Source organism: Gossypium hirsutum, chromosome A09 (assembly GCF_007990345.1).
Source record: "Gossypium hirsutum isolate 1008001.06 chromosome A09, Gossypium_hirsutum_v2.1, whole genome shotgun sequence".
NCBI classification, from domain to species: domain Eukaryota; kingdom Viridiplantae; phylum Streptophyta; class Magnoliopsida; order Malvales; family Malvaceae; genus Gossypium; species Gossypium hirsutum.
Window position 1 is genome coordinate 219,980 of NC_053432.1, and position 72,089 is coordinate 292,068.

At 35.3% G+C, this 72,089-nt stretch overlaps 4 protein-coding genes and 1 long non-coding RNA gene across 7 annotated transcripts; 2 read left to right on the forward strand and 3 right to left on the reverse strand.

Moving 5' to 3' along the window:
* Positions 1-1,315: 1,315 nt before the first annotated feature.
* Positions 1,316-6,772, forward strand: LOC107888448 (uncharacterized). 2 transcript variants are annotated; one of them, XM_016812556.2, is made up of 16 exons: positions 1,316-1,666; positions 1,741-1,835; positions 1,917-2,030; positions 2,272-2,376; positions 2,517-2,588; positions 3,070-3,182; positions 3,741-3,875; positions 4,187-4,255; positions 4,644-4,731; positions 4,808-4,879; positions 4,994-5,094; positions 5,348-5,465; positions 5,773-5,832; positions 5,945-6,055; positions 6,181-6,311; positions 6,470-6,772. In XM_016812556.2, exons 1-15 carry the CDS (start codon positions 1,570-1,572, stop codon positions 6,289-6,291), a joined length of 1,461 nt encoding a protein of 486 aa, XP_016668045.1. In that variant the 5' UTR covers positions 1,316-1,569; the 3' UTR covers positions 6,292-6,311; positions 6,470-6,772. The 2 variants fall into 2 exon arrangements, with proteins under 2 accessions (XP_016668045.1, XP_016668046.1); XM_016812557.2 differs by lacking the exon at positions 4,187-4,255 and having other exon boundaries at positions 1,406-1,666.
* Positions 6,773-24,158: 17,386 nt separating this feature from the next.
* LOC107888447 (chalcone synthase) lies at positions 24,159-25,773 on the reverse strand. The gene is made up of 2 exons (XM_016812555.2): positions 25,496-25,773; positions 24,159-25,407 (listed from the first exon to the last, which is right to left on the reverse strand). Exons 1-2 carry the CDS (start codon positions 25,497-25,499, stop codon positions 24,407-24,409), a joined length of 1,005 nt encoding a protein of 334 aa, XP_016668044.1. The 5' UTR covers positions 25,500-25,773; the 3' UTR covers positions 24,159-24,406.
* Positions 25,774-29,952: 4,179 nt separating this feature from the next.
* LOC107888446 (alpha-mannosidase At3g26720) lies at positions 29,953-37,377 on the forward strand. 2 transcript variants are annotated; one of them, XM_041077565.1, is made up of 29 exons: positions 29,953-30,511; positions 30,606-30,689; positions 30,817-30,905; positions 31,069-31,243; positions 31,367-31,486; positions 31,668-31,751; positions 31,834-31,905; positions 32,023-32,136; positions 32,314-32,414; positions 32,492-32,585; positions 32,671-32,859; positions 32,949-33,038; positions 33,232-33,297; positions 33,381-33,437; positions 33,690-33,909; positions 34,011-34,153; positions 34,360-34,428; positions 34,517-34,576; positions 34,693-34,764; positions 35,251-35,298; positions 35,389-35,508; positions 35,804-35,869; positions 35,969-36,081; positions 36,162-36,246; positions 36,324-36,434; positions 36,513-36,608; positions 36,759-36,806; positions 36,919-36,987; positions 37,074-37,377. In XM_041077565.1, exons 1-29 carry the CDS (start codon positions 30,293-30,295, stop codon positions 37,287-37,289), a joined length of 3,090 nt encoding a protein of 1,029 aa, XP_040933499.1. In that variant the 5' UTR covers positions 29,953-30,292; the 3' UTR covers positions 37,290-37,377. The 2 variants fall into 2 exon arrangements, with proteins under 2 accessions (XP_040933499.1, XP_016668043.1); XM_016812554.2 differs by having other exon boundaries at positions 32,692-32,859.
* A 658-nt stretch (positions 37,378-38,035) lies between these two features.
* On the reverse strand, positions 38,036-39,740 carry LOC121206569 (uncharacterized). Its single transcript, XR_005901633.1, has 2 exons — positions 38,480-39,740; positions 38,036-38,320 (listed from the first exon to the last, which is right to left on the reverse strand). It is a non-coding gene; the product is annotated as an uncharacterized lncRNA (long non-coding RNA).
* A 15,577-nt stretch (positions 39,741-55,317) lies between these two features.
* On the reverse strand, positions 55,318-59,299 carry LOC107924660 (aspartokinase 2, chloroplastic). The gene is made up of 14 exons (XM_016855202.2): positions 58,995-59,299; positions 58,436-58,913; positions 58,255-58,337; positions 58,140-58,180; positions 57,879-58,033; positions 57,535-57,684; positions 57,337-57,432; positions 56,969-57,085; positions 56,685-56,804; positions 56,510-56,602; positions 56,304-56,420; positions 56,079-56,195; positions 55,892-55,954; positions 55,318-55,707 (listed from the first exon to the last, which is right to left on the reverse strand). The coding sequence occupies exons 2-14, from the start codon at positions 58,835-58,837 to the stop codon at positions 55,582-55,584; spliced, it is 1,680 nt and encodes a 559-aa protein (XP_016710691.1). The 5' UTR covers positions 58,838-58,913; positions 58,995-59,299; the 3' UTR covers positions 55,318-55,581.
* Positions 59,300-72,089: the final 12,790 nt, after the last annotated feature.

Sequence of the window (72,089 nt, forward strand, 5' to 3'; positions counted from 1 at the left end):
CGGCAGACCCCCAACTAAATTCACCAGCTGCTCTAAAATCAACAAGTTTCAGCAGCCATCTTAGATGTACAAGGTTTCGTGACAAGTCCGGCATCAAATAATCTTCAATTATCTCAAAAATGTATGCCGAAGCTTATCGTATTCTTTCTAGTTCGATAGAATCATCATCCGGCTCTGGGAATTTGTCTCGTAACCAGCCCATCTTGATCCGACCTCTGTTAATATTATCCAGAATAGCACCCAAAAGCTCATAGCATACCTCTCCCCAATCAGCAGAATGAACGGACCCAGTGACTACGTCCCCGTCCACCGACAATCCCAATTGCAAATGCACGTCTTCTAAAGTGATAGTAAACTCTCCATATGGAAGATGGAATGTGTGCGTCTCGGGTCTCCACCTCTCTATCAACGCACTAATGAGTTTCGGATCCAACTTGCACCCCCTGCCTATCGTAGCCACTTGCCAAAAACCCGCTTCCCGCAGATAATTTTCTATCAACGGTGATGGAGGACCAGCCATATTACGGATATAGTATTGCAATATCCGATCTACAGACTTTTATAAGAAATAATAAAATAAAAATTATTTAAAATTGCATAAATGAAAAAAAATCTTAAATAATATTTAAAAATTAAATTTAACACTTACCATTTTCATTTGTTTGACGAATATGTGTTTATCATCGAGACGAATTAATTCTCCAGCCATTGCTAACACGATCAAATTTTTTTGATTTAAAAAAATAAATTCAGAAAAAATAAAATTATAACTTTTTTGAAAAAATTAACGAGAGCTTTGAGAGAAATTTGAGAGAAATTTAAGAGAAATTTGAGAGATTTGAGAGAAATTTGAGAGAATATTGAAAGATTGAAGATGGAAAGGATTTAAGTGTGAAAAAAATGAAAGGGGTAGGGGTTTTTATAGTTTTATTTTTACCGTTGAGAGTTAGCAATGGTCAAAAAAGTAACCGTTGGTATTGTTTATGCACAGGGAAAACGCTTCCTTGAGGAAGCATTTTCCTGCTTTATCCCCTGACAACAAGTTGACATGGACGCGTTTTTGGGAGAAATGACCTATCCCAGTAATTAATTTTCCACCTGGCCTCTTTATATTTAACAAGACAAAAGTTGGAATATAATGGTAAAAGCAAATTTGCGGATTAACCAAATAAATTTTATATTAAATATAAAAAAATTAAGGCAGCACTCCTCCAAACACGGCGATAGTGTTGATGTTGCAGCCTCCGTTTGCATTTTGATGGTTGGCTTAAGTAATTATTAATTATTATTCCGTCGGCCCCGGATAAGGCGATGCTGACAAAACCAAAATGCAGAGGCCAGAATTTCCATTAGCAAAGGAGATATTAATGCTGTAAACTCAGTTACCATGTAAAATTGGATTAAATGCTTTATAAATTGCAATTAAAGTTAAAATAGATGGATGTAGAGTCTTGGGAGTTACGATTTACCTTGCCTTTCATCCCACGCCATGAATCCCATAAAGCAATAAAACTTGCCGTTTCTTTCTTCCTTCTTCATCGTCTTTGAATCCACACCCACGTCTCTGCCATGGACACCAAAAACAAGGATGTTATTCGATTAGAGCGTGAATCCGTCATCCCCATCCTAAAGCCCAAGCTCATCATGACTTTAGCCAACCTAATTGGTATCCATTTATCCACTTCCTCTTTTTGGGTTTCTCTTACTGTCCTTTTAACTAATTTCATTCGCGCGTTACAGAACATAGTTCTGATCGGGCCGAGTTTTTAAAGTTCTGCAAGAGAGTTGAGTACACGATACGAGCTTGGTATCTTCTCCAATTTGAGGATTTAATGGTATTACAAACATAATCCTTGAAGCATTTTGTTCCTATTCCTTCCCTTTCTCCCTAATTTTAGTTGGACTTATGTCCGCAGCAATTATACTCCCTCTTCGACCCTGTACATGGGGCTCAGAAATTGCAGCAGCAAAATTTATCTTCTGAAGAAGTAGATGTACTTGAGCAGAATTTCTTGACATATTTATTTCAGGTATTCTGCTCTGCTTCTAACGGGTAAAACAGAAACAATGTTCTCTATGTATAATAACAACCATTTATTATGTGCAAGCAAGTGTTATTGATATGATGACTTGAATTTCATTTATGATAAGTGTGTCTCTGATGTTTCCATTAACATAACTAAAATTGATTCCAACAACACCATATATGCTACTTATTTTGGCTGCTAATTTAGCATCACGATGGTAGTTGAATTTCCCTTTGGTGTACAGGTGATGGAGAAGAGTAATTTTAAGATTGCTACAGATGAGGAGATTGATGTCGCACTTGCAGGGCAATATCTTCTTAACCTTCCCATAATAGTTGATGAATCTAAGGTCATCTGCAACTTCGTCTGTTTTGTATATTATCATCTCCAGTTATTGAATCTTTATATCAATATACCGAGTGGGTTTTATTCTGTGTTAATAATATTATTCTTTTTTTATCTTACGCAGTTTGTTTTCATTGAATGCAGATTGACAAGACACTTCTGAAGAGATATTTTTCAGAGCACCCCCAACCAAACCTTCCTGATTTTGCTGATAAGGTTGTGATTACAATTTAGCATAGAAGGTGCATCATTGTTTGTGTTGTTTCGGACACTCACTAGTAAGACGAAGTTGCTCTTGAGTTTGTCATATGAAAAAACCAGAAGGATTTTGATTTTTGAACTTCTTCTCTTTATTGAGCAGTTAGTTTTCACTAGTTTGTATTTTTTCTGTATTTTCCGTGTGGTTTTTGCTATGTATTTGTACATCAGACGGATCGGAGTCCAGAGACTTGTTTTGGTTAATGGCATAATATTATGCTTGAGACCTATAAAAGATGATTTTCTCAATGATTATGCACATGCCATATTATTGCTCTAAAGATATAATATATCCATAAATTACATTAAAAGTGCAGAGTCATTTCAATACCATATCATCAAAGAAGTTTTGGATATGCTTGCTTATACATATTCGATTCAGATGTATTAGTTGATATCCCTCTCTCCTAAGCTAAGCATAAATCATTTTGTCTTTTAGTACATTATCTTCAGACGTGGGATAGGAATTGATCGTACAACGGATTATTTTTTCATGGAGAAGGTGGATATGATCATTACACGTCTTTGGACATTTCTTTTAAGGCTAACACGGTGAGCATCTTTAGGGAAATTATTACCTTTTATGAGTTGTTTTGGTATATTTTTGGCTAAAGCACCTTTAGATACAGTTGCTTAGAGGTAATTGGAAAACTGACTATGGTTAAGCCTATGGAATGTAATTTAACAAAATTTTCTGTAACTCAAAATATCTAGGAATTAGTATGACTGGTAGGTTGAGGTAATGTTTGACCATTCTGCGGTCTTCATTTATTAAGGGTCCTAAATTGTTAATTTACTGCAAAGGAAACAGAGTTCGCCATGAGATGCCAGGGGTGGATGGTAATGGCCAAGCCCCCCCCCCCAAAAAAAAAAAAGAACGAAAAATTTTGGACATTTTCGTTACTTCCTTGAAATTTTTAATTAAGTACTCCTAAAATTTTTGAAAATTCTCATTATTCTCACAAAATATTTGAAAATTTTAATTATGCCTCCAAAACTTAGTCCCAAGATCCACCACTAATATCTTTCTTCTCTTTCTTGTAGACTTGATTGCTTCATACATTTTGTTTTTCTTCCTTTTAATGCTTTCCAGAGATATGATCCTTGCAGATTGGAAAAACTTTTGAACAGAAGATTAAGAGAACGACATAAGAAAGAGCCAAAGAAGGATGATGAAATTAACCCTGAAGCAGACAGTGAAGATTTGTTTGTTGATCGGATCCGTCTTGAAAATATGGACCTAAGGTTGTGAAGTACCACCTTATGCTTTTATTTTCGAGGACAGTACTTATTTATGAACGTATATACCATCTAAGTGCTTTCTAAGCAAGCCACTTGTAGGATGCTTTCCATGCCATCATCATTAAATTTGAACTAGTCTTGATAATTTACAATTTTGAAGCAGCTACTTTTTTTAGCTTTATGTTTTAATTTCAGTACGAATATTTGCATATCTTTCCTCTTAAATAGTTATATGATTTTATCATTAGCAGCATGTCTTTCCTAAACTCTGGTGGTGTCATTAGTCAATTACTTGCTTGTTCTGTATTAAGCAGCATCAAGAAATTGGTGAGCAAGACTACAATCCAAGAGCCTACTTTTGATAGGATTATTGTTGTCTACAGGTACTGCATGTTGCATCTTACCATACAAGTTTCCAGTTGAGATAAATTAGAAATTGTCAATAGTGTCTTTCTTCAATAATTGATATGGATATATTAGAAAGCCAGTTTATTGGTCTACTTTATTTCAAGGTTGAACATATTGATTGTTGGAACAGTATTCTGAAAGCACCTCAGTTTCTTATTCTCTTGGTCTTGAGAGAATTATCTTATTAGTAAAGAAAAAGAAAGGAGAAAGGGCATCAAGACAGAAATTTCTATGGATAGAGAATCATATTTTCTTTAGGAAAAAATGCTAAACTGCTGATGGATTTGGTGTCTTTCTAAATTAGTTAAATAAAAATCATGAAGAGCAATTCATAGAAATCTAAGATGTGAGGTGAACTTCCAGGAGAGCTAGCCCCAAACCAAATATGGATCGAGGAATATACGTAAAACATTTCAAAAATATTCCAATGGCAGATCTGGAAATAGTCCTTGTGAGTCTCTCATCTCTTTGCTCAAAGCTTTTATATGATCAAAGTGTATGATATTATTTTTGTTTTTTCATAACAGCCTGAAAAGAAAAATCCAGGATTAACTCCCATGGACTGGGTCAAGTTCCTTGCCTCTGCTGTTGTGGGGCTGGTCAGTTAAGCAATGATGTTTCTCTGTTACCTGTTCTTGTCTTTCCACCATTGCTTCATTTCTGCCTGGTATTCATATTGATTGAATGCACTATTATTGTGCCTTTATTCACAGGTTACTGTGTTTAGTTCTCTTCAAATGCCTACAGCTGATCTTTGGGTCATCTTTGCCATTTTGTCAACTGTGATTGGTTACTGCGCTAAGACATATTTCACGTATGCTTTCCTCCATCTTGGATTAAATGTAATATGTCTTATGCTCTTTGCTATATGTCGTGGGATCAATGTTGATGGATCCATTCAGAAATATAAGCTGGTAAAGGGATGTCCTCTTATTTATACTATGTTGTCCCAGGTGCCTCTGGTTGGCTGTATAGGCACTTATACTTAATTACTTGGTGTCTCCGTTGCTTTACATGTTTCACATTGTTTGATTGATTTGTGTTATTATTTTCATATTACATTTTAGGTTTGAAGCAAACATGGCTACATATCAGAATTTAATAACACAGTCCATGTATGACAAACAACTCGATAGTGGAAGGGGCACTTTACTTCACTTGTGTGATGATGTGATTCAACAGGAAGTAGGTTGCATTCCTTTTTTTTTTCCTTCTGTCTTGTATCGGAAATTTTAGTACATTTTCCTGCCAAAAGCAAGAAACTGTAGCATCTATTTTTTTATTTTGATTCATATTGAAAGCAAGAGAAGCTGTATAGCCTTCACTATTCCAAGCCTTAATTGCTTGGTTACACAGTTGCGAAGCTTTGATGTGTAGTGCATATAGGATATGAAACCAAACAGAGTCTTATCTTCAAATGAGCTTTACTATTTGTTTATTTTCCTTCTGTTCCACAATATTCCTTTATTCTGAACAACAATCTTGACTGCAGGTGAAAGAGGTAATCATCTCATTCTTTATACTAATGGAGCAAGGTAAAGCCACCATGGAGGTATGCATCATCATTTTTTCATCATTCCTTGCTTTATAGATATTCTTCAATGTGACAAATTTTTATGTGGGTCCATTTTAGTAGAGCATAACCTTTTAACAATTCAATATAGGACTTGGATCTAAGGTGCGAGGAACTAATTAAAGAGGAATTTGGGGAGAGCTGTAACTTTGATGTGGATGATGCAGTTGAAAAGCTAGAGAAGTTGAAAATTGTTTCTCGGGTCCTTATATTCCACCTCCATAAACTTGATTATATTCATATTTGTTAAATATATTCATCTTTTGGGTTCAAGTTAGTTAATACATTTCTTGTGGATAAATTGGTTGCAAATGTTTTTGAATTCAGGATTCTATTGGACGATTTTATTGTGTTGGACTGAAACGTGCAAATGAGATTATTGGTGTAACCACTGAGGAACTCGTGCTGAAGGCAAGACAGGGTTCTATTTCAGCTTAATGCTATGCTACCTTGGTGAGGTGGGACACTTTCATCTATATATACAAATGTATTTCATATGTGTGTGTTTTCTTAAAAAAGTATGATACTAATTTTATAATTAGCAGAAGAATAATTCAAGGGCCTGGTTATTTTTTTTAAATTATGATATTAACTTAGTAATTGAATTTGAACTCAGGATGGTGAGTGGAGGATATACATGTATGAACCTGAGTCACGTGTTAATGAGGTTATCAGAACCCTAAAATCCTTGCTTCATATCATGTGACATGGGAACTGGGAAGACGTGGTCCGGCAAGCAGCTATGCAGTTGTGCATATTGTTGATTTTAATGTGTGTATTTCCTTATCTCAATTTGAGGGTTTCATTTTCTGTCATCTATGTGCTGTACATTATATTTTGGGGTATGTGACTTGCATGTTGTAGCTTCATGAAAATTGCTAACTTTGTTTATATTATGCATTGAGATGTTTGTTTGGAAGCACGAGTTCCAGAATCTAGAATGTTTGAAGAACACCGTGAGAAGCAGCCGATCTAACCTCTAGAATGAAACAGAGGAGGTTGGTTTTGATCATATATAATTCTTCAAGTAGCTAGCCAATATTCTATCCTAATATTATTAAGCTCTGCCATTCATACTCCGTATTTTGTATGTTGGTTCTTTATAAGCATTAGTGTGATGCTTATAATGTCAGATTCATTAAACTGCAAATGCAAGGATGGATATTTTAACTTTTAGATCACCAAAGGAAACATTAAATTAGATGACACATGCATACTTTATTGCTCCATCCCATCTAACTAGAATATCAGAAATTGTTAATATTTTCTACTCTTTATCTTACTGATTGGGCACTGCCTTCTAAAAGCGTAGTTCTTACAACCTTTCTGGTGATTGAGAAAAACATCAGCTAACCCCCCCTCCCCTATCTCGTACCTTTTCCTCTTGTTTTCAGGATTGCTGCCGGCAACACCCTGGACGTAATGCAAAGTGACTTAAAATGTCAACTGGTGCATAATCAATGCTCAAACTAATAGATTAATGATGGTGTAAGGTTATATGACCCAATTCCATAGACATATTTTGGGCGAACGTACCAAATCTAAAATGCATGCGTTCAAAGCCCAAAAAGCATAAAAGCTTAATCAATAAGCGTGCTAGCCGATAACTGAAAACCTATAAAAGGTTACTGGCTCATAGCATAATGGGAATAGGCTTTTTTTTTATTTTTTGACAAAAGACCGGAAAGGTCAACTCAATTTATAGAATCACTTTATAACCAATGCATGGATATCCTCAGGATAATCCATATCAAAGGTCCAATTATAAGATTTAGTAATAGAATTTTTACAAATAAAGTTTGCCACCTTATTACAATTTCGGTTGGCCAAACAAATAACCGCAGTTTTAATATTGACCATAGTTTTGTAAATCTCCTTGATACGAGTGCCCATAATAGTGATTTCCTTAATCACGATTTTTCACTCTATTCACTAGACTGGCACAATCGATATTAAATATAATTATATTTGAGTTCAATAATAATATTAAAGATTACTGTCAATTAGATATATTGAGTTTGCTATTGAATTAATGTCGGAAATATTTCCGATATTGATAGTTCCGTATAGAATGATACCTATAGAATTGAAAAAGTTTAAAAGTACAGTTGCAAGAGTTGATAGATAGAGATTTTGCCTGGCATAGTTTTTCTCTTTGGAGTGCTTCTTTGTTATTTGTTAAGAAAAAGGAAGGGTCAGTGCGACTATGTATCGACTACTAACAACTCAACAAAGTCACGATCAAGAATAAGTTTGCATTGCCACGTATCGATGATTTGTTTGATCAGTTGAAAGGTGCGACAGTATTCTCAAAGATCAATCTTCGTTCTGGTTATTATCAGTTACGGGTTAAAGACTCTGATGTGTCGAAAATTATGTTCAGAACCAGGTACGAACATTATGAGTTTCTTGTGATGCCATTTGGTTTGACTAATGCACCTGCTGTGTTTATGGACCTGATGAACAAAATATTCAAACCATATTTAGACAGATTTGTTGTTGTATTCATTGATGACATCCTGATCTATTCACGAGATGAGACAAAGCATGCCCAGAATTTAAGAATTGTTTTGCAAACTTTATGCGAAAAATAACTATTCGCTAAGTTCAGCAAATATGAGTTCTGACTCCGAGAAGTAGGAATTTTGGGATATGTAGTGTCGGCAGATGGTATTAAAATTGATCCGAGTAAAATCTCAGCTGTAGTGGACTAGAAACCTCCGAGAAATGTATCTGAATTCAAAAGTTTTCTGGATCTGGATATTATCGAAGATTTTTCAAGGGATTTTCGATGATTGCAACGCCTTTGACGAAACTATTGCAAAAAGATGTTAAGTTCGAATGGTCGGAGAAATGTTAGCAAAGTTTTAATCAGTTGAAAGCTTTGTTAATTGTGGCACCTGTGTTAGTTCAACCAGAGTCGGTAAAGAATTTGTGATTTATAGTGATACTTCATTGAATGATTTGGGTTGTGTTTTAATGCAAGAGGGCAAAGTAATATCGTATGCTTCTCGACAGTTGAAACTGCACGAAAAAAATTATTTGACTCACGATTTAGAGCTTGCAGCTATCGTATTTGCTTTGAAGATTTGGTGACACCATTTGTACGGAGAAAAATGTCACATCTTCACGGATCACAAGAGCTTGAAATATTTGATGTCACAGAAAGATTTGAATTTGGGAAAACGTAGGTGGCTTGAGTTATTGAAAGATTATGACTTGATCATTGATTATCATCCGGGAAAGGCTAATGTTGTTGTCGATACTTTGAGTAGAAAATCTTTGTTTGCTTTACGAGCATTGAACACACGATTGATGTTGATTAATGACAGTTTAATTTTAGCTAAATTAAAAGCTACGTTTTTACAATAGATTTACGAAGCTTAAAAATGTGATGAAAATTTGATCACTAAATGGAAACATGTTAAGCCTACATCTGATTCAGATTTTCATGTTGGTTTCGATGACAGTTTGTACTTTAAAGACAAAATTTGTGTTCCGAGAAATTCTGATCTCATTCAAAAGTTTTTACAGAAAGCTCAAAGTAGTAGCTTATTTATTCATCCTAGTAGTAATAAATTGTACGGCGATTTGAAACAGATATATTGGTGGCCAAGTATGAAACGGGAGATTTCAGGGTTCATATTGAAATGTTTGGTTTGTCAACAAGTTAAAGCCAAGCATCAGGTACCTTCTGGTTTGTTACAACCTGTGATGGTTCTAGAATGGAAATGAGAATGTGTCACAATGGATTTTGTATTGGGATTGTCTCTATCTCTTAGAAAGAAAGATGCTCTGTGGGTCATTGTAAATCGTTTGACGAAATCTGTGCATTTCATTCCAGTGCGTACGGATTTTTCACTTGAGAGATTGGCAGAGTTGTATGTTGCCAAGATTGTTAGATTGCACAGTGTGCCATTTTCTATTATCTTTGATAAAGATTCACGGTTTACGTATCGATTCTAGAGTAAATTACATGAAGCTCTAGGTACTCGATTGCATTTCTGTATAATGTTTCATCCACAGATCGATGGTCAGTCTGAGCGAGTAATTTAGGTACTTAAAAATATGATTCGATGTTGTGTTTTAGAGTTCAAAGGTAACTGGGAGAGATTTTTGCCGTTGGTTGAATTTGCATACAACAACAGTTACCAGACGAGTATTAAAATGGCACCGTATAAAGCTTTGTATGGTCGAAAGTGTCGAACTCCGTTATACTGGACTGAGCTGAGTGAGAAAAAGATATTCGGTGTTGATTTGATTTGAGAAATCGAAGAAAAGGTAAAAGTGATATGAAATAGTTTGAAAACAGCTTCTGATTGACAAAAATCTTATGCAGATTTGAAAGAAAAGACATTGAATTTTAAATCAATGACAAGTATTGTTGAAAGTATCACATTGGAAGAAAGTTTTTCGATTTGTTCGGAAAGGAAAGCTTAGTCTGTGGTTTATCGAGTTGTACAAGATCATTGAGAGAATTGGGCTGGTAGCTTACAAATTGGTTTTGCCGTCAGAATTAGAAAATATTTATAATGTATTTCATGTATCGATGTTACGATGGTATCGATCAGATTCTTCACACGTAATATCCCTAGTTGATGTTGAGATTCAGCTTGATATGACGTACAGTGAAGAACCGATTAGAATTCTAGCTCGGGAAGTTAAAGAATTGAGAAATAAAAAGCATAACGTTAGTTAAAGTTCTCTGGCAATAACACGGAATAAAAGAGGCTACTTGAGAACTGGAAGAAGCTATGAAAGTGCAATACCTGAACTTATTTTTTGGTAAGATTTTTTGGGACAAAAATTCCTTTAAAGGGGAAAAGTTATAACAACCCATTTTTAGTGAAATCAGAATAATGGTTTTAGGACCACAAATATGATGAGTAAATTATTATTTTATAATTATTTTAATGTCTATGGGACTATAGTAAGGTTGTATAAAAATTTCGTTAAGAAATTTTAATGTTTGCATGATTAATTAAGTGAAAAAGACTAAATCATAAAAAGTGTAAAAGTAGAGTTCTATTTGTTTAAAGGGGTTAAAGGCTATGGTAAGAAACCAAATAGACTTAAATGGTAACTAGACCATTTGAATAGTTAGTAGACATAGATGGACATAACTTAAGTGATTTTTTTTAAGTTAAAAACAAAAGTTAATATAGTAATTAGTAAATTAAACTAAAAACAAATAAAAGAAAAAATGTACTCATCTTCTCCAAATCTTATTTCCATTGAATTTTGAAGGAAATAAGGCTAGGGGTGAGCAAAATCCGATTCGATTCAAAAAACTCGATAAAAAATTTAAATTTTGAATTAAATAGTTCAAATTATTTGAGTAAATCATGTAATACCCCTACCCGTATTCATTGCCGGAATAGGATACGAGGCATTACCGGAGTTTACGAATTAATTTTTTTTATATTTAATATAGCCCCTTTATAAATATCTAGCATTCCCTGCAATATTAAATCGAGACCAATCCACATCAACCAAATCAATTTAACATATTTTCAAGATAAATTCATGCATATTTATAAGATAACGTCATCATATATCTAAAACCAGGTTTGTTAACCAACTAATGGCTAACTTTACTTTCATTTCATGTTAACATTTACTTTGTTAGCTTATACATGCCATTGATTTCCAAAATAAAGTTTCTTTATATACTGAAATCCTGAGGTTGACAGTGTGATGTGTCTCCGACCAAATCCGACCTTCGAGCTCTTAACACTACAAAACAGGGAAAAAGGAAACGGAGTAAGCACTTCGTGCTTAGTAAGCTCATGTAACAAGAATTATACTTACCTAATATTTTCAATACAATACAATAAACATCCATATATCCATTCAATGCATTATTACCCTAATATGCACAAACTCAACATTCAAGTTAGTACAATAATTTCCATGCACCAATAATATATACCATGATTGATGAGCTCGTCAATACCATGATTTCCATTTCCTTGTTATTTTTCCATATTTATCCCGTTGAATTTCTTGGAATTTTCGATGGATTTTCAAAGGTACACTTTTAGTGTACAATTCCGGGTTTGTCAATTCATATTCATGTGCGCACATTTCCATTTCAGAGAGCACACTCCCGCGAACCTCAACCTTGCAGCGGGATTACCAGTCCAGGCTAAATCCCCTGCAATATAAACTCATAGAGTATTGTCGGGATTACCAGTCCAGGCTAAATCCCTTGCAACGACAATTACTCTAATGAGCTTGAATCTGAATTACCAGTCCAGGCTAAATTCAGACCCTAATTCGGATTACCCGTCCGGGCTAAATCCATTTTACACATATTCTTCGGGAGGGCTATATCAGGTTAGGATCACCCGTCCGGGCTAGATCCTTTTTACCGTCAATTCATTTTCAGAGATCCATCGAATTTTCCTTTCATTCAACCAGGATTTCTTCCCCTTTTATCAAATATATCAATGTTTCATAAATTTTCATATAATGAACATTCAAATCATATTCATATCAAAAACATACATTTCAAGCATTTAAGAATATAATTCAAGTTACATGAACTTACCTCGATACTTGTTTGTAAACAATAAAAATCTACTAATCCTGAAATTTTTCCTTTCCTCGATCTAGCTTCCTATTTGAATCTTCCGGATCTAAATAAATAAATTTAATTATCAATTTAATACATTTCATGTTCATATGCAACATTCTCTATAATTCAACTATTATTTATAGTTCATTCAAAGTTGTCTACTTGAGTCATAGTCACTAAATTATTTATAACTTGAGCTACGGAACTCCAAATTAAGATCTGTTAATTTTCCCTAAAACTAGACTCATATATATTTTTACCATAAAATTTTCAGAATTTTTGGTTTAGTCAATAAGTACAGTTTATTCTTTAAAGTCACCCCTGTTCTGTTGTTGACAGTTCTGACCCTTCTTCACTAAAAATTAATTATTTCTTCATACAGAACTCAAATGATGTTATCGTTTGTTTCTCTTAAAAATAGACTCATTAAGGATTCTATACATATAAATTTAACCCCATAATTGCTTTTCTTCAATTTGTTATGATTTTTCAAAGTCAGAACAGGGGAACCTGAATTCATTCTAACCTTGTCTCACAAAATTCATTATATCTCAAAATTTACAAATCCATTCCTTGCACTATTTCTTCTATAAGAAACTAGACTCAATAAGCTTTAATGCCATATTTTTTTCATCTTCTAATTCGATTTCTAAAATTTATGGTGATTTTTCAAAGTTAGTCTACTGCTGCTGTCCAAACTGTTTTTGTGCAAGCTGTTTATTACCATTTTTCCCCTAAGCTTTTAATAAATGATAATTTCGTCCATACTCAATTAGCCTCTCAATTGAGCTGATTTTTATCTATTAACATTTTATTCTATCACCTTAAACTAGTTTACAACCTTTAGGAATCAGAATTTCAGCAATAGACTTTAATTCCAAGCATTTTCACAATTAGGTCCTAAAAATCAATTTCTATTGAAATTACCTAATAAAATCATCTCATAAACAAATTAAAGCTTTAATTTCATTCTATTTCATCATAAACTTACATCACTCAACCATGGTGACTTTCAATTTCATCCATGAAATCAAAAACTAATGAATTTAATAGTAGGACCTAGTTGTAAAAGTCTTAGAAACACAAAAATTACAAGAAAAAGGCAAGGATTAACTCACTTGGTGCAAAAATTATGAAATACCAGCTTAGAGAACCCTCCTATGGCGTTTTTAGCTGCTGGAATTGAAGAGAAATGAAGAGAAATCTAGATATTTCCTATTTAGTCCTAGCTTTATTTAGTTAATTTTGCAATATTCCAATTTTACCCTTAATTTATCAATTTTTCTGCTGATTTCATAAATAACTTTTGGGTCTAATTCCCTTTTAAATCCTTTCTCATTAGACTCTTAAGCTATTTAATCATTCTAACAACTTTTACACCTATTACAATTTAGTCCTTTTCATTTAATTGACTACCCAAACATTAAAATTTCCTAACGCAATTTTAATACCACATTAATAACATTTTATAAATATTTATAAAATTATTTTTGACTCGGTTTTACGAGATAGAGGTGTCGATACCTTGTTCTTACCCAATTTCTTCAATAATTTCTTTTTCTATCAATCACTAAATCGGTAAAATTTTTCTATCAATATTTTCATACGATTTTCCTATCATATCAATTTTCAAGCAAAAATATTGAAATAAATTTCTCTTTAAAACGGATCTATGGTTACGAAACCATTGTTCCGATAACCTTAAATTTAGGCCATTACAACTCTCCCCCCTTTAAGGATTTTCGTCCTCGAAAATCTTACCAGTAAAGAGGTTTGGGTATTGTTTCCTCATTGCCTCCTCCAGTTCCCATGTCGCTTCCTCAATCCCGTGCTTTTGCCACAATACTTTCACCAAATTTATCTTTTTATTTCTAAGCTCTTTTGTCTCCCGTGCCAATATCTTGACCGGTTCTTCACTGTAAGTCATATCCGGTTGAATCTCTACTTCTGTCGGAGAAATAACATGTGAAGGATCTGATCGATATCGTCGTAACATAGATACATGAAAAACATTATGGATTCTATCAAGTTCCGGTGGTAATGCCAATCGATAAGCGACCGGTCCAATTCTTTCTATGATTTCATAAGGCCAGATAAATCTTGGACTCAGTTTACCCTTTCGACCGAATCGGAGGACTTTCTTCCAAGGAGACACTTTCAGAAATACCTTGTCACCGACTTGAAATTCAATCTCTTTTCGTTTAAGGTCGGCATATGATTTTTGACGATCGGAAGCTGCTTTTAGACTATCCCGAATAACCTTTACTTTTTCTTCTGTTTCCCGGATCAAATCAACCCCATGTATCTTCCTTTCACTAAGCTCTGTCCAATATAACGGTGTTCTACATTTTCTACCATACAAAGCTTCATACGGAGCCATTTTAATACTAGACTGATAACTGTTATTGTAAGCAAATTCAATCAAAGGTAGATACCTATCCCAATTACTTTCAAACTCTAGTATACAACATCGGAGCATATCTTCCAATACTTGAATTACACGCTCAGATTGACCATCTGTCTGAGGATGAAATGCAGTGCTGAAATACAACTGAGTACCCAAGGCTTCTTGCAATTTGTCCCAGAAACGAGACGTAAATCGGAGATCTCTATCTGATATAATGGAGACAGGCACTCCATGTAGCCTGACAATCTCAGATATGTACAGTTCAACTAGTTTATCTAAAGAATAATCCATACGTACCGGAATAAAGTGAGCTGACTTTGTTAATCAGTCAACAATCACCCAAATAGCATCTTTTTTCCTCGGAGACAAAGGTAGCCCTGATACAAAATCCATAGTGATTCTTTCCCATTTCCATTCTGGTATAGTAATTGGCTGAAGTAACCTCGAAGGTACCTGATGTTCAGCTTTAACTTGTTGACATATTAAACACCTTGATACAAACTCAGAGATATCACGTTTCATTCCCGACCACAAGTAAATCTTTTTTAGATCATTATACATTTTATTACTCCCCGGATGTACAGACATAATACCGATGTGAGCCTCGCGTAGAATCTTCTGTATGAGCTCTGAATTCTGAGGTACACATACCCTACCTCTGAATAATAAACAACCATCAGAACCAATCTGAAATTCAGAATCATTACCTGACTCACACTGTGCCTGTTTAACTTGTAACTTCTCATCATTCTTCTGAGCTTCACATATTTGCTGTAAAAATGTCGATTTAGCTTTTAATTCTGCTAGGATTGAACCATCATCAGTCAATGATAACCGGGTATTCATAACTCGTAAAGCAAACAGAGATTTCCGGCTCAAAGCATCAGCTACGACATTAGCCTTACCCGGATGGTAATCAATAATCAAATCATAGTCCTTTATCAGTTCAAGTGTAACAGCCTAATTTTCAGTGGTGTCAGAACAGTGATTTGAGATCACTAAATCCGACAAATGAGTAGGAAATATTATTAATTTAGTGAGTATAAGTTAAATGTGAAGTTAGGAAAAAAAAATTGAAATAGTGAATAGCGTACTAAAAAAAATATTAAAATAATTAGAATCGAAAAACGAGGTATTGAGACCTCAGGAATTTTAAATCGAGCCATAAATATTTTTATAAATATTTATGGAGCGTTAATAAGTTAGTATTAAAGTTTCGTCAAGAAATTTTAAAGTTCTGATAGTTAATTGAACAAAAAGGACTAAATTGTATCAAATGTAAAATTGTGGGAAATGATTAAATAGCTAAAATGATAAAAGAAAGAGGGTTTAAAAGGCAAATAGACCCAAGGTCTCTTTGGGCTGGACGGCAAGGCATGAAATCAGCAAGAAAATAAGGAGAATTAAGGGAAAAATTGCAAAATTGCAAAATTTACTTAATAAGGCTAGGACTAAAGTGGAATTATCTAGATTTCTCTTTATTTTTCTGCATTCTCATCAGCAAAAACACCATGGAAGAGTTCCTTCAAGCTGGTTTTTCATATTTTTACTGCAAGTAAGTTCAATTCTTGATTATTTCTTGAAATTTTTGTGTTTTTATGACTTATACAACTAGGTCCACTTATTGAATTCATTAGTTTTTAATTCTATGAAAGAAATTGAAAGTTGCTATGAATATGTGCTGGAACTATATGATGATTTGGCATGGAATTAGAGCTTTAAATTGTTTATATGCTGATTTTATTGAAAGAATTGAATAGAAATTGAATGTTTAGGACCTAATTGTAAAAGAGTTTGAAGTTAAAGTTTCATGTGGAAATTCTGAATTTCAATAGTTATGAAATAACTTTTAATGTCTAGGAAAAGTATTAATTGAGAAAATTATCTTAATTGAGGGGTTAATTGAGTAAGGACTGAATTGTATGAATTGTGAAATTTGGGGAAAAATAGAAATCAACACTTTGCACTAAAACTGTTTTGGACAGCAGCAGTATCTAAATTTTAAAAATCACCAAAAATTGTAGAAATGGAATTAGAGGATGAATAAAATATGAAATTAAATCTTATTGAGTCTAGTATCTTATAGAAGAAATTATGTAAGCAATGGAATTGTAAATCATGAGATATGATAAATTTTGTGAGATAAGGTCAGAATGATTTCGGGTTCCCCTGTTCTGAATTTGAAAAATCACCAAAAATTGTATAAAAACAATTAGGGGCTTAAATTTATATGTTTAGAATCCTGAATGAGTCTATTTTTAAGAGAAACTAACCGAAACATTATTCGAATCCTGTACGATGAGATAATTAATTTTTAGTGAACAAGGGTTAGAACTGTCAGACAGTAGAACATGGGAGACTTCAATGAATAAACTGTATTAATTGGCCTAACCAAAAATTATGAAATTTTTATGGCAAGAAAACATATGAGTCTAGTTTCTGGGAAAATTTATGGATCTTAATTTTGAGTTCTGTAGCTCAAGATAAAAATGATTTAGTGACTATGACATGGATGGACAGCTTGAATATTCACATAAGTAAATAGTGAAAATTATGGATGATGTTACTTACAAGTGTGTTATTTATACTAAGGATGTGGATGGAGAGGAGGAGGAGGAAAGGAAAATATATATATGAATGACTTGATCACATGCCGATTATAATCGATAAATGTTGAATTAGAAATGATATAATGTTTTATTTGAAATATTTATTATGAAATTATGAATATCGTTATAATACAAAAATCGTACTTGTGAGTTTGTATAACTAAATTTTATTGACCATTTGTTAATTTTATGAATTTCATGATGTGTTATTTTATATGTATTGATGATAAAATCGCGAATAATGTAAAAACATGAAAATTGAATAAATGATCAAATTGAGCATTACAATTCAGTGACAAGATAAATTGAAGGAAAAGACCATGGTTGGACCATGGCAACAAGTGATAAGTGATAGCTTCGGCTACACTTATCTGATCAAGGACAAATGAAAGTGATAAGTGATAGCTTCGGCTACACTTATTTGATCAAGGATAAGTGAAAGTGATAAGTGATAAGTGATAGCTTCGGCTACACTTATCTGATCAAGGACAAATGAAATTGATAAGTGATAGCTTCAGCTACACTTATCTGATCAAGGACAAATGACAAGTAAAAAGTGGTAGCTTCGGCTACCTGATCAATGAAAAGTGGTAGCTTCGGCTACCTGATCATCGGCTACTTGATTAGTGAAAAATGGTAGCTCCAGCTACCTGATCAGTGAATAGTGATAGCTTCGGCTACAAGTGACAAGTGATTTCTGTGTAAGACCATATCTGGGATAAGACATCGGTGTGATATGTGAATAAAATGTAAGACCATAGCTGAGCTATGGCATTCTAGTGAAAAGACCATAGCTATGCTATGGCATCAGTGATTGTCAGTGAAATTCAGTGCATACCGGTGCAGACCAATTCCGTAAGATGTTCACTAATTTGAAAAAGTTTGGTAAGTATTACATGGAACTATGTGACATAAGGAAATACGAGTTGATGAGACATGAGCATAAAACTTGATTGATGAATGAGTTCATTTGTGATTATATATTTCTACGCCTTGAGTGTATTATCTGTATGAATTGGTATTCCAAATAAGTTAATGAGAAAACTTCTAGTATGAAATAATCTGAGTTCGAAATGAAATATCATGAAAACGTACCTGAAATACATTGGTATGTCTTGTATATGCTATTTGAATTCATAAATGTGGAAAGTAAAGTATGTGGAAATAAGAGATGATGATAACTGTACATGGAATTTATTGATGAATACGTACATCCAAATTTATATGATAGATTTTAGTGTACATTGAAATTGGGCTCAATAAGTGATTTGGCAATTTAAATCGTGATTGGCAGGAAGAGTTAGTGAATTGCATATTTATGAATTGTTACACGTATTTGTCTGAAATACGAGGAAGTGATGGTAACTGATACATGTAAATTTGAGACTATGATATATATATAAAAACATGGAATATGTTTGATAAATGTGTTCATTTATAACTACGGAATTATGTACCTCATGTGTGTTATTTGCATAAAGATGATATTTCAAAGACTTTAGTAAATAAAGCTTAAATACGAAATAGTATGAAATCGAGACAAGTTGTTATGAAAATATATTTAAATTATCTATAAGTGTTTCGTGCTTCTCGGTAATGCCTCGTACTCTATTCCAGCGACAGACACGGGTAGGGGTTGTTACATCAAGCCACCTACGCTGTCTCAAATTCAAATCTTTCTGTGTCATCAAATATTTCAAGCTTTTATGATCAGTATAAATATGACATTTCTCACTGTACAAGTAATGCCACCATATCTTCAGCGCAAATACAATAGCAGCTAATTCAAGATCATGTACCGGGTAGTTTCTTTCATGTGGTTTAAGTTGTCTTGAAGCATAGGCTATTACTTTACCTTTTTGCATCAAAACACAACCTAAACCATTTAATGAGGCATCACTATAAATAACAAATTCCTTACCCGGTTCAGGCTTCACTAATACAGGTGCTTTCGTTAATAGGTCTTTCAATCGGTTGAAACTTTGTTGACATTCATCAGTCCACTCGAACTTTACATCTTTCTGCAATAATCGAGTCTTTGGAGAAGCTATCATAGAGAATCCCTGTACAAATCTCCGATAATAACCAGCTAAACCCAAGAAACTTCTAACTTCAGATACATTCTTCGGTGGATTCCAATTGACAATAGCTGATATTTTACTTGGATCTACCCTGATGCCTTCGGCAGATACAATGTGTCCAAGAAAACCCACTTCTCTAAGCCAAAATTCACATTTACTGAATTTAGCATATAACTGCTTCTCTCGTAAAATTTGCAACACAATTCTCAAATGTTCTGCATGTTCTTCTTCATCCCGAGAATAAACCAAAATATCATCAATGAATACTACTACAAATCTGTCTAAGTACGGTCTGAATTTCCGGTTCATCAAATCCATGAATACTGCAGGTGCATTAGTTAGCCCAAACGGCATAACGAGAAACTCATAATGCCCGTACCTAGTTCTAAAGGCTGTTTTTGGCACATCTGACTCATTTACCCGTAATTGATAATAACCTGATCGAAGATCAATCTTTGAAAACACAGTAGCACCTTTCAGCTGATCAAATAAATCATCAATCCAGGGTAACAGGTACTTATTCTTTATGGTTACTTTATTAAGCTGCCGATAGTCGATGCACAATCTCAAAGACCCATCTTTCTTTTTCACAAACACAACCGGAGCACCCCAAGGTGAATGACTCGGTCGGACAAAACCCCTATCAACAAGTTCTTGCAACTGTGTCTTTAACTCCTTTAATTCTGTAGGAGCCATACGATACGGAGCTATGGAGATCGGAGTAGTTCCCGGAATCAAATCTATAGAAAATTCCACTTCTCTTTCTGGTGGCAATCCTGGTAATTCCTTTGGAAACACATCGGAAAATTCACATACCACTGGAGCTGCCTGTATTTTTGACTCAGATACTTTGGTGTCAAGTACATAAGCCGGAGCAACTCATCATTCTGACATTTTAGCACAATATATTTTTGTCTACAATTTACTACCGCATCATGCTGGGTTAACCAATCCATGCCCAATATCACGTCAAATTCATCAAATGGCAGTAACATCAAATCAGCTGAGAAACAATAACCTCTTACCATTATTGGACAATTTTTACAAATTTTATCCACCAACACAAACTGGCCCAGGGGGTTCGAGACTTTAACCACAAATTCAGTAGGTTCAACAGATAAATTTTTAATAATTACAAGTTTAACACATATATATATATATGAATGCGTAGAACCAGGATCAATCAATGCAGTAATATCAGTATCAAGTAAAGAAAATGTACCAGTAATAACATCGGGTGCTGAGGCATCTTCTCTGGCACGAATGGCATATGTCCTAGCAGGTGCTCGTGCCTCAGGCCTACCTACAGTATCTTTTGTAGCTCCTCGACTACCACTGAAATTACCGAATGGTCGAGGTGGTCTACCTCTCGAAACTGGATTACTCAGCTTTGATATCTGTTCAGCTTCTTTTTCACCCCTTTCTGGACAATATCTGAGGAAATGGTCAAAAGAACCACATCGGTAACAAGCCCCGCTCTTTAATCGACATTCACCAAAATGAGCTTTATTACAGTACTGGCATCTCGGTTTAGGAGTCCAACATTGCCAACACTGGTCACTGATGGAGTAGAAGGCCTTGGATTAGTGCGTTGAGAACCTCGCTCTTTGCCCGAATACCCAATGGCTGAAGTAGAACGATCCTGATACTTCTTCAATTTCTTTGAAGCAGAAACAGAGATTTTCCCATCGGTCTTTTACTAAAAATTCGAGCTTCCCTCTCAGCCTGTTTCTTTTCTTTGCTCAATTCTTCTGCTTTATAAACTCTCTCTGCCAATGTAGCAAACTCTCGAATTTCAAGAATTCCGATCAGTAGTTTAATGTCTTCATTTAACCCTTCTTCGAATCGTTTGCACATTTTAGCTTCTGACTGTACCCATTCTCGAGCATATTTACTCAATCGAACAAATTCTCTTTCATATTCAGATACTGATCTGTTACCCTGTTTCAACTCAAGAAATTCTTTTCTTTTCTGATCGAGAAACCTCTGGCTGATATATTTTTTTCTGAACTCGGTCTGAAAGAATTCCCATGTAATTTCTTCTTTCGGAACAACTGAAGCTTTAGTATTCCACCAATGGTAAGCTGTGTCTTTTAGCAGTGAGACAGTACATTTCAGACATTCTTCTGGTGTACAAGATAATTCTTCCAGAACCCGAGTAGTGTTTTCTAACCAGAATTCAGCCCGTTCGGAATCATCATCAACTGCTACTCGAAATTCTTCGGCCCCATATTTTCGAATTTTATCTACTGGAGCTTTCCCTTTTCTGACAGATTCAGAACCTGTACCTTGTGGGATCTCGGGAACCGGTGGAGGAGCAGGAGGGGGAGCTTGAACTTGCTGCACTACAGGGTTAGTTATTAAGTATTAATTAAACCATTCATTCATCATTTGAAAGAAGGCTGTTTTTGCCTCCTCCCCTCGACCGTTTGCCTCGGGCCTTCTACTGCTAGTTTCTTCTCTTTGTACTGAAGCCGGAGCATGACTTCCAGCTTCCTCAGATTGAGCTCGATCAGATCACATTACTATAAGAAAAACACATTTTAAATGGTCAGGAGATATCACACTATCAATAATAATTTAAATGACATGTATAGCTAATCCCGTATTTGCTACATAAGTCCTAGAACCGGCTAAACCGTAGCTCTGATACCAATAAATGTAATACCCCTACATGTATTCATTGCTGGAATAGGGTACGAGGCATTACCGGAGTTTACGAATTAAATTTTTTTTTATATTCAATATAACCCCTTTATAAATATCTAACCTTCCCTGCAATATTAAATCGAGACCAATCCACATCAACCAAATCAATTTAACATATTTTCAAGATAAATTCATGCATATTTATAAGATAACGTCATCACATATCTAAAACCAGGTTTGTTAACCATACTAATGGCTAACTTTACATTCATTTCATGTTAACATTTACTTTGTTAGCTTATACATGCCATTGATTTCCAAAATAAAGTTTCTTTATATACCGAAATCCTGAGGTTGACAGTGTGATGTGGCTCCGACCAAATTCGACCTCCCAGCTCTTAACACTACAAAACAGGGAAAAAGAAAACAAGGTAAGCACTTTGTGCTTAGTAAGCTCATGTAACAAGAATTATACTTACCTAATATTTTCAATACAATATAATAAACATTCATATATCCATTCAATGCATTATTACCCTAACATGCACAAACTCAACATTCAAGTTAGTACAATAATTTCCATGTATCAATAATATATACCATGATTGATGAGCTCGTCAATACCATGATTTGATAGAAGTTGAATTACAATTGATGATGAAAATGTAACCAAATATGCATGTTTATGTAAGTTTTGATCTTTGCATTTGAGTTGCCTTGCATGGCATATTGGTTAATTGATTTTAGGACTCTTGAATTGGTCATTACATGTGTATTTTGATAGGGTTTTGATGCTTTGGTTATGTGCACATAAGGCCTAAAGGTTTATGCATGATGTGGTGTTGGAAATGGCTTATTTTGGGTGAAATTTAGGTCCACATACCCTGAGACACGGGTGTGCGACTCAGCCATGTGTGACACACGGCCTGGCACACAGGCGTGTGAGGCAATTTCAAGAGTTACACGGCTTAGCACACAGGCGTGTGACACGACCGCGTGACCCTACTTAGAGAGTTATACAGGTGAGGACACGAGCTAGGACACCACCTGTGTGTCCCTAGTTCGAATGTTACACGGTCTGAGACACGGGCGTGTGTCTCAGTCATGTGAGGCACACGGCCTGACCACATGGACGTGTGGCCCTTGTATTCCAAAATTTGTAACTTTTTCATAAACTTCCCAAACGATTTTAAATTGGTCCTGAATTGGTTCTAAGGTATTTTCAGGGCCTCGAGGACTCGATTTAGGGACGATATGTATGCGAATAGTTGTTTTATATTATCTTTATAGTAATGTATGAAATGTATGTTTAAATGTTTTGTTTGTACGGTAATAGTCCGTAACTCTAATCCGGCGACGGATACGGGTTAGGGGTGTTACAATTTAACCACAGAGTTGCCTCTCCGTAAACGCCTTTGTTTAATGTCTTTGGCTAGACATTCTTAAAAGTTATTTCACAATCAAAAGATTCTAATAATGCCTTGACTTAGTAAAATCGAACATTAGGCACAAATTGGAAGTTGAGGCAACTTTGGTGTTTTGATCCCTCTTTGGTTCTTTAACCAACCATTCTCACATCCAATTATAATTCCAACACAGTAAAAGTACGTGATTGGGTTAAAAAGATGGTGGTTGTTTAACATAACTTGTAGAATATACAAAATGGCTAAAAATAAATCAAGTATTAAAACTAAGAATTCGTGAAAGAAATTCTAGTACTATCAAATTTTCATGAGGCTTAAAGCTATTTGGAGAAAATATATGTATAGGCTAAATATAATAGCTATCATCTTGCACTAGTATTTCATCCTTAACCTCTTAACTTAATCTTTTATTTTCTGTTCGACTTTATTGAAAGTCTCAAGAATTTCCTTCTCATTCTTTTTGGGTTCAGCAGAACTTTTTAAGGAATGAGGTTCTATATCTTTTAATTCTCTTAAAATCAATATATTATAGACCCAAAAAAATTGTCTCTATAGCAAAAAAAAGTAATAATAAAATCTGAAACTAGGCTTTGTTAATAGTTCAAATAACAAAAACTTACCAAAAATTAAATTTAAGTTTTTTTAAGTATTTCTTAAATCAATAATCAATAAAATATAAATATAAACAATATAACTAAAAACACATATAGCATATTTCATTGGAAAAAATATCACAAATAAATAGAAAAATTATATTGTATCATCCTCTCCAAGCCACATAATCGTCTCACTTTTTGTCTTGGTCAGTTTGCCTGTGTATGTATACTGTGTAGCACAACAGTTTCCACAGTGAGACCTGGCCCCAATCCGAAAAGGACACCCCACTCATACCCTTCACCGGTGGTCGGCATTCCTTGGTCAAGGGATTTCTTTCTCATCTCGTCCATGATAAATAACACACATGCACTTGACATGTTGCCAAACTCGCTCAGCACATGACGGGTAGCCCTGAGTTTGTCTTCTTTGAGACCTAGTTTGGCTTCGATTTGGTCAAGTATTGCAGGGCCACCAGGGTGAGCGATCCAGAAGATGGAGTTCCAGTCCCAGATGCCAATTGGTGAGAATGCTTCAACCAAGCTTTTTTCTATGTTCTTTGAGATCAATCCAGGTACGTCTTTCAACAAATGAAAAGTGAGGCCGACTTCACGCAAGTGTCCGTCAATGGCCCCATCTGAATCTGGCAAGATTGTCTGAGCAGCTGATACAAGCTGGAATAGTGGGCGTTCAGTTTTGGAATCAGGTTCAGCACCTATTATGACAGCTGCAGCGCCATCAGCAAAAAATGCTTGGCCCACTAGAGAATCCAAGTGCGTATCAGAGGGTCCACGAAAAGTGACAGCCGTGATCTCGGAGCACACCACCAGAACCCGAGCGTCCTTGTTATTTTTAGCCAAATCCTTGGCGAGACGAAGCACGGTTCCACCAGCAAAGCAGCCTTGCTGATACATCATGATCCTCTTCACAGAGGGTCTCAGTCCTAGGAGCCTGATAAGTTGGTAGTCCGCACCAGGCATGTCTACACCAGAAGTAGTGCAGCAAACAAGGTGGGTGATCTTAGATTTAGGGTGTCCCCATTCTTTGATGGCCTTTGTTGCGGCTTCTTTTCCCAGCTTTGGCACCTCCACCACCACTATGTCTTGGCGCGCGTCCAGAGATGAAGCCATGTAGGGGCACATGTTTGGATTTTCCTTCAAGATTTCCTCAGTCAGGTACATGTGACGTTTCTTGATCATTGACTTGTCGCCTGTTGAGTAAATGATTAAGGGAATAAGTAATAAATACAGAATGTAAGGAAACAATATATGGAATATATAAAGAGAATATCGACGCACACATGCGCTTGAATTTGTGTTAGAGGTCAGTCATGTGGTCGCTGTTGGTGATGCGGAAGTAGTAGTCAGGATAGTCAGCCTGGAAAACGCAGTTGGGAGGAGTGACGGTGCCAATGGCAAGGACGGTTGCAGGACCCTGGGCTCTTTGGGCCTTCCTGATCTCCTCAACGGTAGCCATTGCCATTAGCTTAGCTGAGGAGCTCCCGAATAAAGGTTAGAGGTGGGGGCTCTAAAGTAGCTATTATTTATTATTGTTTATTATTATACTAACACAGGAAAGGCGTGTGTTTGTGTTGGATGAATAGGAATGGGTTTTATTTATATTAGGAATGGGTAGGTTGGATGGACCGGCAGGCTGAGGCCACGTGGGGTCTGGGATTGGCTGTTCAAGACACGGTAAATGTGCTGCCCCATCCCTGTCTATTTCTGTTTAATTTTAAATATTTTGTTTTGATAATTGAATTATAAAAAAATTTAATTTAATCCGAATTCGTTTTTTAATCGGTTAAACTATTAACGGTTAGAGGTGATCATGGGCCGGGCCTGGTTTGGAGCAGGCCCAAATAAAATTTTAGGCCCGGGCCCAGCCCGTCCCAAAATATGGGCCTAAAAAATTGTCCAAACTTGGCCCGAAATAAAATTGCTAAGCCCAAGTCCGGTATGGCCCGGTCCATATTAAAATTTTTTTGCTTATTTTATTAAATAAAAAAATTAAAAATATAATAAATCAAATATATTTAAAAACATAAAAATAAATATTAAAACAAATAAAAATGATACTAAAATAATTCTTAAAATAATACACAAATCGATAATATAATAAAAAATGGCTATATTAAAAATTTAAAATAATTAAAAATAAAATAAAAAATATATATTAATATATAATTCAGGCCGGGCCGGGCCAAAAAACTCTTACCCGAGACCCGGCTCATTTTCTAAACGGGCCTCGTTTTTTTGCCCAAACTCATTTTTCGAGCTTATATTTTTACCCAAACCCTCTTATTTTTCAGGCGGGCCTTCAGGCAGGGCCGGGCCGCCCGCCCATGATCAGCTCTATTAACAGTGTGATACTGTGGATTTCTTAAATATTTTATCTAAAATAGTAGGCCACCATTTTCCTTTCTCCTTTTTTCTTTCTTCTTCTCTCCGGTTGCCGTCGTCTCTGATTTCTTCCTCGATTGGACTCAACGCCTTGCAACCCCAGACTGACTTTCTAATCTTCAGGTGCACTTGTGGGTTCTACCTTTGGTTATATTTGGAACAACATTGAAAAAGTGAAGTCTTTGAGTGAAATAGAGTTTGGTCATTTACCTGGATACCCTGGTCTTCAAGCAGGAACATTTGCCATCCTTGTTTGGAGAAAATCAAGGATAGAAATGTTGCCAATACAAAGATCTGGGGTTGTTTTATAAATTCATTTGATGATTTGGAAGCTTAATATGTTCAATGGTTGAAGACACATGTAGGTCATAATCGTGTTTTCAGTGTTGGACCACTAAGTTTGGTAGGCCCTGATGTATCGGATCGGGGCTATTTAGGTTCTGTGTCTGACATAAATGTCGAGGATGTAGTTTAGAGTGGTGGCATGATGCTTTAATTTGTAATGACATATATAGGGAGGTCTTTCGATTGTTATTGAGACTATGTTTTGGTATGTGCTTTAGCTTAAAGCTTTGTTGTTTAAATAGTTAAATACAGCTCAAATATAGCAAAACTTGCTATGAATGTAAATCATGAATATTTAATGCTTTGTTAATATATTGGAAAATATTAAGTGTGGAACCAATGTACCCTCATTGGCACCACATAGTGTGACGGGCGGTGTGTACAAGGCCCGGGAACGAATTCACCGCCGTATGGCTGACCGGCGATTACTAGCGATTCCGGCTTCATGCAGACGAGTTGCAGCCTGCAATCCGAACTGAGGATGGGTTTTTGGAGTTAGCTCATATAAAATGTGGTGCCAATGAGGGTACATTGGTTCCACACTTAATATGGTTGTTTTGGCTTTGAATAGGTTAAATGGCTAGTAATTAGGTTACTTAGTGTCCAAGTAAGCATGATTTGGGAAACTTAATTTTTAAGATTCATTTTGGTACACACGAGCTGCCATACAGCCGTGTGCCGTACATGATCTAAGACACGGCCTTCGACACGCTCGTGTGTATTAAGTCAGTGAGTCACACGGTCTGCAATACGGTCGTGTCTAATTAGTCAGAGAGTTACACAACCTACGATACGGCCGTGTGACCTAAGTCAGTGAGTTACACGGGCAAAGACACAGGCTGGGACACGGCTGTGTGTCCCAACTTTGAATGCCCACAAGGTTTGGGCTAAGTCACACGACCTAGACCACGGTTGTGTGACCCCTGCATTCTCAAATTTTCATGTTTTTCTAAAAAATTTCTGATTTGTCTCAATTTGATCCCTGATTATTTCTAATGTAATTTTTGGGCCTCGTAAACCCAAAATAAGGCCCATGTACATATTTATTCTATGATATGATATATGTTCTTAAATTAATTGAATACTTGTTATGGAATTAAGATAAATTTTTTGTTTAGTTCTGTAACACTCCGATCACTATTCTAGCAACGGAGATGGGATACGGGTGTTAAATTAGAAAATGAACCTCGAGAATACAATAAAACCCAACGATTGTCTACATTTTTTACTGACGAAAATAATCCACTGAGTGAGACATAGCAAAGATATCAATTTCTATAAAGAGTTACTACATAAATTATTTATGGAACAATCTAGGAATATAAAAGATGGTAGAAGAATAGAAAGAAACTTTGCTTCTATGTTTTTGGGTGTGTTATACAAATGGAATTTCACTCTTATTTACAGGAGACTTCATGTCTCTTTATAGGGACATAACTACCCAAATGGATAGTCATCTATTTAGCAATAAACGTAATTATTCAATAGATATCTATTTGAATAATTATGACTATTTGTTAATAATCAAGTACCATAACTTTTGATTTGTTATAACTTTTGATTTGTAATTATTTAATTTCTTATAACAGCTTAATGGATCAATAGCTAAACGCTTGGAACATACTGTAATCCCATTATTAATCTAATATATATATATATAATATATAATACCAACTCCTAAAGTTGTCTTACAGAATAAATAAGGTTAAAATTAATCTTTCCTTTTTACTTTTTATCAATAGTTATTATTTTTCATTTATTTTTAATCCCTTTATATTAATCAATCCTCATTTTTTTCATATTATTTCAAGTTATAATGTAGCTATTTAACCTTAGTTTTATTTACGTAATATTTCCCACTCTACATATTTAATACTTAAAAAAATTGTCACTATTTAATATTTTGTTACGTATTTTGATTAGGGTTTTGTAGTCATTAATATATATTACTGAGTATATTTACTTTGTCTATAAATAATACTTTAATTTTGATATTGAATATGTTAGAAGTAATTTTTATTTTTAGCAGTAGTGTATTTAGGGAGTTAGGGTGTGTTCTCCATTGTTTTTGGGATGAACTTTTTCTAAAAAAAGTACTTTTCTCTTAAAAGCAATGAAGAACACATATCATTGGGACAACTTTTTTAACTTTTGGGATGAGCTTTTTTAGAGATGAAAAAGCAGTAAATTTTAGCTTTTTCAGCTAAAAAGCACTTTTGGCTGTTATTTTACCTTTTTAACCTTACTTTTTGATTTAAAATGTGTTTGATGCTATTATTTGTGTCTTCTTTCTTGATTATTTAATATGAGTTTTACAAATGTGTTAAAAGCATTAATTAAAAATAAAAAATATTTTTTAAAATAATACAATTGTGTCAATATCTAATTACAAATATTTAATTATTATATTTAAATATTTAAATATAATTTATATATTCTAATTAAATTTAATAAATAATTAATATTAATTACTTAAAAATATTTAAAATTAATATTATATATTAAAATATTAATAATAAGTTATAATAAATTATTTTTTATATTTTTACTAAAATATCATAATATTAACTAATTTGAACATTATTTAAATACATATTTGTTACTTTATAATATCATGTCTAAAATGGACATTTTACTTTTTAAAAGTACTTTTTAACAGCAATATCAAACACTTAAATTTTTCCAAAGCACTTCTCAAAAGTACTTCTCAATAGCACTTTTTCACAGCACTTTTCAAGAGTACTTTTCAAAAACAATGAAGAGCTAGCCCTTAGTAGGGTCTTCCTAAAATAAAAATTATTTTTTAAAAAATTTTAAAATTTTAAATTAATACAAGTAAAATTAGATTTTAACTTTTTTAACTATTTTAGACTAATTTAATAACAAATACAAATTCAAAAGTTAAAAAATGGAAAAAGAAATAAAATAAAATAAAATACTAAAATAATTGTTTTTTGAAAGTTAAAGCTGTAAATAAATCATAATGCAAAACAAAAACATGTTAGAAATTAAAATGTGAGTTGCGCCTGCACCTGCAACTTTTGATTGGGCTAAGATGATGTCTTAAATTATCATATACTTAAGGATAAGATTAGTTGGGAGAAAAAAAAAAAAACTGAAGTCAATATCAGAGACAAAAATGGCTACTCACACTGACAAACCTACACACGCCTCTTCCCTTACAAGCAAACTCTTTGCTTTGATCAAAAGAGATTAAAAAATAGAACTTGCAGTGCGAAAATCAAGCTGACCATTGAAAGCGGTGGAAAGTCCATTCCAGTGGTTTGGGTCTTCACTCTTTATATAACTCCTTAATCTTTCCTGTTGTACTGTACCCTTTGCTGCTCTATGCCTATGGCGATGATGCCGATGGCGATCATCCTGTTGTTTGCCATCCTTTTGGCTAGAGGTGTTAGTAGTGCAGAATCCAGTTATATAGAATACAACACCACACAGAGAATTGTTCCTGGTAAAATCAATGTCCACTTGGTGCCCCATTCTCATGATGATGTTGGTTGGCTCAAGACTGTTGATCAGTATTACTTTGGGGGCAACAACTCTATTCGGGTATACCCTTTCTTGCATGCTTCTTTTTTTGTATTTGGTTCTTGCTCGATTGGGATTTGGTATTTGATTTGATGCTTCTTTCAACTTTCATCAGGGAGCTTGTGTTCAGAACGTCTTGGATTCCGTCATTTCAGCTTTATTTGATGATAAAAATAGAAAATTTATCTATGTCGAGATGGTAATTTTGTTTTCCTTCTTCTTCTTTTTCAATTTGAAGCCTTTTCTGTTCTGGGTTTCGACTCCTTTGCCCGTGTAAATGTGATTGATTTATGATTTCTATTGCATCGTTTGATTTTCCTTTTCAGGCTTTCTTTCAAAGGTGGTGGAGACAGCAGAGTAATGCTAAGAAGATTAAAGTGAAGGAGCTAGTCAACTCCGGTCAACTAGAGTTCATGTAATATTTTTTCATTTTTTTCCTATAATTGCATTTTGGTAAACTGAAAAGAAGTAAATATTAGAAAATTATGAGCAGTTGATTATCCTCACAGCATCTACCATTTGTTTATTAGGGCTTAATTGCTAATTTCCTGTGTGTGTATGTGTGTGTGTGTTTATAGAAATGGAGGTATGTGTATGCATGATGAGGCAACCCCACATTACATTGACTTGATTGATCAGACAACCTTAGGACATAAGTACATCAAAGATGAGTTCAATCAGATTCCTAGAGTTGGTTGGCAGATCGATCCTTTTGGGCATTCTGCTGTGCAAGCTTATTTGCTTGGTGCAGAGGTATGTATGCATGTGGCTTCAATGGGATTATTTCTTTATGTTTGGTGTATGAAATACGTTTTCGTGGCTATATATTGAATTTGTTATGTTCAAGTTGTTAGAATGCCTCTCTCTTTATTGCAGTTAGGATTTGACTCTCTATTTTTTGCTCGAATTGATTATCAAGATAGAGCTAAGCGCTTAAAGGAAAAGACTCTTGAGGTAGTATGGCAGGGTTCTAAGTCCCTTGGTTCATCTTCACAGGTTCGGGTCTTAACATCTATAGTTCTCATGGCTTTCTCATTTTCTGATTCAAAAACTGGATATTCCTTACTCCATTGAAGTTTGTTATAGACACAGAGTACTATATTTACTCCTTTTACTGATGTATTTTGCTGATATTTATAACATTGTTTTGATCACTCATATTCTGATTTCATGGCAGATATTCACTGGCATATTCCCCCGGCATTATGATCCTCCTGATGGTTTCACATTTGAGATAAATGATGTGTCTCCTCCCATTCAGGTAACCTTGTAAAACGTTCAAGTATCACTTTTCTCTCTACTTTTTGGTTATAAATTTATTAACACGAAGTTTTTAACTGAAGGACGATGTTCTCCTGTTTGACTATAATGTTCAAGAGCGGGTCAATGACTTCATAGCTGCTGCACTGGCACAGGTAGGACGTTACAGTTGCTATTTACTGATTTCCTTGAGAGCAAAACGAACTCTGCTTCCGAGATTTCTCCGACAGTATGGTTAACAGCAGTTGCTTAGTAACAGTTTTCTATTTTAGGCAAATGTAACGAGAACAAATCATATCATGTGGGCCATGGGGACTGATTTCCGTTACCAATATGCAAATTCATGGTTCAGACAAATGGACAAGTTCATTCATTATGTCAACCAGGTACTTGATTTCCTTGTACATCTTTCATTTTGACTTCTTATGTCTTCTTGTAATCATTTGGTCATGTTTTGATCTCTTTTTTCATGAGATTTGCCATCTGATTTTCCCTTTAACTGCTATAGAATTCTAGTTGAATTTTGATGTTATAAAGCTTTTTCTTATTTGGAGAATCTATAGGATGGGCGCATCAATGCCTTATACTCCACTCCTTCCATCTATACCGATGCAAAATACACAGAAAATGTGCAGTGGCCACTCAAGACTGATGATTTCTTCCCGTGAGTTTAATTTCAATTTATGGTACTGCCCTTAGTGTAAGTCTGTGATGCTAATAAAACATATATATTATTTTTAGGTATGCAGATAAGCCAAACGCATATTGGACAGGTTACTTCACAAGCCGGCCAGCCTTTAAAGGTTATGTCAGAGTGCTGAGTGCTTACTATCTGGTAAGCCAGTTTCTAGAAATGTGGTTGTGGATTTTTAAAGGTAGATTCTTGCAGACTGTTTAAGGATGGTTTTTTTTTTTTAAAGCTTTCTTTTCATTATCAACAGGCTGCCAGGCAGTTGGAATTCTTTAAAGGTAGGAGTGCTTCAGGACCAAACACGGATGCATTAGCTGATGCTTTGGCAATTGCTCAACATCATGATGCAGTTAGTGGCACAGAAAGACAGCATGTAGCTGCTGACTATGCGTTACGGTTGTCAATAGGATACAAGGAGGTTCGTACAGCTTAATGTCCTAAAATTTTGTACAACTATTGGCATTATACGGCTTAATAAAAATTTAATACTTTCAACTTTATTTTTAGGCTGAGAAGGTGGTTGCCTCTTCGCTTGCCTTCTTGGCAGATTCAAGGTCAAGTACTGAACAAAAGAACAGTGTTACAAGCTTTCAGCAGGTACACAATATAATTGGTATTAGTTTTATGCATCTTTGAATTTTTAGTTGCATGCTGAAACTAAAAAAGGAGTATAGAAAGTGCACATAAATTTTTATTATTATTCTTGTTGACCAATTTGCATTTTTTAATATAATTAAGTTGGTTGGGTGGCTTTTCTGACAAATCTTTTTTTTAACAAATCTTTTGCTAGTGTCCTTTACTTAATATAAGTTTTTGTCCTCCATCGGAAGCTGCCTTGTCCAGTGGGAAAAGCTTGGTAATGATATACATATACTGTTTCTGAGTTGGACCCATTTATTTCATGGCAATAGATCAACTAATATTTTATCTCCAATGTAGGTTATCATTATCTACAATTCTCTAGGATGGAAGAGAGAGGAAACTATAAGAATTCCTGTGAGTATCCCCCTTCTGCCTTTCTGGATTATTTGATGTGACAGTTGGACCTCTCTAAACTTTGATATTGTAGTACTTCAACAACAATAGAGTGAATAAATGATACAACCTGCATGCTTGCAATCTATATCCAACCAGAGACAATAACACACAATGAGGAATTGCAATTTATCTACAAAAACTGAAAATCTAACTGTAATCATTTAGAGCATGAAATTTGCTTGTTTTTCAGTGAGATTTAACCTGTGACAGGTCTCCTCCGAAAGTATTGTTGTCAAGGATTCTGAAGGGAGAGAAATCGAATCACAACTTATCCCTCTTTCAAATTCCACTTTACGCATAAGAAGTCAATACATCAAAGCATATTTGGGGAAAAAACCAAGAGAAACAGCTAAATATTGGGTTGCTTTTTCAGTTTCAGTGCCTTCTCTAGGTTTCAGCACTTATATTGTAGCAACTACTAAAGAGACAGGTCGGCATTATTGCTTCATTTTTTTTATTTGTCAATAAAGTAGATGATTTTGACTTATGCTTCTAAGTTATTAACAGAATGAACTGTTATTAAATTTTCAGAAGGCCGTAGCCCTACCATCTCAACCATGCATACCTATGAAGCAAGTGAAAACAATACCATTGAAGTTGGCCAAGGAAGTTTAAAGCTTCTTTACTCAGCAGATAAAGGAAAACTTACTCGTTATGTTAATACCAGAAATTCGGTAAACTATTCTGTCTAATCTTCAGTTTGGTTGTGTCTCTCTAACTATAATTATTGGATTATTTTTCGTTTATTTGTCTTTTAAATTTCTTTCAGTATTTCATATTTTATTTGGATTCTCTTTATTCTTTGTAATCTTTTTTTCTTGTGTTATAAAATAATGTTATTTAAAGCCACTTAGTCTGTAATCTAATTTTATTGCTGAAGGTTACGGCCTTTGCTGAGCAATCCTATGGTTATTACTCGGGAAATGATGGAACTGATAAAGATCCTCAGGTATTTTTGTTCATTCATTGAGCTTGTGGTTGGAGAAAAGGTATTATATTATAATATACTAATTGCAAAATACTTATGTTTTATAAAGGCTTCTGGGGCATATGTTTTTCGTCCAAATGGTACATTCTCCATAAAATCTGAAAACCAGGTATCTGTTTTTATTTGAACAAATTTCATGTCTATCAGTAATGACCCTTTACAATTCATTTATTATTTTTTTCAAAAATGAGGATCTGAAGAAAAATGGAGATTTGTTTGTTGCAGATTCCTTTAACGGTTGTGCGGGGTCCCTTGTTGGATGAAGTACATCAACAGCTGAATTCATGGATATCACAGGTGATTCACCTAATAGAAACACGTTTGATGCACCAACTTCTGTTACTGGAACTTTTTACCTTAATATGAAGCTCTCATATTTCAGATTCTTGCATCTGAAAGTTATTGTTCACAAGTTCGTAAAGCTTTGGGACGGGATATAGATTCATAAAGAAACAGTTGCATATAGTTTATTGTCAATTATTGGACTTAGGAAAAGTGGGTTATGCATATCCAATTCATTTTTTGTCTAATTTATGTTTTTGTGGAGTCACTATTGGCTAAATTTAAAACCCCGGTCAATTTGCCGTCTGTTTTCCTCAATAAATCGTAATAAAAACATCCACCACCGTACTCTTCTGAATCTCTGCTATCATGTTTATATTTAATTTGGAGTTATGTAATGCAGTTTCTATTTGCACAGAACAAGAAGTTTATGGCTTTTATTTGAACCGAAGTATCTAGTGTCTTCAACTTATAGTAACAGAATGCTGCATTGATGAACAGGTTACCAGGGTATACAAGGGAAAAGAGCATGCTGAGGTCGAGTTCAGTGTGAGTTAAATCTCTCTTGTTATTTTTTAAATTGCTTGCAGGACTGAACGGTTGGGTGGATTTTCTGACACTTTATGTGGATAATCTTAGATTGGACCTATTCCTGTGAATGATGGGATAGGTAAAGAAATCATCACTCAAATTACAACAACTATGAGGACCAACAAAACGTTCTATACAGATTCTAATGGACGTGACTTCATTAAACGGGTATGTTGATTCTTACTGCTGGCCATTCTAGCAAATTCTTGTCATGCAATTATTTTTTATCAAAAGCCATGCAGAATTCAACTTCTAGCATAAATTGTTTCTAGATACCAAATTCAGCTTCCAAAGTTTTCTGAATGGCAACTTTGCTAGCTTCTGTTTTTCTACTTGGTGAATGCTTGTATGCTTATTTTTCTCTTAATTTATTGTTTCATCCACCAAAATGAAATTCTAGTTCTGTAATTGCTGATAACAATGTCTACTTTTGCTCCATGGTATTTAAATCCAATGTTTGCAGATTCGAGATTTTAGGAAAGACTGGGACCTTCAAGTTAACCAACCAATTGCTGGAAATTACTACCCGGTATGTTCCTTTCTGTGAAAATTGCAAATATTTCTTTCCATTCTATAATAAAAATAGTGGTATTGAAATTGGATTTCTTCTTTGCATGCTTTCTTCCAGGTTAACCTTGGAATCTATGTCCAAGATGATAGCACAGAGCTCTCAGTGTTGGTGGATCGTTCAGTGGGGGCATCCAGCTTAGCTGATGGCCAAATTGAGCTGATGCTTCACAGGTCCATTGCATCTTTCCTTTCTTTTCTTTTATTTTTCAAGTACTTATTATTCAGAGTCTATAACATATAATGATTTATAGGAGGTTGATTCACGATGATATCAGAGGTGTTGGTGAAGTATTAAATGAAACAGTTTGTGTCTCTGAAGGATGTGATGGTTTAACTGTAAGCATAGCTTGACGTCATGTTCTTTGTCTGTGACTCTTAAAGTGCCATGCGTAATGGAATTCTGGATTTTGCAGATCCTTGGGAAATTTTATCTCCGAATTGATCATATAGGAGAAGGGGCAAAGTGGCGTCGCACGGTTGGCCAAGAGATATATTCCCCACTTCTTTTAGCCTTCTCTGAACAGGTGAAGTGTAAACTAAACTTGGTTCTTTTGTGGCATTGGCCTTCCATGCTTATGTCATTGATGTTCCTTTTTCTATAGGATGGCAATGATTGGATGAGCTCTCACATTCCAACATTTTCAGGCATTGATCCCTCCTATTCATTACCAGATAACATTGCCATAATAACTCTCCAGGTGAAGAACAAGTTACAGAACTAGCTAAAAGCTTCTGATGCCTATGACCTGAAAATGATTTTTTTTTTAAATTGCCCTGTGCATGCATGTTGGTTACTTAGGATAGTAAGTAAATTTTTTTTATAGTTTTCCTGCTTTTGAATATTGCAGGAGCTGGAAAATGGAAAAGTGCTGCTGCGGTTGGCTCATCTGTTTGAGGTACTCTTAACTCCTCCCTTTGTGTAGGTTGTATAGAAACTTTATTATTATATGGTTCCATCCACATATTCAATAGAATAGATTGTAATTTGTTTTGTTGATTTGGTCAAAGACCGGGGAGGAAAAGGAGTATTCAGTGATGGCAAGTGTAGAACTGAAAAAGCTGTTTCCAAACAAGAAGGTAAGAGCAGCAATAGAGAATGGTTGATGGATGATATATGTATATGGCATAATAAATTATCTTACAGTGGTATTTCATCACTCCAGATAAAGAAAGTAACAGAGATGAGTTTGTCTGCAAATCAAGAAAGAGGTGAAATGGAAAAGAGAAGGTTAGCTTGGAAAGTAGAAGGCGGGGGCGGAGGATCAAAGTTGGTAAGGGGAGGAGCAGTTGATCCTGCTAAGCTGCTCGTTGAACTTGCTCCAATGGAGATCCGAACTTTCCTGATTGATGTAGATTACATCCAACTGGTGGGTGGTTGAAAGACACACCAAAATGTGGTTTTTGTATGTGCTAAATAAATCTTCATCTACTCAAACTTAATGTAATGGGGTTCAAGCTGTGTTTGTATGTGCAAGTGCAACTCCCTCTCACTACTAACTTCAGCCAAAGTTAAACACTGACATCTGCATCACACTTTGACGGTTGCTACAATCACATATTCATTAACTTACTGCCACACATGGGGTTTAGTGTTGCGTTGGTGACTCTAAAACTCGTAGAAAACACTAGCAAGGCATTTGGTGCTTTCCATGTGATTGATAGCCAAGTTGCTCTATAATGCTTAGTATATCTTGAAAAATATTGATTAGTGTCCTGACAAAGTTGCATTACAACATTTGGTTTTCTAAATATGATGATTAATCCGAACACTTTTTGGAAAATATGATATGATGACAAATTATGTTTGGTAAAAGTATCTCTTGTTACCAAGTTTACCTCTCTAAAAATTTGTAGTATCATTTGAATAATAATTAATAATGTTTTCTTTTTATATCAATTCATCTTACTTTTGGATCGATATATTAATAAATTTAACTTTTACAATTTTTTTCATTTTTGTATTGATTCTAAAAAAAATCAACAAATTTAACCATCGTTAGATATCAACAAATTTAGAATTAATGACCAAATTGATAGGACAAATTTATTATGATAAAATTGACAAAATGTGTAAACATTAAAGGAAATTATAGCTTTCAAAAGTAGGATAAATTGGCCAAATAAATGAACATAATGATTAATTGTTCTTAATTTAATTGCTTACTTTCAGATTTTTTTTAATCATCAATTGACTCAATATCAACGTTTACAGCAACTAGATTAAGGCTTTCATCAAAGAGAGACGATGGATTCTGAAGAGCGAGAGAAAGTCGACGATAGACGGAGCGATAATCGACAAGCAAAGAAAGGAGCAATCGAAATTCAAAATCGAGATGCGGATGTTGATATGGAAACTAACTTGACACCAAACAAGCCTAGGTCATGGAAGGATCGTCTCACCGGTACAGGCCTGCAAATCAAAGATAAAACAGAAGAGATAACTAGAGAAAAAGATGACGACGATATAGACTTACTCGAAGAAGATATTGTGAGAACCTCGGTAAACGGCATACCAGCAAGAATTCTCTAATCGGGTCAATCAGTTAGTTATAAAGGATATGGAACTTACGGTAGTAATCAAGCTCTTGGGAAGAAAAATTGGTTACGCAACACTGCAAAACAAGATCCATTCCTTGTGGAAACCGAGCCAACCGTTCAGATTAATGGACATCGAAAACGGCTACTATCTGGCTAAATTCCAGAACGTCGGAGACTTTGAGAGGGTTTTAAGTCTAGGGCCTTGGATAGTTTATGGGCAATATCTAACTGTTCAACCTTGGAGCATTGAATTTAACCTTCGCAACCATACCAGAATATGGTCATGGCTTGGATACGACTACCAGGATTGCCTGGACATATGTACAAAAGGAAAATTCTCTGAGAAATAGGAGGAATGGTGGGAACAGTCGCAAAATTGGACTTTAACACTTACAATGGTGTTCGGGGAAGATTTGCAAGAATGACAGTCTACGTCAATCTTGGAAAGGCCCTTACATCGAAAGTTCTAATCAATGGAATACCACAAAGAATCGAGTATGAACACCTTCCTACGGTATGTTTCTCTTGTGGCCACTATGGACATAAACAGGATATATGCCCAAAATCGACGACTGTTCAACAACCATAGAAAGAAAGCTTCTCGGGAGAAGAAACAATTCCGAAAAACAGACCTGATTCAAGAGAAAGCAACCTTACAAACAACTCTGGTGACTATAGACCTTGGATGCTCGTGGAAAAACGCAACCGGCGATGGTCAAAAGAGAGGCAGAACAGCAACGGCGCAGTCAAAGAGAAGAAACAAAAAAATATTAGGTTTCAACCTTTGGAAACCCTAATTGACGGAATGGGCTCAGAAGAGAACAGGCCCATTATGGAAACAATTCAAACCCAAACAGAGGCAAGGAATTTGGTGTTCCCCATAGAAGCAAATAGTGGACCCTCATCCACAGGCCAGTGTCATGGGTTGCGCATGGGAACCCGCAACCATGACACATCTGTGTGAACCATCAAGAAGGCAGGAGGTCATTTGGCCCAATCAGACCGGCCCGTTGCTTGAAGAGATTGAAGGCCCATCTACAAGTTAGACAAATATAATATATTATTTTATAAGATTACATATCTTAGATAAGATATGTAATCTTAGAAGATATGATTTTATATTCTTAAAGGTTTGGTGGTAGGTGGCCTTTAATCATAGCCGTTGATGTACTTAATTTTGCACCGTTGGATTTGGGGAGGCTCAACTATAAATAAGAGACCTCTTCCCTCATTGTAAATCACTTGAGTTTTGAGTAAGAAGAATCATTGAGAGCATTCACTCAAACTTTTCTCTCTTGCGTTCTTATTTTCCTTGGCTTGTTCTTGTCTCATTTTTCTTTCATCTTGTTGGCTTTGAGTTGCTTTCGCTTGAGTTGTGTTTTGGGAGGAATTCTGTTGAATCCTTCTTTTGTGGAAGTTAGGCTGACTTAGGCGTTTTGGAGTAAGAAACTGCCTAAGGCCGCACGGATTCTGAGGCAAGAATCTTAAGTCCGTGACAGTTGGTATCAGAGCCGTTCGAAAGCACTTTTGAGATATGTCGAGAGAAGTTGGTGAGAATGAGCCAATGGAGACCCGTGGGAGGGTCAGGAAGGCTAGTCGATCGAGGGACATGTTGTCGAGCTTGGAAAATCGAGTGGTCAATCTCGAGGAGTCTGTTGGTGACATGAGGGAGACACTCGAAGTGGTCCTAACCCGTATGGAGGAACTGCGGGAAGACAGCAAAGTGTTCGTACTTGACACTCTTAGATCCACTTCGGACAAGCTGACGGTAAGGGACGAAGCTCTTGAGGCCCTGGTGACTGCCATGAAAGAGGAGATTGCTGAGCTTAAGGGGGAGCTCACAATTTGTAAGGTCGCTTTGGGAAATGGGATGTTGACTTCAAGATCGAAGCAACGCCATGTAGATGTTCCAAAACCCGAGAAGTTCAAGGGGGCTAGGTCTGCGAGAGAAGTGGACAACTTCCTGTGGGAATTGGAGCAATATTTTCGAGCAATGGGCATTGAGGATGATGCCACTAAGGTAAACACTGCTTCGATTTACTTTACTGATGTTGCTCTCTTATGGTGGCGACGTAGGTCCACGGATGAGAGACGTGGAGGAACGACCATTGAGACTTGGGAGGAGTTCCAAGGAGAGTTAAAGAAGCAGTTTTATCCGCAGCATGCTGAAAAGGAGGCTCGTGCTAAGTTACGTCGGCTTACGCAACAAGGCACTATTCGAGATTATGTGCGGGAGTTTAGTGAGCTGATGCTTCAGATCTCAGACTTGAATGAGAAGGAAGCATTTTATATGTTTGAGGATGGGCTAAGAATGTGGGCTAAGCAAGAGTTGCGCCGCCTAGGCATCACCGATTTGACTGTAGCTATGGCTGAGGCAGAGAACTTCTACGAAGCTGGTGGGAGAAAGTTTGACAATAATGATGCTTCCAAACCCAAGCCAAGACCCAAAGGCAATGGTGGGGGAGACAAAGAGCAAACAGAAAGGAGTGGCGAAGCCCCAAGGAATTATAATGGTAGACCAGGGGATAAGAAAGAGCCAATGAGATGCTTTCTTTGCCAAGGTCCACATCGGTTGAGTGTTTGTCCAAAGAGGGCCGCTTTCAATGCTATGGAAGCACGCGAAGAGGCCAATCCTGACACCAAAAGTCTTGGTACGATATTGGGCGGTGTTGAAGACAAGACGAGTAATGGGCTGATGTTTGTGGACATCATCGTGGCAGACAGAAAATTGAATGCCCTTGTTGACACTGGTGCATCTGATTTGTTCATGTCTAAAGAGATGGCGAAAGAACTCGGTCTCAAAGTGGAGGAAGATTCGGGTCGAATAAAAACGGTAAACTCAGAAAGTATTCCCATAACGGGTGTGGCTAAAGGGGTGGAACTCAAACTTGGCGAGTGGACAGGCAAGGCAACCATTAAGGTAATCCCACTTGATGATTATGATTTTGTGGTAGGATTGAGTTTGTTTGACCGACTTAATGCGTATATTCATCCTTCCGAGAACTACATGATGATCTCTGATTCGAACCATCGTTATATGGTGCGAATGAAAAGAAAGGGAAACATGGAAGGCAAAACATTGTCGGCAATCCAATTTGCCAAAGGAGTACGTAGAAACGAAGTCTCCTATTTAGCCACCTTAAGGAACAATGTGGAGGAGAAATTCGAAGAAGAAATCCCAAAAGAAGTAAAGCAGTTGTTGCAGTCTTTTCAAGATGTAATGCCCACAGAGTTGCCCAAGACATTGCCACCAAAGAGGGAGGTAGATCACAAGATTGAGTTGTTGCCTAATACTGAGCCACCAGCAAGGGCACCATATCGAATGTCTCCACCTGAGTTGGAGGAATTGAGGAAGCAGTTAAGGGAACTTCTAGATGCCGGGTTTATTAAACCTTCCAAAGCCCCATTTGGAGCGCCGGTGTTATTCCAAAGGAAGCATGATGGGTCCTTAAGATTGTGCATTGACTATAGGGCCTTAAACAAGATCACTGTGAAGAACAGGTATCCCATTCCTCTCGTTGCAGATCTGTTCGATCAACTTGGTAGCGCGAGATGGTTTACTAAGTTGGATTTGCGATCGGGGTACTACCAAGTGAGAGTAGCCGAAGGGGATGAGCCCAAAACAGCCTGTGTGACTCGGTATGGGTCTTTTGAATTCTTGGTGATGCCGTTCGGGTTGACAAATGCTCCGGCAACATTTTGCACCCTAATGAATAAGGTATTACAACCTTTCTTAGATCACTTTGTGGTTGTTTATCTTGACGACATTGTGGTGTATAGTAAGACGCTTGAGGAGCATGTTGGACATCTGAGAGAGGTGTTCCAAGTCCTACGGGAAAATGAGCTGTATGTCAAAGAGGAAAAATGCTCATTTGCCCAACGAGAGGTGCCTTTTCTTGGCCATATTGTAGGAGGTGGCATGATCCGAATGGATGCAAGCAAAGTCCGAGCAATTTCCGATTGGGAGCCACCAACCAAGGTAACGGAATTGCGGTCCTTTCTTGGTTTAGCAAACTACTATCGACGTTTCATTGAAGGCTACTCCAAGATCACTACACCCTTGACGGACTTATTGAAAAAGGGCAAAGTATGGGACTGGGACTCTCGGTGTGAGAAAGCTTTTGACCAAGTAAAGCAAGCAATGGTGAGTGAACCTGTACTTGCTTTACCGGATTTTACAAAGGCGTACGAGGTACGCACGGATGCCTCAGACTATGCAATTGGGGGAGTATTGATGCAAGAAGGACATCCAATTGCTTTCGAGAGTCGAAAGCTGAATGAGACAGAACGGAGATACACGGTCCAAGAAAAAGAGATGACTGCTGTGGTGCATTGTTTGCGCACATGGAGGCACTATTTGCTGGGTTCCAGGTTCGTGGTATTCACTGATAATGTTGCAAATAGTTATTTCCTAACCCAGAAGAAGTTGTCCCCCAAACAGGCTCGTTGGCAGGTTTTCCTAGCAGAGTTTGATTTTAGCATGGAGTACAAGCCGGGGAGTGCCAACATTGTAGCTGATGCGCTTAGCCGAAAGATGGAATTTGCAATGATAAGCCAACCCAATAGTCCCTTATTGGAGCGCATTCAAGAAGGGTTGTCCCACGATTCCACGGCCAAAAATTTAATTGAGCTTGCTAAAGAGGGAAAAACGAGGCGATTTTGGCTCGAGGGAGAATTATTATACACTCAAGGACAACGTCTATATGTGCCCCAACATGGGAACTTGCGAAAGGAAGTCATGAAGGAATGTCACGATTCGAGATGGGCTGGACATCCAGGCATACACCGCACTTTAGCTCTCTTGGAGGATCGATTTTATTGGCCTCACATGAGTGACGATGTGGAGACTTATGTGAAAACTTGTTTGGTGTGCCAACAAGATAAAGTCGAGTTGAAGGCTCCTGCTGGGTTGCTACAGCCTTTACCTATTCCGGAGCGCCCATGGGAGAGTTTATCCATGGACTTTATTGTAGGTTTACCTAAATCTGATGGATTTGCAAGCATTTTTGTTGTGGTGGACAGGTTTTCGAAGTATGCAACATTTATCCCCACAACCAAGGAGTGTCCTGCTGAGGAGGCTGCTCGCTTGTTTCTTAGACATGTGGTGAAGTATTGGGGAGTGCCACAATCTATCATCAGCGATCGAGATGGGCGATTCACGGGACGATTTTGGACGGAGTTGTTCAAGTTAATGGGTTCAAACTTGAACTTTTCAACCAGCATGCATCCACAAACCGATGGACAAACTGAACGAGTGAATGCGTTATTGGAGATCTATCTACGGCACTATGTGAGTGCCACACAAAGGGACTGGCCAAAGTTGCTAGATGTGGCTCAGTTTTCTTACAATTTGCAAAGAAGTGGGGCGACAAACCAGAGTCCGTTCGAGATAGTAACAGGACAACAGCCACTTACACCCAATGCTGTTGCGACTCGTTATGGGGGACCGAATCCAGCAGCCTATCGATTTGCGAGAGATTGGCAAGAGCAAAATGATTTGGCTAGAGCTTGTCTTCACAAGGCAAGTAAGCGCAATAAGAAGTGGGCGGATCAAAATCGAAGGGACGTACAATTTCAGGTAGGTGAACCAGTTCTTGCCAAACTACACCTGATTTTGCGACATGATGGGTTGCACAAAGGACTCGTACGGCGGTACGAGGGGCCATTTCGAATTGTGAAAAAGGTAGGCAAGGTGGCCTACAAGCTTGAGTTGCCTGAAAAGCTTAAAGTTCATCCAGTATTCCACGTGAGTATGCTTAAACCATTCCATGAAGATGGAGAAGACCCAAATCGAAGCAAGTCTGAACGAGCACCAATGGGGGTAAAAGCCGCCTATGATCGAGAGGTCGAGAACATCGAAGCGGATCGTATGGTCAGACGTAAGCACTACCGACCGCGGCGCGAATACTTAGTCCGATGGAAGGGATTCCCGGATAGTGAGATGAGTTGGGAACCTGCTGAAGCCTTGTGGCAATTCCAAGACAAGATAGATCGATACCATGCAGAGGACGCGACGAGGGCGTCGCTAGATTTGGTGGGGGAGAATGTCATGGGTTGCGCATGGGAACCCGCAACCATGACACATCTGTGTGAACCATCAAGAAGGCAGGAGGTCATTTGGCCCAATCAGACCGGCCCGTTGCTTGAAGAGATTGAAGGCCCATCTACAAGTTAGACAAATATAATATATTATTTTATAAGATTACATATCTTAGATAAGATATGTAATCTTAGAAGATATGATTTTATATTCTTAAAGGTTTGGTGGTAGGTGGCCTTTAATCATAGCCGTTGATGTACTTAATTTTGCACCGTTGGATTTGGGGAGGCTCAACTATAAATAAGAGACCTCTTCCCTCATTGTAAATCACTTGAGTTTTGAGTAAGAAGAATCATTGAGAGCATTCACTCAAACTTTTCTCTCTTGCGTTCTTATTTTCCTTGGCTTGTTCTTGTCTCATTTTTCTTTCATCTTGTTGGCTTTGAGTTGCTTTCGCTTGAGTTGTGTTTTGGGAGGAATTCTGTTGAATCCTTCTTTTGTGGAAGTTAGGCTGACTTAGGCGTTTTGGAGTAAGAAACTGCCTAAGGCCGCACGGATTCTGAGGCAAGAATCTTAAGTCCGTGACACCAGCTCCAGGAAAAAATAGATAAATAGGCTCCAGCTAACTCGAATTTTAAACAGACTCAGACCAAAACGTTTGGGCCCAGTGCATCTCCTAAAAGAAACCAGACTGGTTACAATTCAGGAAAACAAGAGCAATCAGGCATAATGCATCCTGTACCAGGAATAAAAATACAAACAGAACCAGAGAATAGGGTTTTGGAAGAAACACAATCTGCGATACAACAAACAGGGGGAGAATCGGGAATTGAAGCAACAGAAGACAAAGCAAACAATACAAAAAATGAGAGATAGATCATGAGAGAAATTAAATATTCACAGTCGACAGCAAACCCGGGATCCCAACCTAGCCTCCATTCCACTGCTGAAAGTGCAAAGGAGGTCGCGGTGACACCTACCAACGGAATTCTATATCCAACCAAACACTCAATAGTAGTGTTCAAAGATCCAAACAACCACCAGGAAAAGCATGAAGATCGACTAATTCGGGATATAAAGGGCAGCACAAAAGGGCAAAAAATCAAAAGGATAATTCGGGATAAAGGAAGCCCTTTCAAAGTCACGTCCCTCAAAATTACTTTGGCAGAGTCAATGGCTAATTGATGTGATCCTGATCGCATCATGTAATGTCACAACCCAACACCGTCGAGATTGGCCTAAACACGAGGGCCCCAAGTGCAAGATGAAGCTAATTTTTAGCTCATTTGAATTTCTTTTCGTGTGGTTCAACTCATTCGAGCTCAAGTTAGCTTATTCGTGTTCAAGTCAGCTCATTCAAGCTCAATTTAACTCGTTGAGCTCGTTATTAGCTCTTTAGCTCTTTTAATTTAATTTGCCGGAATAAATTAATTAGTTGAGTTAGTTATTTTAGCTCAAATAATTACTAAGTGTTTAATTAAGAAATCTGGACATTTTAATTATGTTTAATTATTGCATGTTTAAATTGTTTTAATTATTACCTAGCATAAATGTGTTTGCCTTATTACAATTATTTAATGTGTGCGATTTAAGCTAAGTAAATTTGTTGAATTTGCTAGGACAATGTACATGGACGGCAAAGAAGAGGTGGACAACATCATGCATAATTCATGGAAGAATTTGAGGAAGCATTTGGCCAACATCATGCATAATTCATGGAAGAATTTGAGGAAGCATTTGACCAACATCATGCATAATTCATGGAAGAATTTGAGGAAGCATTTGGCCAACATCATGCATAATTCATGGAAGAATTTAAGGAAGCATTTGGCCAACATCATGCATAATTTAAGGAACAAATTGAGGAAGCACCATGGCCGAATTTGGCTTCCAATTTTACCCATTCGGCTACCCTTTTGTTTTGCCTATAAATATGTGTTAAATTTCATTGTAAGGGGAAGAACCTTGAATTAATGTTTTTACATTTTGTGAGATTGTTTACAACTCTCATTGTTCTCCAAAGACTCGTTTGACTTATCAAGTAACCCTTGTGGCGTCAACCCATTCTTCTTATCCGAACTTATCACTTTGCATCCAAAGTGTGGCGTTCAAGTTATACCGAGGTTCCTATCATCTTTGATAGTGGGTCAAGGTTCCATTTTATTCGTTTTCCATCCATACAACATTTAACCTTTCCTAAGTATTCGTATAAGTCCCGGGTTAACACACTTATATTGTGTTGGTTCAACTTGAATAATTGGTTTTCATTCACCTATCATCCTCAATACACTTCATAACCCCTTTTGAACTAAATTTGAGCCTTTATCCCTTCTTTCTTAACCTATCTTCGACAAACCTTGATATTACTCCAATTCACGATCGGGTACATCAACGACTCGACTCTCATCACCGAGGCCGGGGCGTATCATCTGGTATCAGAGCTAGCCGAATCGGAGTAAGAATCATCATCTTTGATATTATGGTTTTGTAAAAAAAAAAAATTACCTACGGTCTAGGCGCGGACGAAAAGAACGTGAAAGATCCGTAAAAAAAATCAAAAAAAAAATTGCCTATGGTCTAGGCGCGGACGAAAAGAACGTGAAAGATCCGTAAAAAAAAAAGAGTCTGGAAACCCTTCAACAACTTTTTTTTTGAATCATAATCTACACTCCTTTATACTCCTTTGAGTGAATTTTCACGTTTTCAAAAAAAAAATTATCCAATTTATTATTTTTTTCTTTCTTTCTTCTTTTGTATTCGGTATTAAAAAAAAAGAGAAATTCAAAAAAAAATTCGGAATTAAAAAAAAAGTGATTGAAATTCATTTTAAGTTTTGTTTGATAGCCTACCATTTCCGACATCATTGCCCACCAAGCCAACTCAATTTTGTAAGCCGACGACAAACGGTATTGATTCGTCTATTTAGTTTGCGAAGAACTTCGAGAGGTAAAAAAAAATTGAGTGGAAAAAGGCAAGAGTGATTGGTGTGAGTTCATTCGAGAGAAGAAAAGCCAAAAGCGAGCGTAAACGCGAGTGGAGTGAAAATTTTCTTTCCGAGTGTCTTGCGAAGTTTTGTGGTGAGGTATTTACTTTCTATTTTAAACACTTATTCTTTTTAGCAAAAAAAAAATGTCTCAAGAAGAATTTTCCGAGTCAGAATTCCAATATTTGATGCAAGAAGTGCGTAGAATGGTGAAATCAAAATTTGATAAATTGCATAATCGATTGGATCGAATAGAGAAAAGAGCCCAACGAAAGCAAATTTCATCGAGTCAAGAGACGGAGTTAAGATCATCTCGACGACACTACTCAACAAGAGACTCTTATCAAGACTTCTATTCAACAATGCGTTCGAGACCAAGAGAAGCAAACTCCGAGTTTGAGTCCTTTCGAGATAATAAACGAAAAGGTAAACATGTCTCTACAAGTGCCTCAATTTATTCATCTACGAAGGATTATTTACGAATAGGCGAACGTGTTTCAAGAGTGTCAAAGTACTCGGCTACGGAAGATTTATTACAAAGAGATGATTGTCATTTGTATGAAGAATCCTTTTCTTATTCTCAACAAAAGGATTCTCATTTTGATGATTTCTACTTTTGTAATGGAATTGAAATAGCATGTGAAAAAGAAAAAGAGCGCGAGCGAGAAAATGAAAATGAAAAAGAAATGAAAGAAAAAGAAGATGAGTGTGAGATAGAAAAGAAAATTGAAAATGAGATTGAGAATAAAAACGAGTGTGAAAAAGAAAAAAAACTGAAAAAGAGAGTGAGATTGAAGGAAGAAATGAGAGTGCAAAAGAAATGAGTGATATGGTAAAGGAAAGAGGATTTGAAAATGAGTTGGAAAAAGAAATAAGCGAAAAAGATGAAAGTGAACAAGAAAGGAGTGTTGTTACTAACCATCCTATGAATTTTCCTTGTTTTGTTTCTACTTTTCAGGTTTCTCGAAATCCCATCGATCAATTTCAACTTCAATACTTTTCTGAGGAGAGACGATTTCGATTAGTCGAGAAAGGTAAAATCATAGATGACTCTATTCCACCAGCGCCTAAAGGTAAGCATGGTAAGAGTTCTATGTTAGTCGAACTTCAACAAATTCATATGCATGATAATGTTGAGATTGCTGAAGAATTAGTTAGTAGAAGACTTTCCTATCCTGATATGTCTAAGTATCAATTTTTGATTGGTAATGACTTTGATTGGGATGATGGATTGAAAAGTTTTCCTCATGATATTTCTGATGTTTACAAGTTTGATGATGAAACCAGATTAAAACAACACAAACAAAATTTGGGATTGTGTGATGAAAAGTTGACATCTAATCTGTTTGCTTCTGTTGATCATGTGAATTATCTAATTTGTGATTCTGAAAATTGCTCCATGTCGTGGTTTAAAAGGTTTGAACAAGTTTTGCATAATCATTACTTAAAATTACATCGTTTCTTTTTTATGATACCGATTTTGAAATTGTCATATCAAATTGGAATGGCAAGAGGAAACTTTGTTTTTGACCCCGGTGCATATCATTTTAAATTGTTGTCAAAAGGATTCGAACTATGGGAAGTTGACTTCAAAAATTATAGCTATCAAGTGCCTTGTGACCCAGTTTTGTTGCAATCAATGAATTTTTTAATTCATTTTGATAAGGTAAGACCAACTTCTACTTTTGATCCCGGTATTGACTCATATGTTCACTTGTTGAATAAGATCTTTAAAAATTCTTTTGAGTTTATGATTTCTAGTGTCACTAACCTATCTCTTTCTTGTGTAGGTGACACTTCAGAATGGTTCCCTCCAAAAGAGGGAGGGCGTGGAAATAATTCAAAATTTTCTCGAACCATTCGTGATTTTCAAAGTTTTGGAAATGATTCTATTCGGGTCATGAACAAAAGGGTTCGAGATCTTGAAAATTTTTTTTGAGCAAGTGGCCCGATTTGAGGACAAATCGTCTTCAAGAGGGAGGGTATGATGTGATCCTGATCGCATCATGTAATGTCACAACCCAACACCGTCGAGATTGGCCTAAACACGAGGGCCCCAAGTGCAAGATGAAGCTAATTTTTAGCTCATTTGAATTTCTTTTCGTGTGGTTCAACTCATTCGAGCTCAAGTTAGCTCATTCGTGCTCAAGTCAGCTCATTCAAGCTCAATTTAACTCGTTGAGCTCGTTATTAGCTCTTTAGCTCTTTTAATTTAATTTGCCGGAATAAATTAATTAGTTGAGTTAGCTATTTTAGCTCAAATAATTACTAAGTGTTTAATTAAGAAATCTGGACATTTTAATTATGTTTGTTTATTGCATGTTTAAATTGTTTTAATTATTACCTAGCATAAATGTGTTTGCCTTATTACAATTATTTAATGTGTGCGATTTAAGCTAAGTAAATTTGTTGAATTTGCTAGGACAATGTACATGGACGGCAAAGAAGAGGTGGACAACATCATGCATAATTCATGGAAGAATTTGAGGAAGCATTTGACCAACATCATGCATAATTCATGGAAGAATTTGAGGAAGCATTTGGCCAACATCATGCATAATTCATGGAAGAATTTGAGGAAGCATTTGACCAACATCATGCATAATTCATGGAAGAATTTGAGGAAGCATTTGGCCAACATCATGCATAATTCATGGAAGAATTTGAGGAAGCATTTGACCAACATCATGCATAATTCATGGAAGAATTTAAGGAAGCATTTGGCCAACATCATGCATAATTTAAGGAACAAATTGAGGAAGCACCATGGCCGAATTTGGCTTCCAATTTTACCCATTCGGCTACCCTTTTGTTTTGCCTATAAATATGTGTTAAATTTCATTGTAAGGGGAAGAACCTTGAATTAATGTTTTTACATTTTGTGAGATTGTTTACAACTCTCATTGTTCTCCAAAGACTCGTTTGACTTATCAAGTAACCCTTGTGGCGTCAACCCATTCTTCTTATCCGAACTTATCACTTTGCATCCAAAGTGTGGCGTTCAAGTTATACCGAGGTTCCTATCATCTTTGATAGTGGGTCAAGGTTCCATTTTATTCGTTTTCCATCCATACAACATTTAACCTTTCCTAAGTATTCGTATAAGTCCCGAGTTAACACACTTATATTGTGTTGGTTCAACTTGAATACTTGGTTTTCATTCACCTATCATCCTCAATACACTTCATAACCCCTTTTGAACTAAATTTGAGCCTTTATCCCTTCTTTCTTAACCTATCTTCGACAAACCTTGATATTACTCCAATTCACGATCGGGTACATCAACGACTCGACTCTCATCACCGAGGCCGGGGCGTATCACTAATATGGTGGATCTGTTACATGAACAAGTCAAGCAAAGCATATTCATTAAATCAAATGAAGAAGGAGATAGGAATGCAGAAAGCAGAAATGACACACGACTGCAAAACTAGACTGGGTAATTCTTTCTAAACCTTCATGATGAATAGTAAAATTAATTTATCAATTTTTGTCTGGAATTGCCAAGGATGCGCAAGTCTCAAATTCCCACGCATCTTTAGAGAATATAACATGGAATTTAGACCAGATATTATAGGACTTTTAGAACCAAAGCTTAGTGGCAGCAAGGCAGATGAAATAATTGTTAAACTTGGATTTCATCATTCACATCGCATAGAAGCAACAGGCTTTTCAAGGGAAATTTGGATTGGGTGGAAGGAGACAATTCACCTTGAAATAATTCAAAATCATCCCCAATTTATTCTGGTTAAAATACATAATGGGGAACAATACAACCCTTCCTACTTGCTATCATATATGGAAGCCCCAATTCCACTAAAAGAAAGAATTTATGGGAAACATTAAAAACAATTATACCATCGGATCATTCACATTGGATGGAATTAGGTGATTTTAATGCAATTCTTTCCGTTGAAGATAAAAAGGGTGGTAATATCATAGGGAAAAGATGCCTACATTTTGGAGACTTTATGGACTCCAAAAATCTTCAAGACTTGGGATTCCAATGACCCTCATACACTTGGCAACGAGGAGGAGTCTTTGAAAGACTGGATCGTGCGATAGGAAATGCAGTCTGGTGTCAATCGTTTCCCCAATGCTTAATAACACACCTAACCCGAATCAAATTAGATCACAGACCATTGTTAGTAAACATCAATCCGGATTTTAAACTTCCTAGAGGTCAACCGTTCAGGTTTCTTGCGGGATGGGCACAACATCAAGACTTTTCCAATATCGTTAAGAGTTAATGAAAATATGAAGGGGATATGTACAGCTCCTTAAATCAACTCACTGTAAGGCTTAAAGGCTAGAATAAAAACGTATATGGGCACATTGGATACTGCAAACAAAAATTGATTAAATCTTTAAGCTTGATACAAATGAAACTTGAAAGATCCTACTAGTATTCACTAGCCCAGGAAGAAATAAATATCAGAGAGGAACTGGAGAATGTTCTTAGCCTTGAGGAATTATTGTGGAAGCAAAAATCCAAATGCGACTGACTCAAATTAGGGGATAGGAATACAAAATTTTTCCATAGCCGTACAATGCATAGAAGGAAAATTAATTGCATTAGTGCTCTTCATGATATAAACGGTGATTGGCTTTATGACCCAGAAGATATCCAGAGTGAAGCGGTTAATTACTTTCAAAGATTATATGGTGAAAAACCAAATAGAGTGGGAAATCTACCCCCAAGTCAATTCCCTCCATTAGAAGATAGCGATATCAACTTTTTACAAAAAGAAGTCACGAATGAAGAAATCAAAAAAGCACTCTTTGATATGGCCCCTCTAAAAGCACCTGGAAGCGACGGTTATCACACTTCAAAACCAATGAGAGAACGTAGGAGACGCAGTCTGTACTAGGGTCAAAGATGTTTTTAAAGGGCGTCCTATTGATCAAGATATTAACAACACGTTATCGTCCTAATCCCGAAGGTTGCCCAACCAAAAGAAATATCCCAATTTAGACCAATAAGTCTATGCAACGTCCTTTACAAACTAATTATGAAAATAATAGCCAATAGGTTTAAAATAATCTTTCCCAAAATTATTTTTCAAGAACAAGAGGGTTTCATCGCCGGAAAAAACATCACTGATAATATTATAATAGCTCAGGAGGTCATACATTCGATGCGTGGAAAAAATAAAAAGTGGATGACAATCAAGATTGATTTGGAAAAAAGCCTATGACAGAGTTCGTTGGGATTTCATCGACAAATCGATTCAAGCAGCTGGAATACTAGATTATCTATGAAGAGTTATTATGTCAACCATCACAACAGCTACTATGCAAGTTCTATGGAATGGGGTACCTACTGAAAATTTTAAACCTGCAAGAGGAGTGAGACAAGGGTGTCCATTATCACCTTACCTATTTGTCCTATGCATAGAATGGCTAGGGCATAGCTTCAAATCCTCCATCTCCTCAGAAAACTAGATCCTTGTTAGATTATCTAGATCTGGACCCAACTTGTCACACCTATTTTTTGCAGATGACTTGGTAATTTTCTCAAAAGCAGATATCAAACATGGCATGCTACTAAAAAATATTCTAAACCAGTTCTGCAGTTTTTCAGGACACTGTGACAACACAAGGAAAACCAACATATTTTTTCAAAAGGAGTAGCAGAAGATTTAAGTGATAGGCTTAGTAGGATATTGGGGTACCAGAAAGAAATAATTGGGCAAATATCTAGGTATCCTTCTTTTCCATAAAAGAATTACTAAGTCTATAGTTCAATTTGTAATTGAAAAAGTTTGGTCCAAATTATGCAACTGGGATGCAAAACAACTTTCTATGGCTGGACGCTTTATTCTTGTTCAATCGGTACTCTTAACTATCCCCAATTATTTCATGCAATCCATGAAAATTTAAAAAGGGGTATGCGATGAAATTGAACGATTAGCAAGACAGTTCATTTGGGGATCCAACATGGGGGGAAGAAAAATAACACTTGTGGATTGGCAAACAATATGCTAGCCACGTACATGCGGCGGTTTAGGCTTGAGACGATTGCATGAACAAAACAAATCATTCCTGCTGAAAATAGGATTCAATCTCATCTCCAATTGAAATGCACTATGGACACGTGTGCTACGGTCGAAATACGGAGTGAAATAGGTAATCCCCGAAAGTATAAGAAAAGGAAATAGTTCTGCATTATGGAAAACAATTGAACAGATTTGGCCTATGTTAAAAGACAACCTCTATTGGGCGGTTAATAATGGAACAGAAATCCACTGCAGGAAAGATAATTGGGTTCCTACAGTTGGACCGTTGATTACGCAAATTCAAAATCCAAGTAGATCAATAAGTGAGTGTCTACTTAAAGACATGGTAACAGCAGAAGGGGTCTAGAATTTAGAAGCCTTTACAGAAAATTTAGCAGAAGAAACAGTTTAAAAAATTCTTGAAATACAGCCCCTACATCATCTAGCAGGACCAGACAAAGTTAGATGGATACCGACCTCTAATGGAATTTTTCAATCAAAACTACTTACCAAATGATAATGGAAAATACATGGAATAATCGGGACAACGTGGAAAGGAATCTAGAAATACTCAAGACCCCAACGCATTCGATTCTTCCTCTGGTTAGCCTGTAAACAACGACTACTTACAAACCTTGAAAGGTCACGACGAGCGCTCAGTTTTGATACCTCCTGCCCGGTCTGCTAGCAAAACACTGAAGAAGCCATTCATGTCCTCAGAGATTGTTCAATCACAAAAGAAGTTTGGTTGAACATTGTCCCTGCAAGCTGGCAAACAAAAATTTTTTTCTAGCAATATTTTTGAATGGGTGGAAGAAAACTTAAAGCACAATGAATGGCTGATATGGGCTAAAACTTCCTGGCCAACCCTCTTCAGACTTGTTGCATGGCGCATATGGAAGAATAAAAACCTATTTGTTTTCTAGGATATAACATGGAGCTTAACAGAGACAATCAAGATCTCTGTCTGTTGGGCAAGACAGTACACAAACTTATATATAAGGAATCCATCTTAGGAATTAAACGAAAAAATAGAACAGGACTCAAGAGTAGTCATAGAATAAAGATTATGTTTAGATTTAATTTTCCTTTAAATTAGTTTATTTTTTCCACAAAAAAAAATTGAGAGCAACTAAAAAGATCTTTTTAACTTTTTGTTTATTAATTAAAAGATAATACTATGTATTTTAATATTTTCAAGTATTTTTATCAGTGAATATTTACATTAAATATGTAATAATAATAATAATCCAATTGATAACTTTTAAAATTTTCATTTTGATTTATATTTTTAATTGATGATGAAAATTTTTCAATTTCTTTTTTGGCAATTAAATTGTTTAGTTTAACTTGTATTTGTCATTTCATTTTCCATATATTTTTAAAAATATAACTATGCATATATATATTCCAAATACATATAAATGTTTATTTTCTAAAAATGATGCATCTTGAAGAGTGAGAGGATTGATTAATTTCGATAATGCATCTTAAGATACACTGATGAAAGAGAGAGAGTATTAGGATTAGAAAGTAACCTCATTTTTCTTTTAAGCCAAAAAATTTAATAACCCAAACTAAAACAAAGGTAATTTTTGCCTTACAATTTTCTTTTCCCGACTTTCCGTTTACATGGAAAAGTAACCTTTCCAACACTCGTTATTTCTGACAATTAACATTCCTCCCCTCAAAAAAAAAGAAATTCAAATTTGCTCATTTAATTAAGCTTAAAATAGGCATTTGCAGGTAGCTAAGGTGGGGCTAGACAAGCAAGTTTGTATATTTGGTTTTGCTGAGGACCTTTATTCTTCACAAACACAAGCACAACTGACATACATAACAGGATATAAGACAATTGTGGCCTGCATTTCCTCCTTTTTTTCTTTCCATTAAATTGCATACAGGAAATTAAGCAGGCATCAATCATCCAGATACCCAGGGAAATAAATAGTAAATCATCCCCATCATCTGCCCCTACATTCATATGTTTATATAATGTTACATTATCATACCAATTTGTTAATATATCTTTCTAAATTGCAACAGCAGCAAGCAAAGGAAGAAGAATTTAATCTCCTAAGCTCATTATATCAAATGAATCCATAAATTTCTCATCTCATCAAACTGGCAGAACCACATTGATCTAACCCAGGAAGCTCACTTTCAAAAAATGATGAATGAAGTGCCCTCACGCACTCTTCTGCTTCGTTGTCATTTACAACCAATGATATGTTAACCTACAAAGGTTAAACAACACCCTCCGTGAGACTAAACATCCAGTTTCACATTAAGATTGATTACGAAGAACAGTCATCATGTCCCAGGAGGGCACTAAATAACATGTCAGGTGTCAACTCCAAAAGGTGGCAATTTGGAGGGTAGAGAGAAACTGTAAGAGAAATTGGGTTGTGCAGAAAATACCTTAGATGCGCCCTGAGAGATCATTTGAACATTGACTCCATTGGTCCTAAGAACGTTAAATGCCTGTCACAAATTTTCAACCATCAATGGAACTAGCAGTAAATCAAACCCTATTCCATCAAATCCGAAGATTATTTAAAAGTTATGATCTTGTGTATGAGTGGTATGACACAAGATGATGCGGTACCTTCTCCAGTATAAGTGAGGATCTCTGGACATTCCCAATGAGAGAAATGATAGATCTGTGTTGAAGCAAATTGACAACAGCGATTTTTTCAAGTTCTTCTACAACATGGTCTAGTTCCTGTCAAGCCAAAAATATGCAGTGGAAATGGATCAGAATTCTTCTGCAGAACAAGTACTACATTTATAACATGATACGATTAATAAAAGCATGAAGAATATTCCTTGCCTGCTGAATTAACTCTCTGCTCCAAAGTTTCGATGGATCCAAAGTCAACGAAATACTAACTTCACTGGTAGCTACAACATCCACAGAGATGCCTAAATCTTCGAAGATAGAAAATACCTGCAGAGATAAAGAAGATACAGATCAATCAGACAATAAAAAGGTCCAAATGAACAGAGAACATTGAAATAAAGAAATGGACTTCAAACCTTCGCTAGAAAGCCAAATTGACCAAGCATTCGTGTGCTAACAATATCCAACATGGTGACATTCCGTTTCAAAACAATGCTGGTGAGTACCGCCTGCAGTTAGGACAAAAATGATTAAACCCGTTCTGATTTCATGAAAGAAAGATACATGAACTACTAGCTAGCCGCTACAAACCTTACTCATATCTCTATTTCCAGTGATGAGAGTTCCTGGAGCATTAGGATTGTAAGAATTTTTAACCCTAACAGGAATATCACCCTCCCTAGCTGGTCTCATGGATTGTGGATGCAGAACCTGAAAAAGGGGTTGATGAATATACAAATTCACTCAGTTAGCCATGCTTAGATTAATTAAATGATCATTACACTATCGACAAGAATAGAACCCAAACACGAAGACATGCATTTTTCATCGGAGGGAAGCACTTGATAGTTATTAAAAGGAATGGACAATATTACCTGAGCACCAAAGTAAGCAAGTTCTGCTGCCTCTTCAAATGTCAGGTATGGTACAGGTTGAGCCCCAGAATATATGTTAGGATCACAGGTCAAAACACCATCAACATCTTTCCATACCTGCAATGAACAAAAGAATACTGTTGTACCCTAAAAAAGTAACATATGTAGGACAAAGGTTGTACTTTTGTGAGTATTTGTTTTTTGTTACACTTTTGGTGCATGGTACATTTGCAGATTTCTATGCTTGTTGGTTGTGAAATAGATGGTTTCCATTCAAGAAAAAGATAATAAAAGATGGTACTCATTATAGTCATGCATATATAGGTTTACGACTTAAACAAGTTCAGACCTTGAACAAATGCACTGACCTGAATTTCTCGCAATCCCAATGCTTTTCCAATGGTTGTGGCTGTCAAATCACTACCACCCCTACCTAAAGTAGTAATTGCACAAGATCTCCAGCCCTACAACATTAACAAGATAAAAAAACATTACCAAAAGATTCCCACACCAAACTCTTGTTTTAGAATGATATCATTTTGAAAAGATATCAGCAGCTGTTCTACCTTTCCAAGGAAACCGGTCACAACTGGGATTGCTGGATTACTGTTCCAATCATCATCTAATCTTTTTGCAACAGCTGTGTAAGTTGCCTCCAGAATATCCGCATTTGTGAAGTCATCAGTGGTAATGAAACCAATTTCAAAGGCATCATACTGCAAAACCAGAAAATGACTTACAAGGTCCACTCCATGTGATGGTACTTACAAGGAAATGCAAAGAATACAGTACAATGGATAAATGTGATTAAAAATTAAGCATGGATATGCGTGTATCCTACTCAATTCTGATTTGATTTTAGAACCACAAAATATACATAAAATCAACTTTTAGAGTAACAAAAACATACTTGACGGGCCTTAACCCCAATTTTATCCAAATATGCAGCAAAAATCCTTGTAGACATGCACTCCCCAAATGAAACTATATAGTCTTTTGTACGCAATGTTAACTCTTTCATCATAGCAATTCCTTTTAAGAGCTGCTCCAGTTCTTGCAGGTGCTCTACAGGCAAACAATCAAGACAGAAACTATAATAAGGTAAGCCTAAACTTAAAAAACATAAGAGGCTTCAATGTAAAACTGAATGAAGCAGCAGATTATAACTCACCATCAACAATCCACCTCTCCACTCCTAGTTCATCAACCGTCCTGAGTATTCAAATTGAAGATAAGATACAACAAATTATATTACAACTCTACATGTTTACAACTCTTGATGTTACCTATGATGCAGCTCTTTTATGAAGCCTAACTCTTCGATGGTATCCACCTTAGTGACACCACAGCTGACAGCCTTTTCACCAGCCTAACCATCAGATCAAAACCTACTTCTTAGTAAACCCTTGCAGCTCTAGTTTCAAAGACACTAACGGATAATGTTGACAGATCAAATAAAATGGTTACCAGCAAAAGCTTATTGGTTGTCTTTCCCATGGCAGAAAGAACAATGACTGGCCTTTCATTGGGGAAACTAAGTATAAGGTCAGCAACCTCTCTCATTCGCTCAGCGGAAGCCACTGATGATCCACCGAACTTCATCACACACGTCAATTCATTCTTTGCTTCTCCCAACGTTGATTTCTCAACCTCATTCCTTTCGATCACATCCACATTCCCTCCCTCACAACTAACCTTAAACACTCTACTTTTACAACAATGCCTTAGCCTCCTACAAGAATCCGTAGACCGGAATGACCCGAAATGAAGCTGGCTCGAAAATGCCGAACGACAGTGGAAAGAAGTCTGCTTTGGAAATGAATGAGACGGGGCGGTTTTTACGCCGGAAATTTGTAAAGAAGCCGCCATCGTAGCAAATAAAAAAACTCAGTAACTAGTTGTTTCGACGAGTAATGAACGGAAAATATAAATATTTCCCAAAGATCTGATTTGAAAACCATAGAAAATAACAATCAGTGGCTGTAGAAATAAGCGAAACGGAAATTAAAAAGGAAAAAATGCATACCTGTAGAGAGCGGGAAGAAAGAAGATGACTCTCTCAATTCAAAAGAGAAAAACAAAAGGATATATTTTCATATTATAAAATAAGAGGCGATCGTTTGAGAGGGAGAGTGAAGGAAGCGCCAACAATGAAACCAAAACACCGCCGCCTCCCTCTCTCTCTCCCAATCCCTCTGTTTGTTCTTTCTTAAATTATTTGGTCGGAAGAGAAAACCCTTCCCTTTGTTTTGGCACTTGGAACACGTGGAAATGAATGACCAAGATTTTTGTGTTGTGAGGCTTCTTAATTTGATCTGACGGCTATGGAATAGTCTGTTGGCCGCGGCGCATGGGTTTTTGTTTTTATTTTTAAAAAAGTAATTAAGTAAAATAAAAAAATAAATATATGTGAAAGTGGAAGCGGACGTGTACTGATTGCGCCGGTCCAATCTATGGCTGCCTTTTATTTGGACCACTATTTCTTATTTGACCACTAATTTTCACCTTCACCCTTTCTCTTAGAAATAACAAAAATCAACACGTTTCTTTAATATGATATATCACTCGTTTAGGTCTCAAAATTCGTTTGAGAAGTGAAAAAAGTTTTGATAAAAATATAGTCTTAAAAAATAAATTTAAATAAAAAATAATATTTATTATCTGGGTTAAGTTTTTGATAAAATTTTTTGGCCAAATTCGAGGATTTGTTTATATTTTTTTTATTGTTTTGTTATCATTTTTAATATTGTTTTACAACCATTTTGTTATTATTTTACTGTTATTTTTATAATATTTTTTAATATATTTTAAATTTGTTAGGAAATATTTATTTTAATGTTTTTAGTATATTTGATATTATATTTTTAAATTTATTTTTATATAAAAAATAATATATATTTTTAGAACAGGTGGATCAGGTTAGACTCGGATTTAGTATTTTTATTTAGGTCGGGCTTGAACAAAATTTTAAGTCCATTTTTTAAACTGAACCAAGCCTGGGCAAAAAATCAAGCCTAAAATTTTGTATTGGCTCGGCTCATGATCAAGTCTAAATGGCCCTATTATAAATGAAACGAGTTACCATAATTGTCTATACATATTGTATTCCTAAAAAAAATATAGGGTTAAGCTTTCAAGATAATATTTATGACCTTAAATATTATTCAACATATAAAATATCAAAAATAAATTTTATATTTATTACATGTGTGATGTACAGATTTAACTATATGTGTTAATTAAAATATATTAAACTTATTTATATAAATTTTATGATTGATATTATAAATAAGTAAGAAGAATTTTAAATTTTTTTGTAATTCAATAATCTTTTATAAAAGTAATGCCTTAAATCATTGTTGTATGTATATGATATATGCAATTTCTTAAATTTATATATATATATGAAAAAGTGTTCATCAAATCCATTGAATTTTTATTTATGAAATCTATTTACAATAATTTTTTTAAATTTGTTCTACTTTTTTAGAAACCTAATTTAAATTTATTAAAATTTTAATTTTTTATAAATATTTTATTATGAAATGGTTGTCCATTATGATAAGAAGTTTGATGCACTTTAAGACTCTAATGTCAACTAGGAATAAACTTTTGTATCATTTATATTTTTATGTTTATAAATATAAACTTTAAAGAAACATTGTAAATATTTCTATTGATTAATAAAATAATTATTTATCTTTTGCTCTCTTATTTCTCTTGTTCTTTACTCTTTATTTTATAATATGTTATCAGTATGATTCTTTTTCTAAGTTTTCTTCTTCTTAAGCTATAAACAATATTGCATTAAACAAGGTTGAAAATAAAAATTCTAAACAAAATCTCGAAAGAAGAAAAACATAGAAGCCCCTCTAAAACCGAGGGCTTAGACTAATGTCTTCATTACTCTTATAAACTTTGCTTGGTAGAGTGAAAGAAGATTGTAAATATGGAAAATTGAAGGGATAGAAAATATAAATTTTTTTCTATAAATGTGCTTGGTAGGAATAATGGAAAAATGGAAAGAAAAAGTAATTTCCGTTCTATCCCTTGCTTGGTAGAATTAAATAATAAAATGAATAAAAATAAAATATTTAAAAAATGTATAATTTTGAATTAACATACACATGTCTCTCATTTTCTCTCCTCTCATCCTTTTAATTTAGGATGATTGATTTTCATACATTAAGATGAAAAATTATCATCTCTCCTACTTTCTTTCCTCTCACTTTTCTTCCCTCCTAAGCATTCTCAAAACTTATTTTCTTTTCACTTTTCAACTCCCTCCTCCTCTCATCCTTCCACTTTTCTACTTAACTAAGTATACCCTTAAAATTTCATAGCTGCACATCTAGTCTGAAATTTTAGATTTTATGCACAAAAAAAGTCTATAAAAGCAAACTGCAGCTGAATTCAATAAGAAAACGTATACCTAGTGGGAATCGAACTAACACCTTAACGCTCTCACAATCCTTCATTCATGGTCGGACTACCTTAGAGGTGTGCATGGGCCGGGTGGCCCGGCCCGGCCCGAAGACCCGCCCAAAAAATGGGAGGGTTTGGGTAAGATTTTTTTGGCCCGGGCCCGGCCTGATTTTACTATTAAATTATTTTTAATTTTTTTTATTTTTAATTTTAAATAACTTTAGTACTTTTACTTTACTTTTTTTTGTTGTTTTGATGTTATTTTGATATTGTAAATTTTTTGTTATTAATATAATTTAATTCTTAATTTAGTTCTAATTTGTTTCAATTTTTCAATTCTAATATAATTACATTTTATTATATTTTTAATTTATGTATTATTTTAATAATTATTTTAGTCCCATTATTTATTTATTTTTTGTTTTAATATTTGTTTTTATGTTTTAAATGTATTTGATTTATTATATTTTAAAGTTTTTTATTTAATAAAAAAACAAAAAAAATTAATATCTAAGGCCTACCATTTTTTTCTCGGGCCGGGCTTGGACAAATTTCTAGGCCCATATTTCGGGCCAGGCCAAGCAAGGCCCGAGCCTTGAAAATGGGCCAATTTTTTATGGGCCCGACCCGAACCCGGCCCGGCCCATGCACACCTCTAGACTACCCAAAGATTTATTATTCTGTGTTAAGAAACATATAAAACTAATTGGAACCAAAGAGAAGAAAAGAAAAAGAACGCCACAGGAAGAAGTATTCAAACTTGCGCCCTCTACTATCCGTCATCGCCTTTAACCACTCATCTACTCCAAAGCTTCTAGACCTTTTATGCCATGAAATTTATATAAAAAGATGTCAATATCTAGTATGTTTTCTCGACTATTTTTTATTTTTGGTAAAATTGTTCTTATATTCATGTATGAAAGAAAGAAAATATTATTATTTTAAGGTTTGTTTAAATTAGTATTTTTATTAAGTTATGTCATACATACTATTTGGAAATTAAAGATTTGATTATTGAATTCTTGATTATTAAATAAGTTTAATACTGTAATTTGATTAAAATTATATGTGAAGTTTATTTTTATTGGGATGAAATTTAACTTATGATACTGAATTTGATTGGTAAAGAAAATAGTATAAAGTTTAATATCTATGCAATTTTATTATTTTGAGTAATAATTATCATTATTTTTTTATTCAAATTTGTTGTAATTTATGTTTTTAAGTTATCAAATATGGTTAAACTTTAGTCATATAAAATCTTGTGGTAAATTGAAATTTGATTTTTTTATAATTTATTGGTTGATATATATTGGAATTCTATTATATTATCTAGATAAACTACAATGTTGCCAATTTTGCAAACATACATGTTAGTATAGGTAAAAAGTACACTGGAGGCCTCTATACTAAGAGTCAGATTGCATTTTGCCTTATCTACTAAAAAATGGACATATTTGTCTATGTATGTTAGATCAAAGAGCAAACTTGTCATTTGTTAAAAAATTCATCCATTTGTACTGTTAAAAACTAGTATGGCTGACAAAATAGCTAGACAATGACACATGGCATGCCACTTGTACCTTGTGCTAACGTATAGTGACCAGTTTCTAACAGTAAAAATGGATGTAAATTTTAACAAAAGGACTAATTTGCTATTTGATCTAATGTACATGGATTAATTTGCCTATTTGTTAAGTATAGAGGCCTTCATGATACTTTTACATGTTAGAATGATAATTGTGGCAAGTCTTATATGAAAAATTAAATTGACTATGATTATCTGCCATGATCTTCCTTTGCCATTATCCCCATGAAGGGTTGAAAGTAGAATATTTGACTGTGTAGCATTCACTTGAATTTTGGAATGATTTTAAAAGAAAGATATGACTATCGAAATATGATAATTCTATCTAAAGCTCATTATGGTTGGACATAACTGAAGTTGCAAGATTTTAAAACTATGAAGGAGTGTAATTTTGTAGTATTTAGGATAAGTTCTCAATTAATATTATGTTGGGAGAATATTACTGATAAAGACCGATTGGTGAAGACTTTTCTAACTTTTCATGCTTCAAATGTGTTTTTACAGTAGCAATCTCTAAAAAAGGTCTTAATATATATTTTGAATTACTATCTTGTTTATTTGTGGTTAAATAAAATAATGAGCTACTAAATGAAACATCATTAAGCCTATCCTACTAGATCTACTCCATTCCTTGAAGCGAATGCAACAATATATAGTAAATTTGAAAGGCATAATCGTGGATGTGGATATGATAAGTGGTTCTATATTAGTAAAAAGCGGTGATCATAATAATTATTCTCACCACAAAAAGTAGAAAATAAAGATAATGCGAAGACGGATAATAAGATTGATGTTGAAATTTAGATTAATAGTTTCATCCTATGCTTCTGCTTTTAATTGTTGTGTCTTTATGGTATGCTCATACACTTTGCTTAATTTTGTACATATATCTATTCAAAGAAAATATTTGTTTGTATGCATTTGGTAAATTGATAAATTCTATTCACAATAAATGCACGTGGCTTCGAATTTGATTTTATTGTTTTGAGGCTAATGTTCTATATTTGGTTAGTCCAGTGATGGCAGATTTAGTCAACCTGTCAACTATCACCTAAACCATATCTTTCTTTTTCGGCATTAACGACAAATTGGATACAAAGTCTATAGTGATTTACTCTCATTTCCATTTTGGAATCATTATAGGCTATAATAAACCTAATGGGACCTGATGTTTTGCCTTAACTTGTTGACATACTGAACATTTTTCCACATACTCAATGATCTCTCTTTTCATTCTTGGCCACCAATACAACGGTTTCAAATCATTATACATCTTATTGTTGTTTGGATGTATCATGTAAGCACTACTATGAGCTTCGTACAGAATTTCTTGTTTCAACTTTGAATTCTTCGTTACACACAAACGGTTCCAAAAGTATAGGCTCCCGTTATCATCAACACTAAACTTGGTGGTCTGATTATTTTCAACAAGTTTTCGTTTTGCTTGCAACTTAGAATCATCTTTTTGCAACTGTTGGATCTTCTGAAGAAAAACAAGTTTAGCTTTCAATTCAACTAGAATAGAATCGTCTTGCTCCAAAGTCAAACAAGTATTCATCGCCTTTAAAGAAAAGAAGAACTTTCAACTCAGGGCATCAGCTACAACATTAGCTTTTCTAGGATGATAATCTATAATCAGATCATAGTCTTTAAGTAGTTCAAATCATCTACATTATCTCAAATTCAATTCTTTCTATGTCAGTAAGTATTTTAGGCTTTTGTGATATGTGAAAATATGACATTTTTCCCGTACAGATAGTGTCTCCAGATCTTCAGAGAAAAAACCATTGCTTCAAGTTCCAGATCATGTGTAGAATGATTCTTCTCGAGTAACTTAAGCTGAGACTGACGTTTCCGTCCATGTCCCTTCAAAAGTGATCTTTTCATCTTGTGCAAAGGTGGCCACTTTGTATGTTTTGAGAAGATTGCACAGTCGGTTTGTTAGCTTACTACGTCAGAGGATGACGAGCCCAAGAGACAAAATGGCGTGCAATTCGCCATTGAGAAGTGATGATCTAGCATAAGATTGTCCCACAAAAGCGATTGTTGGTTAGAGTCAGGTTCCTTTAAATCATAAGTCTAAAATCTTGAAGCTGGTAGTCGTAGGCGTCCTCTTCCACTAAAACTAACTTATTCTATTTGAGAAGGATCACCTAAAAGCCGAGGATTGAACCTAAGGTGGATCGAGACAACCAGAGGCTGGAATCTCTCTATAAGAACTCTTTTTCCTCAACTCTATTTATCTCTACTATTTTAATTTTAATTTTTGTAATTTCAATTCAATCAAAACTTTTAGTTCTGTTTTTTTATTTTTTTCGAGGTATGCAGGATTTCTTGGGCACGACTCTGTTCGGGATTTCGAGGAACAAGCACTTGTGCAAATCCAATCCCTGAGGATTTGACCCTACTTCCCTTATATTATTCTTTTTCATTATTTTATAAGGATAGGATATTTTTAGTGCTCTCAACAACCGCATCAACAACGATGGAGAGTATCCAAAACTCGAATACAGAGAGAAAATCCAAAAGAAACGCTAATATCCCAAATACAAAAGCTCTCTAAAAAACTCTCCCCAAAAACTCTTTAACAAATCTCACATAAAAGATATTTAATGCAAATCTTATTCTCTGAATATAAGGTTCCAAAGGCCCTTTAAATAGGTTTGGGATATGGCTCCAATATGACTAGAATAACCCTAAAGGAAACAGAGTCCGATTGGGAGAAGAAATCTTTTTGAGAGTAAAAAATTGTAGTTCTAATTGTGCAGGAAACATCGTCTTGTTGTGACGTCACTTACCTGCCCGTCACGATGTCGCAACTTTGCTCGATTGCCAAAAGCTTTGCGTCATCTCGACATCTAGTGTAATACCCCTACCCGTATTCATTGCCGGAATAGGGTACGAGGCATTACCGGAGTTTACGAATTAAAATTTTTTTTATATTCAATATAGTCCCTTTATAAATATCTAACATTCCCTGCAATATTAAATCGAGACCAATCCACATCAACCAAATCAATTCAACATATTTTCAAGATAAATTCATGCATATTTATAAGATAACGTCATTAACGCCCCTACGCCCGAGACCGTCGCCGGAGTCGAGTATGAGGTGTTACTAAGCTTAATTTAACATATTTAGAACTTTGGATTATTTATTTCCACATTCACAGCTTTTAAGCTACTTGCATCACAGTCACAAGAAAAATCATATCTCGAGTTATGAAACTCGAAATCAAGATCCGTAAATTTTCCCTAAATCTAGACTCATATACCTATCTACTAATTTTTTTTCTAGAATTTTTGGTTGGGCCAATTAGTACAGTTTATTAGTTAAAGTTACCCCTGTTTCAGGACTTGACTGGTCTGACCTCTGTTTACTACGAACTACATTTCTCTCTGTACAAAATCCATATGACTATGAGGTTTATTTCTCCTGAAACTAGACTCAATAAGGATTCTGAGAATATAAAATACACTACCTAATTATATCCTTACAATTTATGGTGAATTTCTAAAGTTGGAATAGGGGATTCAGAAACTGCTATGACCCTGTTTCACTAAAATTCAAATATCTTGTAACATATAATTCCTTTACCTGTTTCATTTGTTTCATGTGAAACTAGACATAATAATCTTCAATTTGATATGTAGTCCATCACCATGTTCAATTTCTATGATTTTTAGTAAATTTTTAAACTCGCGTCAGTGTTGCTGCAGTATTCTGTTTATGGCAAATTTCATCCATTTTATGAGTTTTTATGCACTAAGTATCTTAATAAGTTTCCTTAACATCAAATATAATCTAAACTAACTATTTTCATAATTTATCATTGTCAAGCATTTCCTCAACCATTCCATCACCATACCATAAGATCATTTACACAAAAAAGGTATATTGCTATACATGCCATACTTAAATTTACAAGCCATTACCAAAAGTCTTCTGGATAGTGTGACTGAGTCTTCGACCTATCCCGACTCCTGAGCTGGCTTGTCCAAAACTACAATGAGTAAGAAGGAGGGAGTAAGCATAAATGCTTAGTAAGTTCATATGCAAATAATAAGTAACATAACAAACAGTCATACCAATCAACATTAGCATGTATCACTAAAACACATATCACATTTTTAATCATTTTCAGCATCTTATTACCTTATCGTGGTTGTATCAATACTCAACCCGAGGGTTAAATACATACCTGTCCAAAATATCCATTTCACATCACTTACCAATACGTCTCTTTACATCTCGAATATTCCTCCATTTGAGTAGAACTTTACCCGTTGAACACATCGGAATATAATTCGGATACATGGATAACTTGCACATAAGTGCCATATATGCAATCAAGCAATCATGTAACCCGCCCATAAGCGAACTCGGACTCAACTCAACGAGCTCGGGCGTTCGCATCCATAAGTGAACTCGGACTCAACTCAACGAGTTCGGATGCCTAGTTACATCTCACGAACTCGGACTCAACTCAACGAGTTCGGACATTCGCATCCATAAGTGAACTCGGACTCAACTCAACGAGTTCGGATGCTCAACCATCCTAGTGACATGTCACTTGTATCCTAATCTATTCCTAAGGTTCAAACGGGCTTTTTCCTCGAACACTTATCCTTGCCGTCTTCCGTAGAATGCCGAAATCAATACTCGGTAACAATTATATTTAACAAGTAGTTCACATAATTTACATATTATTTGAAATTAACCACAAAGCATACATTTCATAATAAAATTCAGCATAACATATAATTAACATCAATAACTTAAAAATAACCATTATGCTACATTATTTACACATGAACTTACCTTGGTACCAAAATACAAATATTTTGCAATTTAGTCCACAATCTTTTCTTTTCCTCGATTGAGGTCGATTCCACGTCTTTCTTGATTATGGAGCTTGGAAGCTTGAAACAAACCCTAGCTATGGAGAACCCTTGAAATTTCGGCCTAATGAAGAAGATGGACAAAAAGTTGGCTTTTAATTTTGTTTTTAATTCATTTTAATAACTAAATGACCAAAATACCCTTACTACTAAACTTTCCAAAAATTCCTTCCATGTCCTAATTTTGTCCATGAACTTAAAATTGGTCAAATTGCTATTTAAGACCTCCTCATTAATATTCCAAAACAATTTCATACTAAAAACTTCTAGAATGCAAGTTTTGCAACTTATTCGATTTAGTCCCTACTTTCAATTTAAGCACTTTAGGCATAGAATTTCATCACGAAATTTTCACACAATCATGCAATCATATCATAAACATCAAAATCATTGTAAAATAATTATTTCTATCTCAGATTTGTGGTCACGAAACCACTATTCCGATTAAGCCCTAATTCAGGATATTACAACTCTCCCCCCCTTTTAAAGATTTTCGTCCTCGAAAATCTTACCGGTAAACAGGTGTGGGTATTGGTTTCTCATAGTTTCTTCAGGTTCCCATGTAGTCTCTTCTACCCCATGCTTTTGCCACAACACTTTCACAAGTGCAACACTTTTATTTCTTAGTTGTTTGACTTCTCGAGCTAAAATCTTAATCGGTTCTTCTTCATAAGTCATATCCGGTCGCAGTTCAATTTCTGTCGGTGAATTCCTACTCATCAGATTCATGGGATTTCAGGTCTTTTTGATTGTTGGATTTCTTGGAATTCCGATCTCCATTAAATCAAGTTGAGATCCGGGTTTTATGTCATGATATCATGGGAAACTGAGAAAGGTTGAAAGTTTAAGAACAGTTGAGAGTTGAGACTGTAAGCTTTTAGATCATATGAGAAATTGAAGAGATGTATTGGAGGTATAGTTTAAGTGCAAGTTCTTCGGCATCGAATATGAGATTAAAAGTGAAGACCACTTTTCTGGTAAGATTTCGGGGACGAAAATCCCTGAAGGGGGGAGAGTTGTAATATCTTGATTTTGGGCCTAGTCGAAATAGTGGTTTCGTGACCACAAAATCCGAGATAGAAATAATTATTTTATGATTATTTTAAGGTCTATGATATGATTGCATGATTGTGTAAAAATTTCGTGATGAAATTCTATGCCTAAAGTGCTTAAATTGAAAGTAGAGACTAAATCGAATAAGTTGCAAAACTTGCATTCTAGAAGTTTTTAGTATGAAATTGTTTTGGAATATTAATGAGGAGGTCTTAAATAGCAATTTGACCAATTTTAAGTTCATGGACAAAATTAGGACATGGAAGGAATTTTTGGAAAGTTTAGTAGTAAGGGTATTTTGGTCATTTAGTTATTAAAATGAATTAAAAACAAAATTAAAAGCCAATTTTGTCCATCTTCTTCATTAGGCCGAAATTTCAAGGGTTCTCCATAGCTAGGGTTTGTTTCAAGCTTCCAAGCTCCATAGTAAGTGATTTCAAGTCCCGTTTTTAATGATTTTTACGTTTTTGGAGTCCCAGTAGCTCAATTAAGCTTATGCTAGCAATAATTCAACCTAGGGTTCATATTTGGAAAAATACCCATAGGCGAAATTTGTGTATTTTGGTATTTTATGATAGAATATGAGGTTTTAAATTATGTTAGACAACTTGTGCTACTCGGTTTTAAGTGAAAACGAGCAAAAGGGCTTAATCGGTAAAAATACCTAATAGTCATAAGTACATGTTAGAGTGAGAATTTGATGTTTCCATAGAAGGGAAAAATGATCAGCATGTTATAAAACATAAGAATAAGGAATAAAGTTTAATTCCCGAGCCTAGGGCAAAAGTGTAAATATGCAAAAGTTTAGGGGAAAAATTGTAATTTTTCCAAATATGATTTTGGGTCAATTTGAATAATGTGAGTCCTAATTAGACTATATTTTAAATGATAGAGCAAGGAAAACTGAAATCTAAAACCAGGTTTGTTAACCATACTAATGGCTAACTTTACATTCATTTCACGTCAACATTTACTTTGTTAGCTTATACATGCCATTGATTTCCAAAATAAAGTTTCTTTATATACTGAAATCCTGAGGTTGACAGTGTGATGTGTCTCCGACCAAATCCGACCTTCGAGCTCTTAACACTACAAAACAGGGAAAAAGGAAACGGAGTAAGCACTTCGTGCTTAGTAAGCTCATGTAACAAGAATTATACTTACCTAATATTTTCAATACAATACAATAAACATCCATATATCCATTCAATGCATTATTACCCTAATATGCACAAACTCAACATTCAAGTTAGTACAATAATTTCCATGTACCAATAATATATACCATGATTGATGAGCTCGTCAATACCATGATTTCCATTTCCTTGTTATTTTTCCATATTTATCCCGTTGAATTTCTTGGAATTTTCGATGGATTTTCAAAGGTACACTTTTAGTGTACAATTCCGGGTCTGTCAATTCATATTCATGTGCGCACATTTCCATTTCAGAGAGCACACTCCCGCGAACCTCAACCTTGTAGCGGGATTACCAGTCCAGGCTAAATCCCCTGCAATATAAACTCATAGAGTATTGTCGGGATTGCCAGTCCAGGCTAAATCCCCTGCAACGACAATTACTCTAATGAGCTTGGATCTGAATTACCAGTCCAGGCTAAATCCAGACCCTAATTCGGATTACCCGTCCAGTCTAAATCCATTTTACACATATTCTTCGGGAGGGCTATATCAAGATAGGATCACCCGTCCGGGCTAGATCCTTTTTACCGTCAATTCCTTTTCAGAGATCCATCGAATTTTCCTTTCATTCAACCGGGATTTCTTCCCATTTTATCAAATATATCAATGTTTTATTAATTTTCATATAATGAACATTCAAATTATATTCATATCAAAAACATGCTTTTCAAGCATTTAAGAATATAATTCAAGTTACATGAACTTACCTTGATACTTGTTTGTAAACAATAAAAATCTACTAATCCCGAACTTTTTCCTTTCCTCGATGTAGCTTCGTATTTGAATCTTCCGGATCTAAATAAATAAATTTAATTATCAATTTAATACATTTCATGTTCATATGCAACATTCTCTATAATTCAGAATTTTTGGTTTATCCAACAAGTACAGTTTATTCTTTAAAGTCACCCCTGTTCTGCTGTCGATAGTTCTGACCCTTCTTCACTAAAAATTAATTATCTATTCATACAGAATTCAAATAATGTTCTTGTTTGTTTCTATTAAAAATAGACTTATTAAGGATTCTATACATATAAATTTAAGCCCATAATTCTTTTTCTTCAATTTTTTATGATTTTTGAAATTCAGAACAGGGGAACCCGAATTCATTCTGACCTTCTCTCACAAAATTCATTATATCTCAAAATTTAAAAATCCATTCTTACACTATTTCTTCTATGAGAAACTAGACTCAATAATCTTTAATGCCATATTTTTTTCATCCTCTAATTCGATTTCTACAATTTATGGTGATTTTTCAAAGTTAGTCTACTGCTGCTGTCCAAACTGTTTTTGTGCAAGTTGTTTATTACCATTTTCCCCTAAGCTTTTAATAAATGATAATTTCGTCCCTACTCAATTAGCCTCTCAATTGAGCTGATTTTTCTCAATTAAAATTTTATTCTATCACCTTAAACTAATTTAAAACCTTTAGGAATCAGAATTTCAGCAATAGACTTTAATTCCAGGCATTTTCACAATTAGGTCCTAAAAATCAATTTCTATTGAAATTACCTAATAAAATCATCTCATAAACAAATTAAAGCTTTAATTTCATTCTATTTCATCATAAACTTATAGCACTCAACCATGGTGACTTTCAATTTCATCCATGAAATCAAAAACTAATAAATTTAATAGTAAGACCTAGTTGTAAAAGTCTTAGAAACACAAAAATTACAAGAAAAAGGCAAGGATTAACTCACTTGGTGAAAAATTATGAAATACCAGCTTAGAGAACCCTCCTATGGTGTTTTTAGCTGCTGGAATTGAAGAGAAATGAAGAGAAATCTAAATATTTCCTATTTAGTCCTAGTTTTATTTAGTTAATTTTGCAATATTCCAATTTTACCCTTAATTTATCAATTTTTCTGCTGATTTCATACCCTTGCCGTCCAGCCCAAATAAATTTTGGGTCTAATGCCTTTTAAATCCTTTCTCATTAGATTCTTAA

Excerpts from the sequence above, each read along its gene's own strand:
- LOC107888446 (XM_041077565.1), top strand. The coding sequence starts at position 30,293 with ATGCCTATGGCGATGATGCCGATGGCGATCATCCTGTTGTTTGCCATC. Across the intron at positions 36,082-36,161 it reads ATTGAGCTGATGCTTCACAG|GAGGTTGATTCACGATGATA; the intron begins GTCCATTGCATC and ends AATGATTTATAG. Across the intron at positions 36,807-36,918 it reads GGTTGGCTCATCTGTTTGAG|ACCGGGGAGGAAAAGGAGTA; the intron begins GTACTCTTAACT and ends ATTTGGTCAAAG.
- LOC107924660 (XM_016855202.2), bottom strand. The coding sequence starts at position 58,837 with ATGGCGGCTTCTTTACAAATTTCCGGCGTAAAAACCGCCCCGTCTCAT. Across the intron at positions 58,034-58,139 it reads GGAGAGGTGGATTGTTGATG|AGCACCTGCAAGAACTGGAG; the intron begins GTGAGTTATAAT and ends GTTTGCCTGTAG. Across the intron at positions 57,433-57,534 it reads TGACCGGTTTCCTTGGAAAG|GGCTGGAGATCTTGTGCAAT; the intron begins GTAGAACAGCTG and ends TTAATGTTGTAG.
- LOC107888448 (XM_016812556.2), top strand. The coding sequence starts at position 1,570 with ATGGACACCAAAAACAAGGATGTTATTCGATTAGAGCGTGAATCCGTC. Across the intron at positions 1,667-1,740 it reads GACTTTAGCCAACCTAATTG|AACATAGTTCTGATCGGGCC; the intron begins GTATCCATTTAT and ends CGCGCGTTACAG. Across the intron at positions 3,183-3,740 it reads TTTCTTTTAAGGCTAACACG|ATTGGAAAAACTTTTGAACA; the intron begins GTGAGCATCTTT and ends TGATCCTTGCAG.